Source organism: Brachyhypopomus gauderio, unplaced genomic scaffold, assembly GCF_052324685.1.
Source record: "Brachyhypopomus gauderio isolate BG-103 unplaced genomic scaffold, BGAUD_0.2 sc256, whole genome shotgun sequence".
NCBI lineage: Eukaryota > Metazoa > Chordata > Actinopteri > Gymnotiformes > Hypopomidae > Brachyhypopomus > Brachyhypopomus gauderio.
In genome coordinates this window covers 430-72,518 of record NW_027507077.1, presented here as the reverse complement: position 1 = coordinate 72,518, position 72,089 = coordinate 430, and the positions used below count along the sequence as shown (strand labels likewise).

The window sequence follows — 72,089 nt, the reverse complement described above, 5'->3', positions numbered from 1 at the left end:
CCATAACTGCAGAGGAGTCGAGAATCATCAAACGTGCAGCCCTGCACATGCACAGCAGTAAGTAATTAACATTGGTAAATAACGATTGTTTGAAACGTCTGTTTTTCAGAAGAGGAGCCGCTGGGCCTCGCAGGAGTAACCCACTCAGCTCCCAGCGTACTGCACGGCAGAGCTGGCTCAAGTCCTGGTCCTGCAACAGCCCACTTCCTCCTCAGAGTCCACATGGGTGCCTTTGGTGATGCATGATGGGATAGCACCTTTCAGGCGTGCTCCCTCCTATAGCCTAGCTAACGTGGAGCCCGGCAGGACCAGTTGGGCTGTTTATCTTGAGTGGCAGTTTCAGTACGTAGACTGAAACGCTCAGTAACTTCACGTTCATTATGAAACTGCAAAGTAGTCTCTGTGGTGCTACAAGCAGTTGGTGTGAGGTTGATTGTGAAGCGGTTTGAGAGGACCTGCTCACGTTTGTTCTACACTGTGACGCATTTGTAGAGTTGATGTTTTGCCCATGTCAGGATGTGGCCTTCGTGGGTGGTATTGTGAGGAGCTTTATGAAGTGATTTTCACCAACGATGTTGGTAAGAAACCTTTACGCTGCCTGTCATATGGTCGAATTACAGATGTAAAGAGTTCTAGGACTAAGTGTGAAATGGCGTCTTTCCCTGTGCTCCTGTGAACACAACAATCCTCAGCCAATCCCAGTTCTTTTTTACATTCGCGTCAGAGTACAAGGACGAGTGTCCTTGGTGTCCAGCAGGACGTCCCCGGGGAAGGACAGGAGGTCATGCTCGGCCTGCTGGATGCCGGTGGAGCTGCTCATTGGGTCACCTTCCAGTTCACTTCCTGTCTGGTGATTTGATCGATATGCTCATTACTCCCAACCATCAGTGTGACTGCTAGATATAAAAAAAAGCTCAAACTGTTGCCCAACGGTTTTTCTTAATATCTTTTTGATGTTATGTTCAGAACCTCAGTAGATTTCGTAGCTCTTTCAGCTCTTCAGATGAATGAGATGTAATGCCTGCATTAGTGAGGTCAGCATTGCGCCGTGTAGTGAATGGAGAGGCCAGCGCTGGCTGTGGTCATTAGTATCAGCAGGTATTTCAGGATCTGCTGTGTGTTCTTGGTGCACCTGTGCTCACGAAGCCTCTCACGGCCTCTCCACTCGTTTGGTTATGGCCTGAAGTCTTTGAGCTCAGGGTTACCTCATTAGTGGTTGTCAGAGCGGAGGTGACAGCTCTAACTCCTCTCTCTCTCTCTCTCTCTCTCTCTCTCTCACTCTTTCTTTTTCTCTCTCCCCCCCCCCCCCCCCCCCCCCTCTTTCTCTGGCTCCCTCTCTGCGCATCCAACCCCACTCACAGCTCTTTCTTATGATAATGAGCCCGGTAGCTCAGCTGTCACTCTGGGCCGTTCTCTGGGGCTGAAAGCAGGTGTAGGCTGGGGCCTTTCTCACCCGCACTCAGGTCTTCACTCTCTGCATATGGGCCTTTGAACCCGTGGCTGGCTGGTGGTCTTAATGGTGTGCTACAGGTCATGCTCATAATGAGGTTACCATCTGATGCCCGACCGACACATACGCTCGTTGGGTGGCCATGGTACACATGCTGGCGGTGTCTAAACAGCACCGGTGGTGGTGGTGGTGGTGGTGCGGGTGGTGGTGCGGGCCGCGGGCGGGAGAGACCTGCACTCAGGATCTGAGGAACTGCAGGGCGTCCCAGACAAACACAGCCTCTTGTCCTACGCACGGGCCCTGATGTTTGTGAGAGTTTGCCGCCTTTGACGATGGTTGTCGCCTGTGCTTTCTCAACTGGTTCTCAGGTTTTGCCCTCTTCCCGTCCTGTTCCCTGGGGCGACACCTGTGCCTGCCAGACGTCCCTACGTGGTCGCCTTCCTGACGGCCGTCCAGCGCCACCGCTGCCCTGCCTTCTCACCCCACGGGCTGCTGGGACCCAGCCTGCCCGCTTGGGCTGTGTGGAGGCAGCAGCAGGCCCGCCATGGAGACCGCGTTTGGGGGAGGGACGAGAGAGCTGCCACTCTTAAGCACAGCCTTGGGGGCCTAATGAAGGGCCATCTTTGAGACGTTAAATATTTATTCAGCTTTAATGAGGAAAATTACCGTCCAATAGCTCATCATGAGAGCCTGCTGATAGTGAGGCCCCCCCACCCCCCCCTCTCTCTCTCTCTCTCTCTCTCTCTCTCTCTCTCTCTCTCTCTCTCTCTCTCTCTCTCTCCTGCATATCTGAATATCCTCCACTGTTCTCCACATTATCTGCTTATCTCCATACTTGCAGCCATTGAGTTTTGACCCTTGTGCTTTGCTCTTGACAAACAGTAGCTTCACTTTGGGGGTTACTGGTACTGTGGTTGAGCATGTAGGGGAGTGTGGAGTAGGGATGCTGTGATTGGTCGAGGGACGTCGGTGCCGAAAATACGTCGACGTCTAAAGTGTTAAGCGACCGCATTGTTATTTTTAAATGTTAACTGAAAATGTTTTTATTCTTTCACTCTGCTCATTAATAATTCCCACAACACTTCCATCCAAATGTTTTAACTCTGCACTGCCTGCTTCTCTTTCGACACCAGTCATTGGTTGGCGCCGGTCAGCACTGTCTTTTTTTTTTAAGGTGACTGCAGCAGAGTAAGAGACTTTGGAAAGAGTTTTTTGTGAATGTTTTCAAAGACCGTTCAAGACGTTTAAAGTATGGGAATACTTCAAACCAGCACGGAACAGACAGGTGGTTTGTACACTGTGCGAAGCTTCATTGGCAAATCACAGCAGTACTATCACGATACTGGAGCACCTGGACACAACACACAGGCGATATTCTAGACGATGGACCACCAGTAAAGGCTACAACACCCTTAGTGATGCTCATGTGTTTACAATTAGTAGAGAAAGCCTATTATCCCACTACAATTCATCGACCAATGGGTAATCAATAGTGGCAGCCCTAGAGTAGGGCAACAGCTTCAACTCTGCAGCTACGACAGGACTGTGTGTGGGGCTACGACAGGACTGTGTGTGGGGCTACGACAGGACTGTGTGCGGGGCTACGACAGGACTGTGTGTGGGGCTACGACAGGACTGTGTGTGGGGCTACGACAGGACTGTGTGCGGGGCTACGACAGGACTGTGTGCGGGGCTACGACAGGACTGTGTGCGGGCCTACGACAGGACTGTGTGCGGGCCTACGACAGGACTGTGTGCGGGCCTACGACAGGACTGTGTGCGGGCCTACGACAGGACTGTGTCTGGGGCTACGACAGGACTGTGTGCGGGCCTACGACAGGACTGTGTGCGGGCCTACGACAGGACTGTGTGCGGGCCTACGACAGGACTGTGTGCGGGCCTACGACAGGACTGTGTGCGGGCCTACGACAGGACTGTGTGCGGGCCTACGACAGGACTGTGCTTATGGTTCAAGCAGTGCTGTGCTTCGGGATCAAACAGGGCTTTTTCACTGTTCCAGCAGCATATAACTATGAAACCTAAACTTAGCGTGTGATTGCCAAATCATTAAGTGGATTTTGGTGCCCTGCAGGGCTGGGATTGCCCAATCATGTTTCAGAGATAGTGTGATATTATGAAAACTTAATAAATACAGTGAAGCGACCTGTGCCAAGCCCTCCTGTAAGCATGGCCTGCCTGTCCTGTACCAAGCCTACAAGTGCGTGCTCAGGCACATACTCAGAACGGGAGCGCTGCGTGGGATTGGACGGTCTGGGTTTGTCCTCTCAGCCGCCCTCCCATGTCGGTGTTGTTTTCTCTCACCCAGGATGGCCTCACACAAGAACCCAACCCCCACCTCGGAGCACGGAGGCTAGCCGTTGCTTTTGCAGCCATCCGAGAGGCTTCTCTTTGTCCGATTTTGATGGGTTTTGCTCTCTAATTACTGTCCTGTAATCCTCCAGTTAATGAAGGCTTCACTCTTAAAGACTTAACTCTTAAAAGTCTCCCCAGGCAGTGAACGTTGCTGTGCATTGAGGAGGGGGCCGGCACTATCCCTTCACTAAACCACATTCCCGTCAGTTCAGCTCGTCTTTCTGCCGACGTCACGCTGCAGTTAAACTGCTCTCGTATTTTTTTTGCGTGTCACAAAATACGGTGCGCTGCAGCTGAATTCTTGACCAAGTTCCATTTCCCTTTTTTGATTGCCATCTCTGACAGCATAACAGTCACAAAAACTGCACTGCGTGAGGTGGACTTCAGTTGTGTGTGCAGAACTGTAACACTAGAGACACTGCCACTCCCTCATTAGCAAAATGCAAACATTTCTTCATCAGAGCAGTCCTTGTTCTTGAGTCGGAGAGGAAAGATGAACACCTAAAAGAGGCAGTTCATCCACGCGTGAGATGAGCACTGCATTTGGAATTGTCTGAAACTGCAGTTCAGTGTGAGACGAAGGGGGTCAGCGGAGTTCTCAAAGGAAATAAAAGAAACAAGAACTAGGATTCCTGCACCAACAGATGGTGTGAAACAGGCAGCATTGGAGTGTGTGTGTGTGGGGGTGTGTGTGTGTGTGTGTGTGTGTGTGGGGGTGTGTGTGTGTGTGTGTGTGTGTGTGTGGGGGGGGGGGGGGGTGTCTTGCTCTCACTCTCTCACTCTCTGTGTCCCCTGGATATAGGAATTCCTTTACTACAACACCATTTATCAGATTAAATGGGGTGCTTTGAGGATCAGCAGATTTTTGTATACATTTTTATTTTGATGATTTTGTGTGTGTGTGTGTGTGTGTGTGTGTGTGTGTGTGTGTGTGTGTGTGTGTGTGTGTGTGTGTGTGTGTGTGTGTGTGTGTGAAGGTTGTGTGCGCTTGTTGCACACTACAGCTGTTGACAACTAAAGGGTCAAAGCTGAGCTGTAAAACTACAGCCCCCCCCCCCCTCTCTCTCTCTCTCTCTCATATTAGATGGAGTGTTTTAGAGCTGTGGTATTTATGGTGATAGTGGGGGTTTGGGCTGGAATTTGGTGGCCAGCGTGCGGCTGTTTGGGTAGTAAGGGCATGACCCCGGCTGCAGGGGAGAAGGCTTCTCCTGACATTTTACCTCCTTCTCTTTGTTACCATTGTGGTTCAATGGGCAAAGGGAGCAGTCTGCACCATCCAGCTTTAGCTCAAGTAGATGAAGATGCATCTCCGTTATAGCACAAGCTAAGCAGTATGTACTCTACCCTTCATACACGTTCTGTGTACGTTTGTTGCTACAAATTAAAATGCAAATTGGAATTTATATTAGCATGCAGAGATTTAGACCCCTTGATTAAGCGTGTTCATTCATAGTGGTTCTTGACCCCTTAATTTTTAATTTTGGGCGGTTTTTTGTTGTTTGTTTTGTTTTTTGTATCATTTGTGTTTATCACCTCAGAACCGAGGATAACCACATCAGCTATTGTTACCCTTCCACATATGCAGTTGGAGACAGACTGTGGCCAAAACTACTGATATTTGTTTGTCCAGAGTACTGACATGGGGCTTGTTTGTCCAGAGTACTGACATGGGGCTTGTTTGTCCAGAGTACTGACATGGGGCTTGTTTGTCCAGAGTACTGACATGGGGCTTGTTTGTCCAGAGTACTGACATGGGGCTTGTTTGTCCAGAGTACTGATATGGGGCTTGTTTGTCCAGAGTACTGATATGGGGCTTGTTTGTCCAGAGTACTGATATGGGGCTTGTTAATCCAGAGTACTGACATGGGGCTTGTTAATACAGAGTACTGACATGGGGCTTGTTAATACAGAGTACTGACATGGGGCTTGTTAATACAGAGTACTGATATGGGGCTTGTTAATACAGAGTACTGACATGGGGCTTGTTAATCCAGAGTACTGACATGGGGCTTGTTAATCCAGAGTACTGAGGTGGGACTCTTTTGGCCAGAGTATGGATGTGGGCCCATAGTACTGGTATGGTCCGAGTGTCTGTGTTTGGGTTGGTTTGGCCAGAATGCTGAAGGAAGCTGTGTAACTACTACACCAGGGCTGCGTGTTTAGGCTTGTGCTAAAGGGGCCCGGCACGCCTGCAGCTGGGCACAGCTGGGGGGAGGGGGCCTCGTAATCCTGCTCTCTCCCCGTGTCTCTGGAGCCCTCTCGGTTTCTCTCTGTTGGTTTCATGCAGCTAGAAATGGCTGTTAACTGCCATAAGTACAGCTGAATACAATGTTGTGGCTTTCTCTCAGGAGAGGCTCTGGTAACCTCAGACTAAGTCATATTTAGTAGTTCTGAGATTTGTTTATGAGGCATGTAGTTTTCTCACCCATCCTCCAATTATTATTACTATTATTACAACAGAGGCTAGCTGCCCAGATTCTGAAGCTAAAAGAAATGTAAGCTAATAATTGCATTCTGACAGTTAAGTAAATTGCAGAAGCTCTTTTTTTGGTCTACATGTAATGGAAAATTCCCTCTCCTGTATTAGCAAATATCTCCGGCACCACAGTTCATGTGTTATGTGGCAATTAGCATGGAAAAGTGGATATTTTCTCCTATATTTAGCTCAGTAAACTTTCCATGTAGCTCTTTCTCCCAGTATACACATCCTCTCAGGAACTTGGGTCGGAAGTGGCCTGCGTCCCCACCCCCCACGTCTCCAGTCTGTAATGGGCTGATGTAGGACCGTGTGTGGAGTGTGTGTGGAGGTTTGTTTGGGGGAGGACCCTCCATCTGGAGATCAGTCATCCTTCACAGGTCAACTCTATCTTTACAGCCTTTGGGCAAAGATTAACATTGTTGTCATTATCTTTCTCCAGGAATGGCTCAGGATGCAATCTGATATACTCTTAACACTTTGTTAGGTGCAAGTCATTACGTCAAACACTTTGTTGGGTATAACCTCGGTTCCTTTCTGGAGTTACTGAGTAATCCTCGGTTAAGCCGATTTGGACAGTGTCTGTTCTGTGCTGGTTCAGTATAGTTTTGCAGTTGCTTGCTTGAATTATGTGCTTTTGGGGATTGTAAGATCTGGCACGTCTAGAATGTAGATGCTGTATGTCTCCGCTTTTCTGTGGTGTTTAATCACAGTTGCAAACATTCAGTTGGAAAATGTTCATATATCGCTTGGAAGTCATTGGATCCTGCGGCAGCCCCATCACACCACCCTGCGTGACAGTGGGACCAGGCTGGGTGGTGACATGAGCTTCGTTTGGGAGGGTTTCTTCTCTCCAACGTCACTGTGTACGTTTACAGTCATATTGTTCCTCCTCCTGTAGTGCTGTGGAACACCATTGGAGTATTTACATCCGTTTACTCGGAGATGGACGGTGTGGCTTATTTTTGGATTTCCAGTTTGGTGTTATTCCTGTTATTATATATCTGAGGGTTATGTTGTGTGTTCATGTATAGCCCGTTGTAAAAAAATACACGTTTAAAGAATTGTGGACTTAATTGTGGACTCTCGGGGCTGCATAGGGATGAAATTCTGTGTTCACCCCACTCATCCCTGACACCATACAGTTTGCCAGACATGGTCATGAATTGAGGAGTTTTACACTTTTTCGCACTAGTTGAATGAAGGAATGAATGAATGAATGAATGAATGAATGAATGTTCCATTTATATAGCACCTTTCAAGATACCCAAGGTCCGGAGTTACTAAACAGAACCTTGAAGCCTTCATCAGCATAGAGAGGACAGTGTGTGTGCAGCTAACACTCAAAACCTTCGAGTGTTGATGAAATACTGCCAGAGTCAGCCTAACCTTTGGAAAACTAAAATGTACTAGACAGTATGTCGGTGCACTTCGATCAGTGCAAATTCTTCCACATATGACTTTTGGAAACAGTCATGTTTTCAATATGTGATCAGTCACTTTTCTTATGAATAAGTGACCGAATCTTCACCTTAGCCAGCTTTGTGTCTAGTAACAGATGAAGTGATAGTTCCTAAAATGGACACACCTTTTTACCATGGTGTTAACTGTTCTCATGGAAACATTTTAAAGCTTGACCCCAGTTTCGTTTCCCCTTTGGGAGCATTTTGAACTTTGTCCCCATAATCGCCGATTGCATTTACAATTGCTGCTGCTACTTCTTTCCCCGTTGCTGTGTCACAGTCTTTAGCCACTGGTTTCTGCTGATACAAAAAACTTTTGGAGAAGCCATGCACTTGTAGGACTGTCTTTATTTTGACTGTACTTAAGGTATTTGTTTTTATTTATTTTTTATTTTGTTTTATTTATGTTTGATGACAGTTGTATTGTGATTTAATACATTTAGTTAATCCTTTAAATTAAATTAATCCTTTTTAATTCCAAAGGGCTTACAAAGCTGTTCTGACACCAACTGTATGCTTGTATGGAACATGTATATAATTCACCGCATTTACTCGAAAGTCTGATGACCTCATACAACCTTATCCATGATGCAAATAGTTTTATCGTAGGAGTGAAGATTACTAGTGTACTTGCATTACGTTTTTGTAGCTACTTGTTTAGGTTTGCTTGTGTTTTTCTACCTCCCTGCTGGTTCATAACAGCATCACACCCCGTATATTGCTTGGGGTTATTTACCGTATGGTAAATGAGACATGTTTATCCATCAGTTCTGAAAACATGTTTTGAGGCCTTTCAGGGCTCAATTGTGCTACAGAATAGCGCTGCGTCTAGCTACATCAGCTGCTTCCGCGTGAGTAAATGGTGCGTGTAGAGTGCTAGACAGCCCACGTCCCAGGAGTTCTGCTGGACCGGGCAGCGCGGAGCTCCAGCTGAGAGGGGGTGGCAGTCATGTGGACGTGGAGCAGGAAGTGTTCAGTTCGCCCCGCAGTGTGGAAGTGACATGCCCATCGGAGAAAGGGAGGGCGTGCGCCCATCAGTGCACGCGGTGCTGGACATGTGAGGGCACACGGCCCACGAGGGGCCCGGCCCTCTCTCACAGGTGCTTGCTGAGACTGTCCCACACAGAGAGGCCACACGGTTCGTCCAGAAAGCAAATGTCAGTGGAGGAGACGCCAGCCACGCTCCGTCTCCTCCAGATCTCACCTGCTGCTAACGTCCGGGGCAGCTTAACCTCTGTGTACAGGGCAGTTTGGTGGGGGGTATATGGGCATGTATTTCACACATTAGCTTCCACTCAGGTGGTCTGTAATGCGCTGGTATTGTAGCAGCTGGTAGTCTGCTGTTTCCTTCCGAGCAGAACTGCTCCCTCGTTCCCACTGGACCTGTATGAAACGCTGATGTGGGTGTGGTTGTGGACTAGGCTCCGCCCCCTGCCCTCACGAGCTCCCGGCTCGGGCGGCTTCTCCTCCCCCGTCGTCTTGCTCCTCCATCAGTCCCTTAAACACTCGCTCCAACACCTGTCATGTCTCGTTTACAGCATCGCTGTGTGTGGAGGGCAGCTCGTGTCCTCCTGAAGGCTTTTTGGATCGTGGTGGGTTGGGCAGTGACTGTCTGTTTGAATTTGGCTTGTCTGACTGTAGAGCTGATTGTGTTTTTGTGTTTAGTCATCTTCTGTCTGACATGCCCTCCCCCTCTCACAGGCCACACATTGCACACCTAGAGGCTTGAATTTTAGTCTCTGTGACGTCTTCTAAGATATCACGCACACACACACACACACACACCTGCTGCAGAAAGCAGGCTTGTTATTTCTCAGTATTTTTTGTTGTTGTGTTCCTGTTCTTTCTTTTCATTTTTCCCTCTCCCGCGCTCCTCTCCGTCTCTCATTTCCGCTGTGGTTCGTGCGCTGCAGCTCTATAAATGCATTTGTTTATGCCAGGCTGCAGCATAACAAGCAGGAGATATGGAGGGTCCTGCTGATCATTTCCTGCTCCAGTTCCTACCCTGAATAAATCAGGATCTGTGGCTACTGGGCCCCGTCATCATTAGAGGAGAAGGGCTGGTGAAATTAAAAACTCATTAATTGAGATAATAGCCTCAGAATGACCTCTCAGACAGCTCTGGTTTGGACTCTCTCTCTCTCTCTCTCCCTCTCTTTCTCTCTCTCCCTCTCTCTCTCTCTCTCTCTTGCTCTCGTTAACATTTTCTGTTCACACATTGCTTTCTTTCACACTTTCTCTCACGCTCACATACTTGAGATCTCTCTCTCTCTCTCTCTCTCTCTCTCTCTCTCTCTCTCTCTCTCTCTCTCTCTCTCTCTCTCTCTCTCTCATTCAATGGTAAAATCAAGAGCACAGAGCTCCAGTGAACCCCAAAATTTGAAATGTGGATTTCTGTTCTCCAGTGTGCAATAAGGGAGCAGAAGAGCCAAATAAACAAGTGTGAAGTTCTGCAGACCTCCCCACTGCACACTGCTGTGATGTGGTCAGTGAGGTGAGCTTTTTTCCTCAGGCTAATAATAGTCCAGGTTCTAGTTTCAGGATGCTCTCTCCCTGCGCCTGGGCTGTGGACTTGATAAATTGGTACTCCAGAAGCCTTCCATCTCTGACCAACACACACACACACACACACACACACACACACACACACACACACACACACACACACACACGATGCTGGGTTAGCCTACTACTAGCTGGCGTCTAGTTTTTTTTCTGCTTCTTTCTCCCTCTGAGTCTGCAGCTCTTTTCAGAGTGTGAAGGTGCCTTTGTGTTTGTTCTTCTGCGTGAAAAGTGATCCTTTAAGTGGCAGTGCTGAAACCTGGCCGGAGTGTGTCTGCCATCGATCATGTCAGAGCTTGATGGGCAGCTGTAGGTTTCCCACTGTGAAACGGGTGGGGGAGGGTTTGGGGGCGGGTGTTTGGGTGTGGGGGCGGGTTTGGGGGCGTCACCGTGCCTGGACGCTAGCAGTCATCAGCAGCTCCCTTACTCCACCCGCGCTCCCTTGTATGGTGGTCCCACTGTGCAGGAGACATTTCCCAGTTTACCAACAGGGCGGCTGTGTGTGTGTGTGTGTGTGTGTATCACAGCATTGGGTTACCATGCAACCAGGGTCCAATGTCTGTCAAGGAGGAGGCGGGGCTTCCCGGCATACATAAACATAAAATGGTAGCGGCTCGCGGCTTTCCAATGGGATGCCCTCGTCCGTAAGGTCAGAATTTTCCTTTCCTACCTGTAACGCTATCTTTCAGCTGGGAGTCAGGCAGCGCGTGGATGTTATGGTGGGCTATTTTGGGAGCCATGAGAAAGCTGTCTCGACCCAATCAGGGGCATGGTGGACCGTGTCAGGAGGGGCTCCACGGGCAAAATCACATGGCCCAGCGGAAGAATCTGAAGTCAGATGATCGGGTCCAACCCCTTATGTCTGCGCGTTGACATAGGGTTGTTTTCCACATGGCGTCACACTTCGCCGAGCTTCTCGCGGCCCTCACGCACTGCGCACTCCTTTAATAGTTTGAACTTTTCCTTTTTTATAGCTTGGCCCCAATTCTTCTGCATTCGTTTGAATTTGTTCTCTTACCAAGAAGGATCTTCCTTAGCGCATCTGTGTCTTTAATCAAGTAATTTTTTTGTATCCAGTTAACATAAATTGACTTGGCCATGCTTTTAGTATCAAATTTACAATTTTTTTAAGACGTTTGGTGTGATCTCCAAAACCATGACGTTGTGTCTATCTCTTTCTCCCAGGTTTAATCTGGTCTCCTCTCTTCTTCGGAGCATGGGTGTGCGGGTCTCCTGCAGGGGGCGCCACACACACCGAGAGCAGCCGATGGAGAGGGAGCAGGTTCGCGCGCTCCCCTGCAGGTCGTGAACACGGACCAGAGACGCGCGATTAGCAGCGGGACGGCCCACCCTAACGAGGCGAGGGCGGGGCTACCGCGGAGCACCGACCGAAAGGACAGGGCGAGCTCCCCCGCACGCCCGTTATCCCGCCCCACTGCTGCTGAGTCACCTGGGCGTGGCTGGAGGCTAGCGGGGGCCGTTAACGGTGGCCTGGGGCGGCGTTTACTGCAGGCAGCACGTCATGGGCTATGGGGGCCATGGTGACTTAGCGTAAATGGCTCCCTGTTGCGCGACGCCTGTGCCAGTGTGTGCTGCTCGCTCCTCCTCCTCCTCCTCCTTCCTCCCCCCCTCATCCTCGTGGCGCTCTGGCTGCACGGCTCCCCTCCGCCCCGCCGTGCCCCTGCTCCCGCTCCCCCTCCACAGCCATGGGGCTATGGAAGCTCGTGCGGGGCATCAGGCAGCTGGAGCTCCATCGGCTCATCCTGGTGCTCATCGTCTTCTGCCTGCTCTCCATGGCCTTCCTGGCCTACTACGTCAGCAACAGCCCCAAGATAAAGGAGGCTCCGCCCCTGCCCTTCAGTGACTGCGGGGGGGTTGTGGCGGGCGGGGACGGCCCACAGCGGGCGCCCCTCTTCCTCCCGCCCCTCGCCGGCCGCCAGCGCGTGGTCAAGGAGGTGGACAACTCGCGCACGGAGCCTGTGGTGCTGGTGTTCGTGGAGAGCATCTATTCACAGCTGGGCCAGGAGATCGTGGCCATCCTGGAGTCCAGCCGCTTCCGCTACCGCACGGAGATCGCGCCCAGCAAGGGCGACATGCCCACGCTGATGGAGCGCGACCGCGGACGCTACGCCCTGGTCATCTACGAGAACATCCTCAAGTACGTCAACCTGGACGCCTGGAACCGCGACCTTCTGGACAAGTACTGCTCCGAGTTCGGCGTGGGCATCGTCGGCTTCTTCAAGGCCAACGAGAACTCGTTGCTCAGCGCTCAGCTCAAGGGCTTCCCCCTCTTCCTCCACTCCAACCTCGGCCTCCGCGACTACCGCATCAACCCCGCCGCACCGCTGCTCTACGTCACCAAGCCCAACGAGGTGGAGCAGGGCCCGCTGCCTGGGGACGACTGGACCGTCTTTCAGTCCAACCACAGCACCTACGAGCCCGTGCTGCTAGCCAGCACCAAGTCGTCGGAGGTGCTGGCCCACCTGGGCCCCCACCGGGCTCTGCACGCCACCGTGGTGCAGGACCTGGGCCTTCACGACGGCATCCAGAGAGTTCTGTTCGGCAACAACCTTTCCTTCTGGCTACACAAGCTGATCTTTGTAGACGCCATCGCCTATCTGACGGCCAAGAGACTCTGTCTGTCCCTGGAGAGACACATACTCGTGGACGTTGACGACATCTTCGTGGGCAAAGAAGGAACACGCATGAAGGTGTCCGACGTGAAGGTCAGTTTGTCCGCCTTTTAGCACTTCAGAATTCATTCAGTTTGAGAGTGTTTGTGTCTGTATGCAAATAAACTGCTCTCTCAGTGATAATAACGTCCTCCTCCTCCCGAATTGTTCTTGTGCCTGGAGATCTTTTTGTCTCCGAACAATAATTTAGCCACACGGCACAAACCTCTCATCTGTCGGCCGTGACTTCAAATTTAAATAACGGAAGTTTCCCCTCACGTGGCCTTAAATGTGTTTTCCTAAAGAGGCAGACGCCGTTAGCCCGCGGGGCGCACGCACACGTGTGCAGACAGACGTGTCTGTCTGAAGTGGCGACATGTGACTGGCTGGAGAGGACAGACAGCCCACACTTGTAATGATTGCACTTGTTAAAGCATGTCACTGGGATAATGGGCTCATTTGGACGAGGTACTTATTAACCTGCTGTTTATTGCAGTCCCTGCCCGACGGGCCTGATCACGGATAAGTTATTCCTGTCCTGCTGCACTTGTAGGAATCCCCATGACCGATTGCGTTAATCACAGGAATTTTATTTTCAACCATTCATAAAAACCACAACCCGCATCCTCGTCTTAAGACAGCTGAAAAGCCTTGAGGGGGCTGTTGACTTTTGGCAGCGTAAGACGAGGCCTGTGCTCCAACCGCATTGGCTAGCATCTTAACGCTAGGAGACTTCCTCTCCCCAACAAATCCAAGCGAGCTGATGCCTTTTAATGAGAATGAATGGGATATTTAACTAGGTGTTGGCCCTGCCGGAGGCGCTGTACGTAACGTAAGGGCAGTGGGGCGTAGACGTCCCCCACCGGGAGCCTCCCGTACGCCGGCGTGGTCTGGGGGGCCCCCCGTACGCCGGCGTGGTCTGGGGGGGGCCCCCGTACGCCGGCGTGGTCTGGGGGGGGCCCCCCGTACGCCGGCGTGGTCTGGGGGGGCCCCCGTACGCCGGCGTGGTCTGGGGGGCCCCCCGTACGCCGGCGTGGTCTGGGGGGGCCCCCGTACGCCGGCGTGGTCTGGGGGGGCCCCCGTACGCCGGCGTGGTCTGGGGGGGGCCCCCGTACGCCGGCGTGGTCTGGGGGGGCCCCCGTGCGCCGGCGTGGTCTGGGGGGGCCCCCGTGCGTCCGCGGGGTCTGGACGCCCCTCCCACCCCCCGTGCTCCACTCACTCGGCCGTTTCATTATCCCAGCGTGGGTTACGTTTGCGTGGGCACCAGCGCGGGACGCGTCCGCAGGGGACGTGGAGGCACAAACAAACGTGCTGAAGTGAAGCGTACGTGGATGTGGGAGGAGAACACACTGCAGAACTGCTGCAAAGGTCCTCGGTTATTACACTGGCTAGTGGGTGTTAATTGATGTTGGGTCTGCTGCGATTTATAGAGCTTCAGTCTGCTGAAAATGTCAGATCGATCCAGTTTGTGGACAGGAGGGCTCCGCTCCGAGGGCCCTGGGCGTTCGAGTAACAGGCGGCGTCCGCTCTGATCTGTGTGTGCTCGGATATTTAATATTTAATCTAATATCATCGACTTTTCTCTCTCAAGCCTTACTAACATATTGCTTTTTCTCTTTAGATTAAGAATATGTGTCATGGGTATTTGCTGCCTCAGTATCTGCTGAGGAATGAAACCTCATTCCTACACGTGATGAAGACAAAGCAGGCTGGCCACTTGCGCACACACTCACACCGTTGACTTAACGTCCGGTGGTGTTTTATGGAGGTGCGTGGTGTTTTAGCCTCCGTCAGTGGCTGTTTTCTCAGGTTTTTATAAAAGAAGACTGAGGTGTACTACTGTGGAAGATCAAAAACCAAACAGAAGCTCTGGTTTCGAAATGGGAAGGTGTGTGATGTAAGCGCTAATGTGGTGGGGTGTGACACATGTGTTGTTGGCTGCGATGCATGTGGCCCGTTGTACGTGACGATCTTGCAAATCAAGTCTGTTTGCTTTGTTTGAGCCTTCAATCACAGTGTTGTTAAGACTTCTTTGTCACACGTGCGAATGTGCAGTTCCTGTTGAGTGGCGCAGAAAAGTGAAACTAAGTTGATTCGACTGGTTCCTGTGGAAAAGGAGAGATGTGGCGTGTTTGTCCTGCACACCTGAGGTGTGACTACTGCGCGTCACATAAATCCTGCCACCAGGGGGCGTGCATGATCCTCAGCTTTTACTGGAAGGAGAGGAACTAAAAGGAAACAAACAGAATTAGTTGAGTGATCTCGCCCTCCAGCATGATTAGTATTTATCAGGGAGGTGAAGGAGCTGAAGGAAATTACACCTGTTTTCACCCCCATCTCCTGTTCCGTTTCACTGAAGCACGTTCTTGATGGTGTGATGGAGGGGAGGGAGGTGGAGGCGGAGGTGGAGCAGCTGCTCTCCGTGTGGGGAGGCCGGCGTAACAGCCACGACCGGGTCTGCCCGGCGGCCGTCCAATCGGACGTCTGCTCTCCTCGCCGCATGCTCGAGTGGTGGAGCTGATCTCCACCCGCGCTCTCGCACGCACGCACTTCCTCCACGCACCACTACACCCTCTTCCCACTCACAGGCGAAAAACACTCCCAACACGCCTACGCCCGCAGCGTGTCGGGGAAGAGGCGGGGCGGCCCGGCCGAGCCACTCGCCCTGCAGCAGGAGGCCCGGGCAGTGTTACCCGGGTCAGCTGGGCCCTATAGGGAGATGGGCTGGTTAGTCAGGACAGGGATAATGGTTTCCTCATGTCTTTGCCGCAAACATGATCCCTCTGCAGGCTGTCACACTTGCCCTGGGGACTGGGAGAGTAAAGGCGGGGGTGGAGGCGGGGGTGGAGGGGGGAGGGTAAAGGCGGGGGTGGAGGGGCAGGGTGGAGGCGGGGGTGGAGGGGGAGGGTGGAGGCGGGGGTGGAGGGGGAGGGTAGAGGCGGGGGGTGGAGGGGCAGGGTGGAGGCGGGGGTGGAGGGGGAGGGTGGAGGCGGGGGTGGAGGGGGAGGGTAAAGGCGGGGGTGGAGGGGCAGGGTGGAGGCGGGGGTGGAGGGGGAGGGTAAAGGCGGGGGTGGAGGGGCAGGGTGGAGGCGGGGGTGGAGGGGGAGGGTGGAGGCGGGGGTGGAGGGGGAGGGTAAAGGCGGGGGTGGAGGGGCAGGGTGGAGGCGGGGGTGGAGGGGGAAGGGGTCGCGTGGTCCCACCATGGTCGTCTGTTACATTTCTGCAGTGTAATACATCAGGGGGACAGCCCAGTCTCTTCCTCTACTGCTGTCCTCCTCAGCCTGTGCCGTTCTCGCAGGGCTCAATGGGCTGATCTCGGATCAGATATCCCAGTGTATGTCCTCAACTTGCCTTTTCTGTGTGAATAAAAACTGGTTGGGGAAACGGCACAAGCTTTTGACACTACTGCTCCCAGCACAGCGCTGGCCCTCCACAGCGCCGAGGACAAACCCAACGCTGCTGGGCCTTTTCTGAGCTCCTCAGTGGGCTGAGAGGAGCCCATGGCTCTGCCCAAGACGTAGCTTCTCACGCCGGGAGACATAGCTTCTCACGCCAGGAGACATAGCTTCTCACGCCAGGAGACATAGCTTCTCACGCCAGGAGACATAGCTTCTCAAGTCCCCCAGAGACCCTGTTTCTATGTCCAGGTCTTAAAGCAGGTAATATGCTTCCTCTGTCCTCGGGTTTGGAGCTGAGCCGTGGACAGGCCGGGATCCCTCTGAACTGGACCGAGGACAGCCGCTCTGCGCTAGCGGTGGATGGAAGCAGGGAGGGGGTGATTGGTCATGCTAACAAACAGCAATCACATTAGCATTTTTCTGACCTAATTGGGCCCTGCTAAGTTTTGGACGCTGTAAGAAAGGCCCTCTAGAGTCCCAACTTCATGAGGAAATAAGGCAGCATTTTAGTGTCACCATCTGCCCGTTCTGCCCAGAGTGTAAGGATTTGGGAAAGATGAGTCCTCTTCTGTGCTGACTTGCGCCTGTGTCTATGGAGACAGATGAGGTTGCTATGGTGACAGAGGCTGGGCTCGGACCTCTGGCCCTTGGGTCCACAGGCTCTATTGACTCGTTCGCTCTGTCTCTCTCTTCCTCTCTGGCTCTCTATCTCTCTCTCGCACGCTGTCTTGCTCTCTGTCTCTGCTCTCTGTCTCTCACACTCTCCATCTCTCGCTCTCTCATGCTCTGTCTCTCTCTCTCTCTCTCTCTCTCTCTCTGTCTGTCTGTCTCTCACCCCACTGCTGTTTCTAGCTCCTCTTCCTCACCTTGCTCAGAATTTTGCAGATAAGGAGTTTGCCTTAAGGAGTTTGTTTGCAGTAGATTTTGGATTATTTAAGACATAGTGCTAGTCGTGTCTGAAAGAAACTATATAGTGTTACTATTGCTTTAGCTGTTTAAGGGATAACTGCCAATTTAATAGCCAGGTTGAATTAATGATGCACGATCAAATAAAAGCCCTAAATTCACAGTGATCTGCTATAACAGGTTGCAGAGTTGCACTAAAAGTGCAGATGTGTAACCGTGTGACTTTCAAAAATGCTTTTACAAATGAATTCAATGTCTATTCTGTTTAGTTTATTCAGTTCTAGTCAATTAATTCTGAACCCTGTCCAGCACTCTGTGGTCCTGACCAAACCCAACACTGTAACACAGATTGGAGAATTACACAACGGACACAGTGAGCAAACACACTCGGGACAGAGCAAACAGCTGAGCCACACACACTCAAGGACGCTGGGGGCTCTCTGGTCGGTGTGTGATGGCATCTCTCATCCTGTCACACACACCACCCCCTCTCTGCCCCCTTACGGGGTGATTTGTGAAGCCATGGCAGCTATTGCCCTGCCTTTGTGTGTGATTTGTGGCGGAGCTGTAGGTATCTCTTCCGGCCATCTGATTTGTGCCACCTCGCCGCTGTTATTCACTTATCCTTTCATATCGTGTTGGCTATGGCAGCATCATTTTGTATTTTAAGCCTCACAGCCTGGTCGTTTGCACAGCAATTGCCACTTAGGAAATATTTGTCATTTTTTTCAGTCATGGCTAAGATCGATGCAGGACTGTAGCTTTCTCCACTACGTCTTTAGACCTGCTGCCAGTGGGCTGAGGAGATATGAATGTAAATGCAGTATTATATCCTCCACTCTCTGCTGAGCAGCCCAAAGTGCTGAAGGCCCCCTTCCCCTTCTCTAATAGAAGCTCAGCTCAACATTGTCCTCTGTTGGTGACTTTTCTCAATGCAGTTATTCAAGATGCATTTAAGGTTATTTTTCAAGACTCCAGTTAAAGCAGATGTTGCATGAGATGCAGGAGTGCCGTTATTGGAACTGTGTTGAAGTCACATTGCTGTGTTCTACTAAATTGTTGGCAGTTTATGAACTTACATTTGTTTGTAGGCTCTTCTCAACACACAGAGCAAGCTGCGGACACTAGTACCTAACTTTACCTTCAACCTCGGCTTCTCCGGAAAGTTCTTCCACGCAGGTACGTTTTAAAACAAATTACCCTTGAATTCTCCGTATTGTGGTCTAGGAATACACTCTGGACAACTCCAAACTCTGACCTCTAGCACACGTGTGTGTGTGTGTGTGTGTGTGTGTGTGTGTGTGTGTGTGTGTGTGTGTGTGTGTGTGTGTATGTATATGTGTGTGTGTGTGTATATGTGTGTGTGTGTGTATGTGTGTGTGTGTGTGTGTGTGTGTGTGTGTGTGTGTGTGTGTGTGTGTGTGTGTATATATGTGTGTGTGTGTGTGTATATGTGTGTGTGTAGGCACTGAGGAGGAGGATGAAGGTGATGACATGCTGCTGCAGCATAAGGAGGAGTTGTGGTGGTTTCCTCACATGTGGAGTCACATGCAGCCGCATCTCTTCCATAACGTCAGCGTGCTGTCTGAGCAGATGAGGCTCAACAAGCTTTTTGCGCAGGTCAGTGTGTGTACAGGCGAGTGGAAAAGCACAGCCTACGGGGCAGTGTCTGTGCAGGACCACAGCCTACGGGGCAGTGTCAGTGTAGGACCACAGCCTACGGGGCAGTGTCAGTGTAGGACCACAGCCTACGGGGCAGTGTCAGTGTAGGACCACAGCCTACGGGGCAGTGTCTGTGCAGGACCACAGCCTACGGGGCAGTGTCAGTGTAGGACCACAGCCTACGGGGCAGTGTCAGTGTAGGACCACAGCCTACGGGGCAGTGTCAGTGTAGGACCACAGCCTACGGGGCAGTGTCAGTGTAGGACCACAGCCTACGGGGCAGTGTCAGTGTAGGACCACAGCCTACGGGGCAGTGTCTGTGCAGGACCACAGCCTACGGGGCAGTGTCAGTGTAGGACCACAGCCTACGGGGCAGTGTCAGTGTAGGACCACAGCCTACGGGGCAGTGTCAGTGTAGGACCACAGCCTACGGGGCAGTGTCTGTGCAGGACCACAGCCTACGGGGCAGTGTCTGTGCAGGACCACAGCCTACGGGGCAGTGTCTGTGCAGGACCACAGCCTACGGGGCAGTGTTGGTACAGGGTCGCAGACTACGGGGCAGTGTTGGTACAGGGTCGCAGACTACGGGGCAGTGTTGGTACAGGGTCGCAGACTATGGGGCAGTAGTCATTACAGGATCACAACCTGCAGGGCATTGGCAGTGCAAGAGAGGACAATAATAAGAATTATATATAAATACAGTAACAGACAGCAGTAAAGAATCTTGTTGTCTAAACCTTGAGAACATGGTTGATTATTCAGCCCAGTTGTACACCAGACTCTGACGTATTTTGAAGGTTGGAGTCAGATAGCCTATATGTGCCTGGCCACTAGGGCTGCCACAAATGATTATTTTTATAGTCGACTAATCACCGATTAATTTTTATGATTAGTCGACTAATCGGATCGTGCGTTAATTGAATATAAAACATACAGCTTATCACACTAGAATGCAACTGCTATTATATAATCATTAGATTTCAGCTAAAAATAAAAACAATTAAGATCATAGTTCATTAAACCTTTAATGAAATATGCAACTTGTTGCAACAATTATTAAAATAAGTATTAGGCACTGGCTTAAACAACGCAAAAATAAATACATTAATAAAGAATTTTTTTTTAGGTTTTTCTTTCTTTCATTTGTCTCTGGCATCAAACGTAGCTACATATAAATCAAATTAGGTAGGTACCTGAAACTAAGGAATTATTCACAAAAATAAAGTTTTGGTCTCACTGACGTTACAGAAAACACACGAATGCGTGCTAAGGCTAATGAAACAAATCGCCATCACTAATGTTAACTTTTACAGTTACCACGATAAGTAAGTACAAAGTTAACGCTCTGTTTACGGTAACGTTAGCAGCTAACTAGCGATTTAGATTACAGAGATGACGGTCCCTCTTCATCATTGTCACAATAAGCCACAACATGCTTCAGGTGCTCGTACATCGCGGTTGTGCTGCCGTGGAAGGAAAGTTCTGCCTTGCAGATATTGCACGCGTTTCGGAACCCGGTTACGGAAAATGATCCCACACTTTTGAGTTCCGTAGCCGGGTAGCCATGATACCAGTCTGTATAATGTCCTGGGGTGTCGTCCACTGTCTAACTCGGTTTCCACTACTGCGCATGTGCGTTAGGGACAGAAAGGCAGACGCGACCGCAGCAGTATGGAGAGAAAAAAAAAAAAAAAAACACGACGCATCGACTATTAAATTAGTCGTCGACTATTTTAATAGTCGACATAATCGTGACTAGTCGACTAATCATGGCAGCCCTACTGGCCACCTTTCACTGCCTATACTTGGTTATTACGCTCAGATCGGTTCCTTGTGAGGGTGCCATGTCTGTTAACACTACCTGGATATTGCTGTTAGTTTGACCAACTAAATACATAAATTATACCACAGAGACTACAGTTTTCTTCTACTGAGAGAAACAGTTATAAGCTCATTTAAAAACTACAGTACTACTAAATGCTATGTATGACAGGCAGGATGTTCGTGAATATTTCATTTCCATATTTCACCTCATCACTGCCTTTACTTCAGTTTCCCTCTTATCGGTCTTATGTAGAGAGAGGTGCAGGCAGTCCACATTAACGTAGAGACGCACGAACAGAAAGTCATTTAGATCCATGTCTTCTTGAAGTGCCCAGAAGGCGTTAGCAGCCGCGCAGAGCCCCGTGTCCAGTGTGCTGTCTGCTGGACTTGTCTGCCCTGCTGGCTACAGGGTGCTCGGCGCCCTTGACCTGTGCGGGCCCAGCCCCAAACAGCACGGCGGTTCCCCCCTGTTGAAATAGAGCCCAGCCTGGTCTAATGGCGTCTGCTCAAGTGAGGCATGGCCCACAGACAGACAGGCAGATCCGGAGTGCGCTGTGAATACAAACCAGGCTGCCCCTCTGTGCTCTCTAATCCCTCTGTCACCCCCTGTCCTTACGCCAGACTCTGACATACCCCCCCCCCCCCCTCCGTCTGAGCTGGGCAGCGAGGAAGACAAAGCTCCTTCATCAGAGCTTAATGAGCCTGCAAACGGCCCTCCTTAGCAAGGACATCGTCTAGGACAAATAGTCCCACACACACGTAGAGAGAGAGCTGCAGAGTTACACTTAATCCCCTAGGACTTTCCTACAGCATTGAGTGTTCAACAAACTTTTCTTTACTGAATGTTTTTATCGCCCCCTTGTGGCAAATTTACACATTTTCTCCTGTATAAGAATGAATCCCCCCTCAACTTGAATACACCCTTTAGCATAAGCCTTTGTATTTTCGATGCCTCAAATCCCGTTCTCTGTCTCCCTGGGCCTCCCCCCTGGTGTGGCAACGCTGGTGTTAATCTGGGGGGCGTGGCTCTGATAAGCCCCTCCCACCCACCACGCCCCTCTCTCCACTGCCCACCTCCAGGAGCACGGCATCCCCACAGACATGGGCTACGCTGTGGCTCCCCACCACTCGGGTGTGTATCCTGTGCACAGCCAGCTCTACGAGGCCTGGAGGAGTGTGTGGGACATCAAGGTGACCAGCACGGAGGAGTACCCCCACCTGAGACCGGCCCGCCATCGCCGCGGCTTCATACACAACGACATCCAGGTGCGAGACCACACACTGAAGCTCCACACTTTGTCTGTTGGCCAAAGTCCGTCCTCAAAGTCACTTGATTTTCAACCGAGTTGAACACCTTCTGACACTCTGACGGGAACATTGGGGGGCTGAGCGGTGTGTTTACCGCCGTCACCGTCACACTCTCAGTCCCTCTCACACCACGCTGACCTCCCCGTGTCAAACCTGACGTGCTCAAGTGCTTTAGGATGAGAGCCTTTCTCTCTCGCTTTGAGAGGCTGTTTATGCTCACATCATCTCAGCTGCTCAGGAAATGAAGAATTTCTCCTTGAGACAACTGAGCACTCATCTTTCTCTGTTTCTCTTGTTTTTTTTTTCTCCCCTCTCTCTCCCTCAGGTGTTACCCAGGCAGACATGTGGTCTGTTCACCCACACCATCTTCTATAATGAATACCCTGGAGGCTCTCATGAACTGGACAGGAGTATCCGTGGTGGAGAACTCTTCCTCACCGTCCTGCTTAACCCAGTGCGTAGCCCAGGGCAGCTCCCACGGTCTCTGTTTGCTTGGGGGGGTGTTGTTGTGTTGTTGTTGTTGTTGTTTGGAATTGCACAGGCAGTGGTGTTTTAGTGTGTGTTACGTGTAAACAAGCTAACAAGCATTTGTTCTGTGACTTGTCTTGAGGCTTTAGTGTGTGATATTGTGGTGGAGTTGCTCTGCGGTGTGTATGTAAAAATAGCACTTAGGCCTGTCGTCCCCTTCACCACAGATCAGTATTTTCATGACTCACCTGTCCAACTACGGCAACGACCGCCTGGGACTCTACACCTTCGAGTCGCTGGTGAAGTTTGTGCAGTGCTGGACTAACCTGCACCTGCAGACTCTGCCGCCCCTGAAGCTGGCAGAGAAGTACTTCCAGATCTTTCCGGAGGAGCGAGACCCCCTGTGGCAGGTGAGCCCGTGCACGTGGGCGCCGGGTCATTTTACCGTTTGAGGTTTATATGGATTTCAGAGCGGAAGAGCCTTCTTCAATCATGACCTTGTAGGTCTACTTCCATATCTGTGGTTTTAATGAGGGGCTGGGGGGCTTTACACTCAGAAATCAGTGAGTTGTTGCTCTAGAGCACAAAGCCTCTCGGCTCTAGTGGACCATGTCATGTGTCTGTGATCCAGAGAAAAATGTCACGTCGCTCTAGAGCATCAAACCTTTCAGCTCTAGAGGACCATGCCTCTGTACTTCAGAGAAACATTCCTCTCTGCTCTAGAGCTCCATGCCTCTGCTCTAGAGCACATCGCCCCTCTGCTCTAGAGCACATCGCCCCTCTGCTCTAGAGCACCTCGCCCCTCTGCTCTAGAACACATCGCCTCTCTGCTCTAGAACACATCGCCTCTCTGCCCAGCAGCCCTCTGTGAGCATCTCTGGCTTCTCTCCCTTCCCCTTACAGAACCCCTGCCATGACAAAAGACATAAAGACATCTGGTCTAAAGAGAAAACCTGTGACCGGCTGCCCAAATTTCTGGTTATTGGTCCCCAGAAAACAGGTGAGACACACTAACCTAAAACTGTGGCTCTTTAGTGCAGAGCTTTCAGTCCACTAGAGGACACTTTAGTTCAGGATTGCATTTAGAGACACAACATTCTTAAAGCTTATGAGTGTGTGTGTACGTGTGTGTACGTGTGTGTGTGTGTGTACGTGTGTGTGTGTGTACGTGTGTGTGTACGTGTGTGTGCGTGTGTGTATGCGCCCTTGTCCATCTCAGGAACCACAGCCCTGCACTCATTCCTCACCCTACATCCCGCCATCACCAGCAGTTTTCCCAGCCCTGTCACTTTTGAGGAGATCCAGTTCTTCAACGGGCCCAACTACCACAACGGCATTGACTGGTAAGACCCCGCTTTACCTGTCCGTCTGAGCCATATGGTGCAGCTCAGCTGCAGGTGTGACTGTGGCGTCTGCCCCCCTGACCTGCAGGTACATGGACTTCTTCCCCTTCCCCTCCAACGTGAGCACCGACTTCACGTTTGAGAAGAGCGCCAACTACTTTGACACGGAGGAGGCCCCCAGAAGGGCTGCGGCTTTAGTGCCCCGAGCGAAAGTCATCGCCGTGCTGATCAACCCTGCCGACAGGGCCTACTCCTGGTACCAGGTGCAGCATCCTCTGTGTCCGTCCGTCACTCTCACTCTCTCTCTCACTCTCTCTCTCTCTCTCTCTCTCTCTCTCTCTCTCTCTCTCTCTCTCTCTCTCTCTCTCTCTCTCTCTCACTCTCTCTCTCTCTCTCTCACTCACACTCACACACACACACACACACACACACACACTCATTCAGTGTGCATTTATCCGCCTCACCTTGCCGTGGTCTGCATTGGTGTTGCTGTTCCGCTCCTGAACACACAGCTGCACTGTGACTCGGGTCATTGTCTGTTTTGCTTGTGTGTTTGTAGCACCAGCGAGCCCATCAGGACCCAGCTGCTATAAACTACACCTTCCAGCAGGTGGTGACGGCAGGACAGTCGTCCCCTAAAGACCTGCTGGTCCTGCACAGCCGCTGCCTTAAGCCTGGAGAGTATGCCACTCACCTGGAGAACTGGCTACTGCACTTTCAGTCCAGACAGGTGCTCCACCCCACACACACACACACACACACACACACACACACACACACACACACACACAGCAGTTTGAAATTGAACTGTTCATGACCCTATTTATATAACAGATTCTTTGAGCGTGCGAACCAGTGCATTACAAGCTCATGCATCCGTGGTAAAGACACATTCCACACGGGGGGGGGGGGGTTCTGAGGAGCCCGGCTCTCCAAACACGTCCAGACTGTTCGTCTGAGCTGCGCTGGCGTGTCAGGACAGCTCTCTGTAGAGCAGCACAACCCTGCCTGCGTCTGTCTGTCGCTACTCGACACACAGCAAACAACTCGACAGCCGCTCGAGCGTTTGAGTCGTACGAAATGGAAACTAGAACGTGCGTGAGCGGCTGGCAGAGTGAGGGCCCAGTCACGCCGTGGAGTTCATCAGACGTCTCCGACCTGCAGCCAAACACGTCGAGGCTTGAACCTCTCTGTTCTCTCCACCTTCTCTCTCCGTCTCCACAGCTCCACATCGTGGATGGGGCTGTGCTTCGCTCCAACCCTGCCCTGGTGATGGACGGCATCCAGAGGTTCCTGGGAGTCACGCCCATCTTCAACTACACTCAGGCTCTCATGTGAGGACGCTACGCTTGTTCTCTTGCGTACTGCCCCCCCCCAAGTGGGGTGGAGGGTGTGTTTGTGTTTGTGCATCTCTGTGCGTGGAATGTGTTGCACACAGGGATTGTTTTAGTAGCTCTGTGTGGTTTTGCATAACGTTTCATATTACATGTTTGTATTCTTTATTGGGGCTTATGCAGAATTTATGCACTGTAAACTGAGCAGGTCCAGGCCACATTATTGAAATATTGCTGAGCATGGAATTAATATTGGGCCGTATGTCATCCATTCAGACAAATGGAAGTGCTTGAAATTGCGTTTTGCGGTGTGTAAATCTGTCTCTGCTGGCGATGCGTGTGCAGGTTTGATGAGAGTAAAGGATTCTGGTGCCAGAGGGTGGACGGAGGGCGGCCCAAGTGTCTGGGGAAGAGCAAAGGCAGGAAGTATTCGGAGATGACCCCTGAGGTACAGCCCCCACCCCCACACTCCTCCTCACACCCCCTCAGTCTCACAGCCCAGGGCCACAGAAGCCCCCCCCCCCCCCCCCGAGAGTGGAGGCATCCTGGCCGTCTGCCCCCGTCTCCCCCCGTCACACTCCTCCAGGATGGCTGTGGTGTAGTTGAACCACTACACCCGCAGTTGAATTTGTTTGTAAATACATTGGCAGTACCGTGTGTTTGGGAGTGTCCTGTAGGGGTGGTAATGTGGCGCGTGTGTTTGGGAGTGTCCTGTAGGGGTGGTAATGTGGCGCGTGTGTTTGGGAGTGTCCTGTAGGGGTGGTAATGTGGTGTGTGTGTTGGGGAGTGTCCTGTAGGGGTGGTAATGTGGCGTGTGTGTTGGGGAGTGTCCTGTAGGGGTGGTAATGTGGCGCGTGTGTTTGGGAGTGTCCTGTAGGGGTGGTAATGTGGCGTGTGTGTTGGGGAGTGTCCTGTAGGGGTGGTAATGTGGCGCGTGTGTTTGGGAGTGTCCTGTAGGGGTGGTAATGTGGCGCGTGTGTTTGGGAGTGTCCTGTAGGGGTGGTAATATGGCGCGTGTGTTTGGGAGTGTCCTGTAGGGGTGGTAATGTGGCGCGTGTGTTTGGGAGTGTCCTGTAGGGGTGGTAATGTGGCGCGTGTGTTTGGAAGTGTCCTGTAGGGGTGGTAATGTGGCGCGTGTGTTTGGGAGTGTCCTGTAGGGGTGGTAATGTGTTGTGTGTGTTGGGGAGTGTCCTGTAGGGGTGGTAATGTGGCGCGTGTGTTGGGGAGTGTCCTGTAGGGGTGGTAATGTGGCGTGTGTGTTTGGGAGTGTCCTGTAGGGGTGGTAATGTGGTGTGTGTGTTTGGGAGTGTCCTGTAGGGGTGGTAATGTGGCGCGTGTGTTTGGGAGTGTCCTGTAGGGGTGGTAATGTGGCGCGTGTGTTTGGGAGTGTCCTGTAGGGGTGGTAATGTGGCACGTGTGTTTGGAAGTGTCCTGTAGGGGTGGTAATGTGGCGTGTGTGTTGGGGAGTGTCCTGTAGGGGTGGTAATGTGGCACGTGTGTTTGGAAGTGTCCTGTAGGGGTGGTAATGTGGCGTGTGTGTTGGGGAGTGTCCTGTAGGGGTGGTAATGTGGCGCGTGTGTTTGGGAGTGTCCTGTAGGGGTGGTAATGTGGCACGTGTGTTTGGAAGTGTCCTGTAGGGGTGGTAATGTGGCGTGTGTGTTGGGGAGTGTCCTGTAGGGGTGGTAATGTGGCGTGTGTGTTTGGGAGTGTCCTGTAGGGGTGGTAATGTGGTGTGTGTGTTGGGGAGTGTCCTGTAGGGGTGGTAATGTGGCGCGTGTGTTTGGGAGTGTCCTGTAGGGGTGGTAATGTGGCGTGTGTGTTGGGGAGTGTCCTGTAGGGGTGGTAATGTGGCGTGTGTGTTGGGGAGTGTCCTGTAGGGGTGGTAATGTGGCGTGTGTGTTTGGGAGTGTCCTGTAGGGGTGGTAATGTGGCGCGTGTGTTTTCCCCAGACGCGTGCCTTCCTGACGGACTACTACCGCGAGCACAACCGGGAGCTGCTGCGCCTGCTGAACCGCCTGGGCCTCACGCTGCCCTCCTGGCTCAGGGAGGAGCTCCAGAACAGCAGCTGGAGCTGAGGAGGTCCCGGTCCAGACCCCAGCCGCAGCCCCTGGCCCTCAGCTCCAGGCCCCCGGCACCAGGTCCCGCCTTCCAGAGGCCGCCACTGATAGTCGCACTCACCACACAGGAACCCGAGGAACCAGAGAGACTTTGGCGCTGTCTACGTCCGTCCTCCCCACTGATTCAGCTCTGTAGTATCAGTGCTACAGTGAGCAGGATGGGATGTGTGATCATGGCAAGAGTGCATAAGCGGACTGTCAGAAATGAGCCTTTCCACTGGCCGTGGTCGTGACGCGTGTTCTCATTGGTCCACTTTGAACTTTGTAAGACTGGGGAGAATGTTGGGAACTGTAGTCTCGGGCAGATACCGCTCCCACCTAAAGCTGGACCTTCCTACCCATACGTGGGAACACCATGGACATGGACAGCATGAATGAACTCGGGACCGGAGTGAATTATGGATCCCCACACACACACACACACACACACACACACGTGCTAGCCTTGCTCATCTTTTGAGAGAAATGATTGTAAAGCATTGTACATTTTAAAGCATTTGTATATTTTGGGTGTGATTGTGTAGGACGATGATGTGGGAGCTGGGACGGTGGTAGTACACAGGCCAGAGCTCAGTTTGACTAAGGGTACGCAAACGTGCTCCGGCCTACACCTCCTCCGGCCTACACCTCCTCCTCTCCACCCGCTGGGAAGGAATGCACAGAATTGGGAGACTAGCTTCTACGCAAGAGCCGATCGACTCCAGGTTCATATAACGTCTCATCCCCCCTCGTAGCGTCAACACAAGTGTGTCTCAGTTGAACTGTTGGCCACCACAGTCCTCTCCTACTTATTTCAGACTTGCACCCCCCCCCCCCTTTAACCTGGACTCCAGGCGTACACTATACGAGCAGATGTGTTTGTAGCTCAGTCAGAAGCCATTGCTGCTGTGTTGTGGGGGTGAAGTGCGCAGACACAGAGAGGAGAGGGAGTGTGTTATGAACCTGTGGTATGTCCTGCAAACATGAGTTGCTGTCTACATTTATTTTTTATTTTGTAAAAAAAAACAAATAAATAAGAAAGAAAGAGGGAAAAAAACAAACAAAAAAATGACAAAATTCTTTTGAAAACGCCCAATGCTGTATTGTCTCTAATAAACACTTAGAGAGGTTGGAAATGCAGTGTTGATTTCTTTATTCAGTCTACGTTCTCTGGGTTACATTAACACAGTCTGAACTCATGTCATGTAGAACTACGCTGAGATGAAACCTCGTGATTAACGTAGGGTGACACTGCATTTAGAGCACTGTAGTTTTGAAATATAGGGTGTAATATTCGTTTGCATTGTCGTGACATTCTTGGTTGCTTACGTTAGCATGCAGGTAAAGGGATATTGTGTGTCCACTGTACAAGTCACTGTTACGCTGGAACGTTTAACATGCTGCTGACATTTAGATGTTAGGCTGGTTTGGGCTATTTAGAGGTAAATACATCACTAATTCATGTTGTCTGTTGCAATGTCTATATATTCGTTTAACTTTAAACATCACTGTGATTTTCTCATAAATGCATTTTTGTTCTAATTGGTTGTGGATACTGAAAAATTTATCTTAATGGGTATTTAAATGGTCATGGTGCATGTTAGTTACTGCCTTCTCTCTCCACATGGTGGCCCCACATGCCCACAGTGAGATCAACATCACTGCTTTCATCTCTTTTTCTAGTCTCTTGTGGGGTTCTTCTTCACTTACCCTAGCACAGCTAGGACATGTCCACTCTCCTGTGACGGGAGACACCCCGCTGATCCTTTATTGCTTGTATTGGCTCCTGGGTTACCATATATTTCACAGAACCATTCAGTACATGAGATTATATAACCATAGTGCACTGTACACCGAGACAGATTTATATCTTCTGTGGTGTTAGATAATAACTGTGTGGTGAAAGCTGAATCTGTGCAGAGAGCCATTGTCAAGACTCAGCGTACATTGTGATGCCCTTGGAAAATAATCTTTCTCCATTTCCGTTGTGAACTTTTAAATTCATCCACATCATAAAGTGCTGTTGTCCTTATTGCATGTCAGCCTGTCAAGATCCCCACTATGCCGTTGCTTTTTGTTTCCCAAATAGTGAATACTTTGTTTTTTTCCGCTGGTTCGATGCGTTTGGTCAGGTGTGCATGTGTGTGGGTTTATTGAGTGGAGCCTGTGCCCAGTGTGTGTGTGCTCTGATCTACAGCAGGCTCGGGTCTCTACCAGCTATGGTTAGATCTCCATCTCCATCCACCTGCTGCTCCCGCCCAGACCCTGATCAGGACAGACGAGGCAGCTCATTCCCCAACGCATTTGTCTTTCTTTCTTTCGATCAATTTCCCTCATTTTTTTCATTGTCTGCTCTACAACGGCTCTGAAGTTTCCCCACCGCGTGATGCTGTCGCCTGCTTTAGACTAATGCAGGAAATGGACTCGTTTTTGTTGCATCGATTTCCTTTCCACGATGCGGGAGAGTGCTGGCAGGGAGGAGGTGAGGTGAGCTCCACAGCCCCTCTGGTACCTCCTCCAGCACCGGGCGCCACACGCTCTGCTCACCGCAGCGACATCGTCGTTTAACTCCTCTCCTCCCTGCATTCTGGATTCACACCTTTTCGCAACCCCATTCTAACATTAATCTGCTGTTATGTCCATTCAGTGCCGCTTAAATGCACATTTGTGCCGTGGCTGTGGGGCCTTTAACTGTGTTACGGCTGGCGGTGATTCGTTTTGGGGGCCGCTGTCACTGGCTCCTGGGTTTCGTCACGCGGGAGAGCGTGTGTAAAGTTCATCGCTACCAGCGTCTGGTTTGTCTCAGTAAACGGCATCGCGCTGCCGTCAGATGTTTGTTCCAAGATATTCCTGACTTGGAGCATGCAAGCTAGAACAAGACTGGATAGGGCTCGTAAAAGCTACTGGCTAACTTAATCGTGAATATATATGGCTGTATACTCCATTGGTTGGAATTATAGGTGATAATCTTATGACGCATAAAACATGACCTTTACATTTGTGGGTATTTCTTGATGTGCTCCTTTTCACCTCTTATAAATGTGTTGTAAATCCAAATTGTGCTAATAAAATCATGACAAATGGTCGGCAGGGAGAGTTAAAAGCCAATGAGATTTGAGCCTCGTTAGGAAGTTTCCAAGAGGTCTGATCCCCAGATGACTGACCCAGGTTCACATTCCCACCCTTCTTGAAAGGCTACGGCAAGTCAGGTGGGGTTTCTCAGGCTTCTGGTTGGGCACGCTTCCCCGAGCACGTGGTGAGGAGTTTGTTGTAGTTCTAGCAGGCCTCGTCTGGCCCGGCCTCGTCTGGCCCGGCCTCGTCTGGCCCGGCCTCGTCTGGCCTTCTTGCGTGCCCCTTGATTTCATTGTCCAGTTTCTATGTCGTGTTGTACGGATTGACCTGAACATTCTTGGATTCTTATGAATAAAATGTTCTTTAATAAATGAACATTTTTGCTCTTTCCTGCTACCGTACATTCAGGAATGGGAAGCTTGTACCCAGGACATGTGTTTGTGCTACATCACACCCATGTTAACCGTTTATACCAAGTGCTGACAAAATTCGAAAGAATGTGCCATTAAACTCAAGAGTGTGTAAAAAAAACTAAACAAAGAAACATTGATTTGGTAGTGAAACAGAATTCTTCTTGTTTTAAAGAACCATTTATTTTCAGTGTCTTTGATGTAAAGCTCAACACTTGAGTCTGTTCTGGATACTAGAGGCAGTCTTGCTGTTTCAGGCATGACGAGGCTGTTGCGTAGAAGAGATATAAATCTGCCACTGTGTTTCTTAGGAAGCTTCAGGTCCTCTACTCTGTAACTCTAAAGAGTTTACCATGGTCACTACAGCAACAGTTATCAAACTCTTAGCTGATTAGTTAATAGTGGGGGGTGATGGTGATGGTGAACGGTCTGTTTGCACTGTTCTGGTTTGCCCTCTGGAGAGGCGCCTGCTGAGTTTAAGGAATGTGGCAGACAGCTGTGAGCCAGTGTTTGCTCGGACGTCTAAGCCCGACTCCACACTGCTCTCTCAGTGCAGACGTGGTCTTGCTTTGGTAAGAGTCAAACTCTGTGAGACAAAGTCAGCGTCGCCTGGACAGTTTGGGTCGTCACTGCTTCACTGGGACGTTTCTTTTGCCATTCCTGGGTGTTGCAGCCAGATAGCGCCAGGATCGTCGTATTCTCTGTCGAAAGAGAAAGGACCGTTGGTGTGGGGCAGGTGCAGATGGGAGTGAGAATGGCGCTCCAGCGTGGCGTTCATGCTCTCTGCATGGCTGTGTTGCTCTGCCTCTCCCGCACACCGCTGGCACTACCGCACGCCACCGCCCACCAGCAGCAGCCTCCGCACCTCGTCTTCGTGATGGTGGACGACCAGGGCTACAGCGACGTGGGCTACCACGGCTCACAGGACATCCGCACGCCCGTGCTGGACCAGCTGGCCGCCCAAGGGGTGAAGCTGGAGAACTACTACGTCCAGCCCATCTGCTCCCCGTCACGCAGCCAGCTCATGACGGGCCGGTGAGTACGCGCCTGACCGCACACGCCGGTGATGGCTCCGTCCCCACACAGCTTCACGCGAATGTCACAAGAGGATCGGTCTGGCTACGTTTTGTGATCTCTGTTCACATGCACGGATCCAGTCATGATGGTCCTTCATTCTATTGTTGATTTATATTGGCAGAGTAAACAAAACGGCAGTTCAGAACACCGTCTGTGAGACTGAGGGGAAAACTAAACTCACGGGCAGCTTTATTTGAGACACATAGTCACTGTACATCCACTCATGTGAAATCACACATCCTCAACATCCTTTTCAGAGTACCTCATTTGTTCTCATTGCTGACTATTCTGTCTGTTCTTCCATTATGTGTTTCGGCTGTTTAGTGCTTCTCTTTGTCTTCGGTCTCATCATTGTTAAGTATTCACATTTTTCTGAAACATTCCTACTACTTCTGTTGGAGATTTTTAAGAATCTTGATGGAAGTGTTTTGTGTTGGTAGTCCTTCCTTCTTTAGTGCGGAGAGTACTCTGGTAAGACTCCAGTAAGCCCTGGTTTCTCTCCACTGGTCTCTCTCTCTCTCCCACCCCTGGTCTGTCTCTGTCTGTCTGTCTCTCTCTCCATCTCTCTCTCTCTCTCTCTCTCTCTCCCTGGTCACAGCTACCAGATCCACACAGGTCTCCAGCACTCCATCATCCGCTCACGCCAGCCCCTCTGCCTACCGCCGGACGGGCCCACGCTTCCCGAGCGCCTGCAGCGGGCCGGCTACGACACCCACATGGTGGGCAAGTGGCACCTGGGCTTCTGCCGGCGGCGCTGCCTGCCCACGGCCCGGGGCTTCCGCAGCTTTCTGGGCTCGCTGACGGGCGGCGCGGACCACTTCAGCTTCCGCAGCTGCGACGGGGCGGAGGCCTGCGGCTTCGACCTGCACGACGGCGAGCGGCCCGCCTGGGAAATGAGCGGGAACTACTCCACACGCCTCTACACGGAGAGGTGACGCCCCCCGTCCCGCCCGGCGCCGATCTGTGTGTCGTATGTCGGTAATGTCTGAAGTGGGTAATTAACCTGTAGCGTCTGGTACCTGCGCAGGGTGAAGGAGATCCTACGCTCTCACCACGGCCGTACGCCGCTCTTCCTGTACGTGGCCCTCCAAGCGGCCCACAGTCCCCTGCAGGCTCCGGCCCAGCTGCTCCAACGCTACCGCTCCCTGGACAACCGCCCCCGCCGGCACTACGCTGCCATGCTGGGGGGCGTGGACGAGGCGGTGGGGGAGATCGTGGAGGAGATGCGGGTGCGGGGCTACTACCGCAACTCCGTGCTCGTCTACTCCTCCGACAACGGAGGGCAGCCGCTCTGGGGCGGGTCCAACTGGCCCCTGCGCGGCGGGAAGGGCTCGTACTGGGAGGGCGGAGTGCGCGCCGTGGGCTTCGTCCATAGCCCCCTGCTGGAGAGGAGGGGCGTGGTTAGCCACGCGCTGATCCACGTCTCCGACTGGTACCCCACTCTGCTGTCCCTGGCAGGAGCCCCCGAGCCGGACCCTCGGCGCCTGGACGGTTACGACGTGTGGGGGACCATCAGCAGGGGGCTGCCGTGCCCCCGAACCGAGATCCTCTTCAACATCGACCCCGTCTCGCAAAGGCTCTCCGAGTCCGACCAGCAGTCGCTGACTGTCAGCGGCTTTGGGATTTGGGATACGGGGGTGCGTGCGGCCCTGCGGGTCGGCCACTGGAAGCTCCTGACGGGCAACGTGGGCGACGGTGACTGGTTCCCCCCACAGATGTTCCCTGGGGAGCCACAACGGTGGAAAGACATGGAGAAGAGACAAGACCAGCGGGGCAAGTCCGTCTGGCTCTTCAACATCAGCGCCGACCCTTACGAGAGGATGGACCTGGCCGACGCTCGGCCCGAAGTGGTGAAGCTGCTCCTCTCGAGAATAGCGGAGTACAACCGGACGGCCGTGCCGGCCCAAAACCCTCCCGATGACCCCATGGCGGATCCCCAGCTCCACGGAGGGGTGTGGACACCGTGGCTGACCCAGGAAGAAGGAGAGAGCGAGCACAGCAACGAGGTGGCAGATGCTCACAACAGCAAGGCTCGATTCAAACCGTGCAAGGTCTGCAGACTCAGGGCGTTGTTTAAAAAGGTGCGGAGCCGTCTACAAAGAGCCGCCTTGTTCTTCTAGCCAGACGGGCCCTGAGCAGACAGGGCAGACAGGAAGGGTGGAGGAGGATCTCGGAGCTGCCACACACAGCTAGGCCACCGTCTTCTCCAGTCACCCTTGAAGGGCGGCGTGCGTCTGACTCACGGTGGTGTATGAGTGTCTGTCGATGGCTTCGTGGTTCATCCTCCGCTGAAAGACAAAGCCAAGCTAACATTTGAAAGCCAGAAGGAAGATTATTTTTAAGATGCTTATCACTACATGGCCAGGAATGCGATAATATGACTGATGTGATCTTCATCCTCGACTCCCGTTTGCCCAGTTAAAGCGACGCAGAGGCAGGCCTGGACGAGGCCTACAGCCAGGACCAGGGTGCAAGCCCAAACTGTGGCACACTGAAGCAGACGAGCTTCAATGTGGAGATCAAGCGCGGTGGCCACATGGGGAGGCCCGATACCAGCAGCAACATGTTAGTGACGATGGAAACAAACTCATTCAGATTGACTCAGTCATTAGAGATTCTGGAACAGAACCAAGAGAAACGAGCCTCATTGGGAATTAAGATTTATTGCGGTCTAACAGAAAAAAGCAGCATAAGTAACAAAGACCTTTAATGGTGATTTGGCTGATTCCTGTAGAATCACAAAACTAGTATGAATTGATGAGGAAGACCCAAATGAGCATTAGCTGTGTGTCATTTATTGAGCTTTGCATTAAATAACCCTCCCTCCCTCCCCAAATCTGTCATATGCCTCCACTCAGCACTCCTCCTCAAACTTCCCTAATTCTCACACTGGTCTTCTGATCCCTCCGCCTGTGTGCTGACATAGCCCATCTTAGCCACAACACCGCTCTGCTTCTTGACTCCTCCCCCACGTTCTAGTCCTCCATCTTTTGGTTTTGCGAGCAGATCAGGTGGGTTCAGACGTACAGGAGAATATGAGAGGGAGAGAGGAGCGAGAGGGATGAGATGTGCTCTGTTACATAAACTCGGAGAGGGGGAGGATGAGGAGGAGGAGGAAGAAGATCTCCCCTGAGTAAAGGCACTCTGTGGCTGCATATGAAAAACTCTCGGCCCTCGTATTTGTTCTGACTTTTAAATTGTCAGCAGAATTCACAAAGCCATTCCTCTCGTATGAAATGTATACCCATTTTATAGAGTGCATTTAATAAAACAAATAGCTGTTTTGGTCGATTTTACTACGTCTGTTCCTAAGCCAAGTTTCTATTACTTTCTTTAAGGTTGTTTCTCTTAAAGACATCAATGTGGTTCACATGAGCCTACTGGAAATATTCAGAACATTTGATACAATGGAGTTTTAAATGTCAATGCATTTGGTGCGTAATTAACCAATCCGAGCCACGGGACACCTGGGCCAGGGCAGTGACGAACCTGTCCAGCACAAATAAGACCAGGCCATGACGCTGTGCACCACAACGCTCCTGTGACACTATGCCTCATCCAAGCCACCAGCATCCAGGGAGTCACCTTCTCAGACGTCATCACACATCCATTATTAAGGGCGCCGTGTCAGGGAGCAGTCCCCTCTGACGCACTCCCCCCCCCCACCATGTCTGCTGCCAGTCTATTCACTGGAACCACAATCAGGTAAAAGGTCGCACGAGTTTAATTAAATGGATAATGCATCTTATATGAAAATTCATTTTTAAATGAATTAAAACTTAACAGGAAAAAGGTTTTAAAACAAAGTAGAACTACAACTATGGCATTAAAGCTCGTAAGTTTCTAACCGGGGATGACCGTTGCAGTGGTCCTTGTAGAAAATCTAATCTTTCAGTCTGTTTTAGGTGGTTAAAATTCTGGGTGTGCGTTTTATCTTTAAATTGTCCATATTGTACTGTCCAAAAAAAGTGAAAGAGTTTTACAGTTCCATGAACCAGCCTCATCCCGAGCACCCCCCCCCCCCCCCCCCCCCCCATCATCATCATCATCATCTGCTTTCCTGCTCTGTTCTCCTTGTTACCACCACAACACTCAGGACAAACTCCACGCTAAATGACTGTGGAATTCGTCCATCCACTTACCTACCACATCATATCCGGCATCATCAATGAATGTCATCAATCAATAATTAAACGGGAGACTCGTGAATTAGCGGGGGTCAACTGTTAGCAGAAAAGGAGAAAAAGCAATCTGCTTAATAGCGGAGTCCTAGTAAAACTTTGGTGATGGAGCTCACTCAAACCTACACCAGTCCACACAGACGAGGCTGCCTGAGTCCGTCCCCCCATCCCCCCCCCCCCCCCCCCCCCCCCCCCCCCCCCCCCCCCCCCCCCGCCAGAGTGAGTCATCCTGGAAAGCTTGTTGAATTTGGCACTTAACCTAAATAGCCACTCCTGCTGCATTACTGTAAAATGCATTATGTGCAAAATGGACACTTTAAAAGCGTCTGTGGATCATGGTGTTTACTACACAGTAAACAACAGCACAGTAACGGTGTGTACAGCAAGAACAGCAGCTCAGACTCTTAGGATTTTATTTTTGTATTTGTTTACAAATAAGCAATTAACTACCATCCAGACTGACTGGATACTACATGGCTTGGATGTCTTTACATTATTCATGATCACAGTGAGTACATAGTTTAGGTTCACATACAGAATGAAACTAGCCCTGTTAACCTTCAGAGCAAATACTGCGAACGTCCTGTTAAAATCCCATATGTGGTGCATGGCTAAAGTCACTTAAAATCATATGGAAAAACTATCACCTGCTTTCTTTAACTTCCGTCCAAGCTGGTGGGATACGCAGTACTGTGTGTAAAGGCTGCAGCTGTCTTTGGCAGGTAGCCATCCACCCTCTCTGCGCACCCCCCCCCCCCCCCCCCCCCCCCTGTTGCCTAGCTTATGCAGAGCAGTGAGTGTGGCCCATCCCATCATGCATCTGCCCACGCTCCCAGAACCCCCTTCTCCCTCCCACCCATCAGTCCTGCACTGTTCCTAATCATACAGCACATGCAACACCATAGAAACACTGCAATTAATACACGGCTATTGTGTGAAATGATGCGTCCAGGTCAACCTGCCTTACAGGCCAACGCTGGGCACCAGGGCTCTACTCAAAGCAAACTTTGCACTGTAATTTCAGGAGTGATGGAATGAGAATTAGTCTTAAGTTAAATGTAATGCAGTGTTCCTGCTTGGTGAATAGCAAATAAACAAATACATGTAGTGTGAGGATGGTTATGAGAGAGCGCTTGAAAACAGTGACAAATGGTGACGGCATTCGTGAAAGTATGCCTACATGAGCAGACATGTTCTGCTGTTTAACAAGGTGTGGTTCCTGTCACTGCTCTTCCATCCATCGCCCTTAAACACACACACACATTCTACCTTTCCCCCTTTCTTTTGAGCATGTACACACACACACACACACACACACACACCCCCATAACCCCCAGAGACACAGCCTGCCATTGCAACCCTGACCATTAAAAATTGATGGTGGTTAAGATACAAGCCCTTCCATAAAGAACAGTGCTTTATTTGAGTCATATACTTAAATGGCTCTTTTCCTTTACATTGTTTAAGCAAGGAAACAAAATGAAATTCAATTATCTCAATCTGCTCAAGCTACAGTCCTGTGTGACGAGGCAGCCCAAGACTTTTATAAGTCGGCCTATTGCCGCCCTCACGGGGATAGACCTTTGCGTCCATAATGTGGCAGCACCAGTTAATTAAAAAGAAGAGGACTTGTTAGAACCTAGAGGACAGATGAGAATGCAGTCAGACCTGAGAATTCAGCTTATACTTTTAGTTTAATGTTACTTTAACCTTAATTACTTAAAGGGCATAACTGTCCCAGCATAAGCATAAATAACTTTCATCAATAATACACTCAATGCAGCAGTGAGCTAGGTCAAGGCCTGTTTGGATATCATGAGCATATTTCATAATTTCAAAACACTGTGCTTTCTTTTATAGCTAAACTATCACGGACTTTGAAGAAGTTCCACAGAACTTAAATTTGTCAACACTGTTTATACACCTAGAAAATGAACAAACAGTAATGTTCTTACTACCTTATGCATTATATGAATCTTCAAAACACACTGCGAACATGTCATACACTAAGTATATATTATCTATATATAAATATAAATACAATACATAATACAAAGCAAAGAAAGAAACATATTTCACAGCAGCGTTCACGTTCCTGAAAACGGTTTTGATCTCTAGTATCTAAAAGATCTAAGGAGATCTGTTGACGCCTGGAGGCTTGGACAGCATTGCTACTATACAAATGTCCTCGATGTCATGATCTAGTACTGAGACTAGATCTAGTACTGAACACAGCGCTAACCGAACCCTAGAAAGGCCTGACTGTCATAGTGCTGTCAGTGGGGACACACCACGATCATTATATTCACTGAAACCGGTGAGAAACGTTAGCTATTACAGAACCTGATTCGAGGTAGGACTCTGCTGGTTCCGCTCACCATTAGTCTAATGGCATTGTTCGTGCAGGACTATTCTGTGCTGTGCACGGCGGCGTCACCGCATTGGGAGGGAACCGCGTGTGGACCCGTGCGGTGTTTGGACCCGTGAGCTCGGTCGTCAAGCCGAGCCGACGCAACACCGGATCTTTACATTTCGACTTCCATCCCCTCTCTCGACACGGGGGGAGAAATCTCGCGTTGCTGGCCGTCGTTTTCTCTCCACCTCCACCAACACCACTACTAGCACCTCTCCTCCCCTCCCCTCCCTTTCTCTCTCCCTTTCCCCTCCGAGCGTACAAGATCACCTCCCGGAACCGAACCCAGGCAGTCACGGAGGCGAGAGGCGCTATTCTCACACAACATGGCTACAATTGTAACGTCCACCAGGTTCACGGACGAGTATCAGCTGTACGAGGAGCTCGGGAAGTAAGAGCAACATTGGGGGGGTTATTGTAACATCTCATCATCCCTCCACTCGCTCCTTCATCGTGTTTCTGGACTTTATTTGACGGGAGCTGCTGTCAGAACGGCGGCACCGAGACCCGGGAGGCTCGCGCGCCGTTCGGTCCGTCACATTTCACCGAACCGCGCTCGGTTGTCTCGTGTTCCGTTTCTGTATAACGTTGGTCGTTTTCTGAGGTGTTTCGACACGGTGTTGGGCTCTTGTTCGTGTTTGGTCGTGCTATAGAATATGTGTGCGGTTCGCCACTTTATCCACATCTGCTCCTCCGACCGGTCGCTTCACCGCGTCCGTGTGGAGTTGCTTTACCGTCGCCTCCTTGTGTGTTCTCGCACGGCCACAAACTTTAGCTGTATTTTAAAATACGCAAGAACACGGGGCTGTTTTAATGTATTTACAGGCGATATGTGGATATGTGTGGTAAAGCGGCAGCCGTCGCCCTCGGCGCCGTGAGGCAGCATGCGGCACCGCCGTCTCACGGTAGCCGCGCTGTGTTTCAGCTCCACGCAGCCCAAGTGTTGAGGCGGTTCTGGTGTCAAACGCAGGCCCGTGTTTCCACCTTATGTTACTGCGTGTCGAGCTGGTGTGTCCGTCTCACTCTCCTAGTGCGGCTTGTGCAGCGGTCTGCCCAACACTCTCCCTCCCGTCTGTCGTGGCGTCCATTTCTTGATGGATGTGAATGGGCATTAGTGCACAGCGATGTGTGTTTTCCTCATAAAACGCCCTTAAAACTCCTGCATTAACAATGTAATCAGATTGTATTGTGATTTCTGCACGCCAGACCGTTTGCATTACGTTGATATAGGCGTTTAGTTCCGATTGGCACTCCGCTTGTATGGTTGTGCAAGCGATTAGAAGCCTGTACGCTGTTCAAACTCATGGAAGTGATCAGCTAAAAGGCTCCATAAATTATCTTTATAACTGTGAAAGGAAAGGGGAAATTAAGATTGTTGAAAGTACCATTCTCGTGGGAAGTGACCGGCTGGTTTAAATTTTTCGGTCTGCAGCTCTCACGTGTGTGATTGCTGCATTTTCCATCAATTAAATGACTGCACAGTTAACCTATTGGTTTGATTATAATATTGAAGTGTTCATTTGTTTAATTCAAAAACAGGGGTGCCTTCTCTGTGGTCCGCCGATGTGTGAAGAAATCAACCAGCCAGGAGTATGCTGCTAAAATTATCAACACAAAAAAGTTATCAGCAAGAGGTAAGGAGCAGGGCTGTCCTCGCATCCCCCTGCTGTGGGCATTCAACTTCTCTTTTCTTTCTTTTTTTGTTTTCATTTTTGTAAGCCTTATTCCCCCCCTCCTCCTCCCACCCCACCTACATCAGGAGTTGGAGCTGTAGTGCTGTAGTTTACCTATGATCTACACTTGCATCTACAGTCGTTTGCCAGAAAAGTTAAAAAGTTGTTCCTAGCACTTTTTAATACAAGTGAGATCGCCAGTTGTTTCACGTCCCTAAATATAACGTGTGAGGTCCAGCCGGTACTGACTGTGTCCCTTAACCGGGCAGGACTGCTGTTTTCCTGCAGAGGCTCAGGATGAATAGATGTGACCTTTGCTGCTCTGTATCATTTTTATAACCACGGACTTCACTGACGGAGACGGAGACAGCCAGCCGGAGAGAGTGAGAGAGATCGTAGCTCCCCCATAACAAATGAAGTTGAATGTGTAGCAATGGCTCTTGGGTGTTTGACTTCTCCGGTGAGGTGCAGTCCAGAGGGGAGGTGGCGTTCTGCTCAGACTGCAGCAGTAGCCACAGGCAGGAGCTGGAAGACGGTGTCAGTGTCAGCGTTGGTGTCAGTGCCTCGCTGTTTAGTAAAACGGCTTTGGGCAGCTCTGCCATCTTGGGCACTGTACATCACCTCCATGTTTGAAGATGTTCCATCCGTAAGGGATGACTGATCTACAGCACGGGCACTACATCACGGACTGTCGCAGTCCGCTGCCATGCAAAATGTCAACGGGGACGTGAGGATTAGGTGGACGCGTTTGGTATGGAGGTTGTTCTTTTCCCCTGTGCTTGTCTGGTAACTAGCAGAACTTGAGCGTCGGTGCCAATTAAGTGCCCAGTGAAGAAGGTCTGGACACATGAGCCTTGGCCTCATGTTTCGGCACGGGAGAAACAAAAGGAGCGGGTCTATTTTGGGAAAGTGGACTCTCCGAGTACCTGGGCCCTCGGGGATATCGGGTTGGGGCCATCGTGCGAGGCACGCGACACTGAAGAATGGTCTTTTTTGGACGATTCTTCTTAATGTTCAAGACTTTCACTTTTTGCTCGTGTTCAGATTCTTTAAGATTAATATAAACCCAGTATCCCAGAGTTGCCCCTAGAGAGCTGAAGCATAGCATCTAAAAGTCGAACTGTACTGCTAATAGATAACAGATTGTTTACCTTCCTTAAACATTTCCCCATACAAGTCCATACTCAAAAAGTGTATGCTTCTGTAAAACCCGTATTTCTTACAGGCACTTTCATTAGCTGTTCATCCTTTTCCTATTACACTGATGGATATCTCTTTATTCCAGAACCACACTTTCCCAAGAGCCATGTCCGTTTTCTTGTTTGAGCTGTGAGCTGGTGTGGTTGCAGAAGGCTCTGTCTGCTCAGTGCTGTGAGGGGAGTCTTCGCCGTGCAGAGATGAAGCTTGTGTCGAGGGCCTTCTTTTGTTCTCAGCTGTGTGAAACGTCCTGGCCCACGTTTGTTTTGAGTCCAGCAGGCCCCTCTATAGGACACGTGTAGTGTTGACACTGTTGGTTGTTGGCCGTAGTGTATACTAAGCTAATTGTACTTTCCAATAGTTCGTGATTTGGGATTATTCCCCATCATCATATGCAGATGTTGATGGGATGTAAAGTGGAAATTAATCCACAGCACGTGATGACTGTTGGTGGTTAACGTGCGTTGCTGTTAATATGGCCTGGTGAAAATCGAGGCCGAGTATTGAAGGGGAGTTCTAGATGAACAGGGCTTACCTGGTGAAGCTGTCAAAATGAAGAAATAATATTGAAGGTGTTGGATTCTGTGTATTTTCTGTCAAAGCAACCTGTAAATTCATGTAAATTGACATGGGAAACATGGCAATGACTGAAGTGTAGTGCTGAGACTCCACGGTTTCTGCTGTAGTGTTTTTTAGGGTCCGCACTGGACTGCCTATAGAAGGAAGGAAGTGGATGAGTGTCTTGTGCGAACTGACATGTTGCCACACGTATGTGTCAAACTGAAGTTAAACCTGCAAGTGCTTCATCCTTCAGGAACAAGATGGAGTTTGTAGTTTGAAACTCAACAGGTGCCTTTTCTGGCATTTGCATTCTCAAGCTATGTAGTAAAATGTGCCCGTGGCCTTCTGATGCATTTAGCGCGCGCTGAGAGACCCAGAGACCTGAAGACGGAGTTCCTAGCTGAATTGCAACATGCACTTGTTTTGTGTTTTGTGCTGTGTCCCCATGCATGTCGCTAAACAAAGAATTTATTTCAAAGATCCTTGGCTTACAAAAAAGAAGCAAGGTAATGAGATCAGCGCATTCTGGCAGCCCTGGCTGGGTTTTTCTCAAGCATCCTGGCAACTGTTGCCGTGAAGACTTTTCATCAGGTTGGCTGGCAACAAATGAAGAAGTCGCAGTGCTATTCGATCAGAGGGACCTGTTGAAACGCCAGTGCTCCATCTCTCCAAACGTGCCTGCAGCCTGTCGTCCTAATGCGAGACGAGCAAGGGTCTTGCTCACACCAGCATGCCCCACACACACACACACACACACACACACACACACACACACAGGCGCCTCCATCCACTGCTCCCCTGATCTTCTACCCATTCCGCTGTGTGGAGAGGGGGCAGGAACGTGGCTGAGCTGAGGTCCTCCTCTGAACATGTTCACCATCTAAGGGAAGATCTAATGGAGCTCCCAGTTCTCCATGTGGAGCTGCACCCGTAGACACGGGGCCATGATCCTGCACTTACCAACAGTACTGGCCCAAATGGGTGCCGAGGTGTGTGCAGCCATCAAAAGGGTTCAGAAACAGAAGCAAAATGTGCGTGAATCAAATCAGAGTAATTCAGCAACTCCGTGTAGTCTTGTAGGCCTATTTGGTGTGAATCATTCATATAAAACCATAGCCATCGTTATGAATTAAGCATGTGTTGATTTTAAATGCCTGTCAGTCATGCTGTTTCAACTGGGTCGTGCATGCACTTTTCATATCTCGGGTCAATTCTTGGTATGAATTGTAATATTGTACACATTAAATTATGTAAATGCTTGCATAGTGTCTATACTAAGCGAAGGTCCGCCCACAGTAACCACAGACGCTAATGTAGCTGTGAGACTTGCACCTGCGTCACTAGTGGTTCACTCCAGGGCTCCCGGTGCTCGGAGGGAGACTGCAGCGGCACCGTTGCAGACGGACCTCGCTGGGCTTGTGCGTGTGTGGTCGGGCCGCCACTGGGACTGTGAGCTGTGATGTGGCCCTTGCAGTGCTGCACAGGCTTCTATCTCCTACCGTCAAACACCAACGATGTCGGGGAAAAAACACACGGATCTCCACTTTCTCCTCTCTCCCCTCCTCTCCTCTCTCCTCTCCTCTCTCCTCTCTCCCCTCCTCTCTCCCCTCCTCTCTCCCCTCCTCTCTCCTCTCTCCCCTCCTCTCTCCTCTCTCCCCTCCTCTCTCCCCTCCTCTCTCCCCTCCTCTCTCCTCTCTCCCCTCCTCTCTCCCCTCCTCTCTCCCCTCCTCTCTCCCCTCTCCTCTCTCCTCTCCTCTCTCCTCCAGTTTTTGCTCCCACTCTCCCATCTTCTCCCCCCCCTTCCCCTCTATCCACTCATCTCCTATCTGCTCCTCCTCGTCACGTGGTTTTTACCCACTCGCTCTCACAGCCTCTCTCTCTCTCTCTCTCTCTCTCTCTCTCTCTCTCTCTCTCTCTCTCTGTGTCCTGGTCTCTGTTTCTCTTTGTTTCTGTCTCCTCCTCTGTCTCCGTCTCTTTGTCCATGTGTCTCCCTCTTTTGTCATGTGGTGTGTTAGGGTCTCTTCACTGGGCTAGCATGCTGCTGCACTTTGCTGGAAGCCTGATAAATGAAGCGGCTCCGCCTCCATGCTGAATGTTTAATGCAACAAACTGTGCATTTTTAATTAACCCAAGTCAAATGTGTGCATGTGGGTACAAGCATGTACTGGTGCGTGTTCCTGTGGGAAGAGCTTGTGCTTGATAATGTCATCGATCTACATGCGTGTATGCTCATATCAAGATACCATAAGTAAATATCATCATCTACATGCGTGTATGCTCATATTAAGATATCATATGTAAATATCATCATCTACATGCGTGTATGCTCATATCAAGATATCATATGTAAATATCATCATCTACATGCGTGTATGCTCATATCAAGATATCATATGTAAATATCATCATCTACATGCGTGTATGCTCATATCAAGATATCATATGTAAGTGTCATCCAACAGCTCATCTGAGTCTGGAGTTCATGCAGATCTGTGTGGATGTACTGATGCCATGAGGCCCCGTGTCCTGGTCCGTCTGATCATGAGGCCCCGTGTCCTGGTCCGTCTGATCATGAGGCCCCGTGTCCTGGTCCGTCTGATCATGAGGCCCCGTGTCCTGGTCCGTCTGATCATGAGGCCCCGTGTCCTGGTCCATCTGATCATGAGGCCCGTCTGATCATGAGGCCCGTGTTCTGGTCCATCTGATCATGGTCTCTGGTGCCTTTGCTCTGTCCGAGGCGTGCAGGCCTCCTGGAAGCTGGGAGCACTGCTGGCTTCATCGCTGCACCTCTGAATAGGCCCCTGATTTCCTCCAGTGCCGTGTGAGTCCTTTGCTTTCTGCCCTGATTCATCTACAATGCAGAAAGTGCAGGCAGTGTTGTGTTCACTGAAACGTCATTATTCTACAGTGAACATGCAAGGGCTTTAGCCAAAATGCTCTATACTTTAATGCTTCATGAATGCAAAAAAATGTTATGCTGAAGCTTGTCAGAACTATTCTGTATGTCATTTCTCTGTAGCTGATATTAAAGTTAAAGGCTTGATGGAGGTGGGTCAGCACATGCACATGGGATCTTCATATCATACTGTGACCACAGCTGGATGAGCCTTGGACTTATTAGCCACACCCATCAGCCAGTTAGCCACACCCCTCACCGTTCCCTCTTGGGTTTGCAAGCAATCTGGCTGAGGCAAATGGCAGAGATTAACCCTGGCATGGTTCCGAGTCTTGGAGGTTCCTGTCTTTGAGAAACCCAGTCCACATATTTGATCTGTTCCAGCTCCTTCCCCAAACCTGGGCCAGGTAGTCAGCAGAACCACAGAGAACATCTCAATTTCTGGCTCATGTATATTAAGACTTAAACCCAAAACCAGAAGAGAGATGAGGCCTGGATTACGATGTTATTGAGATCTGGGCTGTGATGTCGGTGGCTTATGAAATGAGTGAAGTCTGAAATGTCTTTCTGATCAGTCCTGTAGGCCTGCCATTTGATTACGTGCTCTCTCTAATGGTATTTATGAAAGCTCCTAAATATAATTAATAACTATTAATAATTATTGAACTGTTGTGAGCTATAAAAATATCATGTGATTTGAGCTGTTTGCGATCACCAAATTCCAGATTTGTCTGGCTGAGTGAAATGGCTGCTAGAACCTCATTGTGGCAAACTCTTCAGATCTTAAACTGCTGAACAAAAGGAGTATTCAGTCTCCTGTTTAAAAGCGTGATTCCACTTTTCCATGCCGCACTGCTGTAAGCAGCCCCCACCTGTTACTCTTTGCTAATAATGAACCGTTGTGATTGGAGAACTGCTGAATCAGACTGAAGGGTTTTGAGAGCCAGTTTTTGGCTTACCTGGCCCGTTTGAGGGGAGAGAGGAGATACGCCTGTCAGGTGGGCTTTACACTCCAAATGTGACTTCTGGGGATTTATATTTGCCCTTATTGTTAGTGTTGGAGGGATTTGAAAGGTGTGCAGTATGTCTCTTGAGATCCATGTCCGTTAGTAAAGAGGGTCATTTAGATTTTCTGCCAAACTGCTATTTTAAGCTGTTAATGAAATACATGTTTAATAACATTCCTTGACTGAAAGGGGCAAAATAAATAATTAAATAAATGTCAATCCTCGGTTGTCATTAGTAGGTTAAGGCTGTGCAAAGTTTTCAGGTTAAAGATGTAAAACAGATGACTACAGGCAAAAAAAAAAAAAAAACTATAAATGTACATTTAACCCTGAGAGGGAAATTTTTGTGCAGCAGCAGTTGGGTTATACATAAGAATGAGCGAAGATACTAGTTTGAAATATTACTCAAGGGTTTACATAAATTTACTGTCTGCTAGGTAATGTCAGTTTAAAGGTGCGTTAGTAAAGACTTGAGAAACACCACCTCTAGTGGTCACGTGCGTGCACACGACACTGGCACGAGATCCCCGCACGTGCTCTTCGGTGTCCAGCAGAATTAAATTAGTTTTCTAGCATTATCAAAGCTGTCATGAATTCACTTTTGTCTGATAAGGTGGGGTGCTTAACAATACTTAATTATTTAACAAGTATTTTATAATACGTCAATTAATACTTCATTATTTAACAAGTTGTTAGCAAGTGACCGTGTGGTAGTTATTATCTCAGGGTGGAGTTCTTGTATGTAGAAGTCTTGATGATTATGATGATGAGGAGGAGGAGGAGAGGACTACAGTACTGCTCGAGATGATTTATTCTGCTTGGCAAATTGTGGTGTATTTGACCGTATTCCCCCCAAAGAGAGACTTTATTTTCTAATCGAGTCGCCTTAGTATTCTACACCCATGTCTGGCACGACAGTGTTGGCATTTTACCCTGCCGTGTGGTGTTGACCACTCAAATTTAACTGCTTTATACTGAAATTATAAACCTATAAACACTTAGAATTCAGCTCGTAACGATTTGTTGCTATGAGGATAATCGAGTGCTTTCGTTGTCCGATATTTCTTTGTAATGAGCTCCCAGGAGCTTCCGTCACTACCTGTATTGGCTCACCTCGTTAACATGAGTCTGATGCAGCTTGACCAACATACCTTTCTCTGAAGGAGGGTCAGCCAAAACGTTGCTTTACGTTGCTTTCTAGCTACTTGATAAAGACTTCTCTACTCGACCTGTTGTTGGTAAACATTTTGGCAGCACACTATTTTCTTTCTTTAAAAAAATATTTTTTGTCCAAACACCACTGACCTATGTGATGCAGGACATATTCTGTCATAAAGTTACTGATGAGGCCCGTGTAAACGCGAAGCCAGATTCCACCCCAGAATGTAGTTTTCAATTTTCAGATTTTGTGTGACCTGTATATTTCACAGTTTATTTTAATTCGTAAAGAGAGACAAATGACTAATGCAACTTTAACAGATTTAAAATGTTTTCTGTAGCTGCTTAGCATCATGTTAGCTTTAGCTTATTAGAATCAGATTGTTCAATGCACATTTTAATGTATTTCAGTTAATACAGTGTTGCTTAATTGAAAATTACATGCTATGTTTGTCCCAAATTTGACTAAAGAAAACTTTTAAGAAGCTGTATAATTTGAGCAGTTAGACAGCATTTAGTTTATTGGGTTAACCAAATCTACAGTTGACGGGTCAGGTCAGTTTTGCCAGCTGAAAGGTCTTGCATCCTTCCCTGTGGAGAGGGTGCAGTATCAGGTGTGTGAGACGAGCCCGAGGACCCCCAACCACCACCACCTCTCCGCACTCTACATTACGCTCGCTCCGTTCTGTCGTTCTGGGCATCCCCGGGCCTGGCTGAGGCTCCCAGTTACTGGGCTCACTGCTACACGGCAGGGCCGAGCCCTAGTGCGGTCTACTCCCCATCTCGGATAGTTGACAAACGTCCTCGCAATAGAACCAATAGTGGAACCATCTCTCGTACTCCATGCAGTTGCTGCACTCATTGCACTGTTTCTGATGACTTTCCTCTTATTCCTTTGGTCTGGAAAGCTTGTGCAGAAAGTGCAGCGTGTTGCTGCTCCTACCGGGTGGGGGTAGTGGTGCTGTCATGAGCTGTTATCAGCTGGGCAACAGCAGTCTATTAGCCAGGGTTCTGGGTAAGGGCTTCTGCTGTTAACAGCGCAGTGACACAGTGGGCTGCTCGGGCTTGGCCTCCATTGTTGCTGCATTAGTTGAGAATGAAAGTGAAATCTGCAGATCTTTGTAATGTGGGAAGGGAGGGAGGGATCACAGAGGCGCCACTTCCTGGAATGTAACTGCGGCTTTAGCGTACACGTCAAAGCCATGCTGTCAACAGACACATCTGTAGGAGGCTGATGCAGCTTCAAAGTATATTAAACACACTGAGAAGTTTGGTGCATTCTTGGCTGCAGTCTCTCCTTACCTCTTCTAATAGCTTAATGCATTGTTAAAACGTAACATGTAACATTTTTGGCACATAATAGCCATGCATTGTTCTGTGAAGTATGAGCCATGAGTTATTAATAATAATAATAACTTCTGTATGGTTTTTTTTTTTATTATTAATTCAGAAATTCTCTACTGAAACCGTTTCTCTTCTCCCTGTGTTTGCGGTATCCTGGGGTGATGTCTGTGATTGGTCCAAAGATCTTACAGTCAGCACCTCACCTAAGCTGTGTGGTGACTCTAATCGTTAAGCAAAGATTAGCTAGTCAGAAAAAACACATTTAACACGGGGCATGTGTTGCTGCTCAACCCATGGCTGCTGCAGTTCACTTTGTTGTCACTGCTGGTTTGAATGCAGATGCTTGTGTGTGAGCTGTCTGGCTGCTCAGGCCAGAGTGCCAGTGGCCATGCAGACTGACAGAACACAGCTACCACCGCCCACCCTTCCTGAAAAACACCCCAGCTCCGGCCCGAGAGCTCTTTTCTCTCTCTCTCTCTCTCTCTCTCTCTCTCTCTCCTTCCCTCTCTCCCTCCCACTCCGCTGCTGTGGGGATTTGTAGTACCTGCTTTGTTTGAACTGCTGTGAATTCCTAGGTATCTAAGCATGTAACAGGATAATCCCAGACCGATCACAGGGAGACGTAGTAACACTGTTGGTCGAGTGGCCATCTGGCCCAGATCAGACTTGTGCCCATGGCCGTGTTCACACACACACACACACACACACACACACACACACACACACACACACACACACACACACACACACACAGTCGCCCCTGCACTTTGCCCTTCTCTCTGAACTTTAACCAAACGATTCATCCGTGCAGCCGGAGGACAGTGCTGCCCAGCTCACAGGTGGCGTCTGGCGCTGGCCAAGTCATTTCATCTGTATGTGGTTTTACTGTGCATAAATGAGTCTGTCTTCTGCACTTGCGTTAAGCAGATAACGTGGCTAAGCCTGGGTAAGGTGGTGCACCCTGGTGGCCCCCCAGGGCCATCCCTCTGCACCGCGCGCCTCAACATCTTGTACTGCTGGTCTTCCTGATGGCAGCTGTGCGGCGCTCTCATTCGCTCTGGTAGGCTGACCTGTATAACACGGAGCTGAGCACCACGTGGCCCGTCTGTCCATGTTGTGGGGTGCTTTGGTCCGTATCTGCAGTGATTGCACACAGCGGCCTGTGTTAGCGTGGCACACGTCTCCTGCTGAGAACATCACTGCACAAGCTTTGGAAGCTTGTTTGTGTGTTCGCAGAACACACTATCTCACACGTCTTAGAGATGGCGAGGTCGTCTTCAGGTGGATGTTTGTGCAGCCTGTCTGTAGTTGTAATAGGCTGTGTGTGCCACTGCTTCTGGGTCGGATCTCCCAGACTGGGTCTGCCATGGTGCCATATATATGTATACACATGTTATGAAGGTGAATTATTACATCTGGGAATTGTACATGATTACAGCCCAGCACATCATCATTACAACTGTCAGCAACTTTGCCTTGGTTGCTGTTGAACCAGGATTGGTCAGTTCAAAACTAATTTAAATACAATTCTTGAAGACATTAGGGCAATATGTACATGTAAAACGTCAAAAGTAAAAAAAAAAAAAACAAACAACTGTAGACTCAATAGTGATGGAGATAATTCACCACGTCTCCCAGTTCAATCAACAAACGTCAATAACTATTTAAGCCCTTCGTCCAATCAATGAATCCATCAGCAACAGCACACAGGCAGCAGCATGTTGAGGGAAAATGTGCAGTAATTGGCTGCTGTTGAAATATGTTCGCAACTCACAAATACAGACAAGAAAAGAAATCTTTTACTCCATTTTTTAAAATATTAAATAAAGTGTGCAAATATGAAAAATATGACATTACTAAAAATAATACATCCTTACATAAAAACCAGTATCCATCATCACACTGTTGCGTCATATATCTAAATTTAAAATTTGAGAAGTTCAGTACAGTGCACTGTAATTTGCAGGCACTGCAGGTGTGGAATGTGGAACGCGTCCATTTGAACGTGCTCAAAGGTGCACTGCTGATCTGGCCAGAAACACGCAGCCTCTGGCTCTGTCCTGCCCTGCTCTGACCACACCTCCTTCCAGCAGAGGCGGAGTCTCGGGGACGAGGCTGGAGCGGGTCCCCTGCCGTGGCCGTCGGCCCGGGGAGCGTCACCGGGGGGGCGTTAGGCTTGTGTGCTGCAGCCCAGAGCCCCCCTGTCTCGCCACTGGAGCGTGCCTGCAATGAACCGCCTCACTGAAGCATTGGACATGATTCAGTCTGACATCACGCTGCCCGGTAACAGCAGCAGAACCCTCTCTGATTGGTGCGTTCTTGCAGCGTCACGCAGGAAAAGGTGACGGCACCACCCGAGCCGGCTGGGGTGAAGCTGGCGGTTGGTGCTTTCACATTGCTGCCTTGTAATGGTCAGAGCCGGTTTATCTCACCCTCTGTCTCCACCACTTCTCTGTGTACGATCTCCGCGTGGTTACGGCCTGCTTGGTGAATCCTCTGCCTTTTCCCTTTTAGTCACTGTGTTCTTGAGATGCCTCCTTGAGTGCAGGAGTGCAGTTGGGTTCTGACCCGTTCCACTGCTGTCTTGCTCTCACTGTGCCACTGTTAGAACGATCAACGCACATCTGACTTGTTTGGACAGTGGTTGACCCGCTCGGGCAGACGTGGGCATTTCTGATTAACAGTCCCATGTACAAATGTAAGCAGTGTAACAGATGCAGTGTGTGTGTGTGTGTCTGTAACCAGTGTGATGGTTTGTAACAGATGGAGTGTGTATGTGTCTGTAGCCAGTGTTCACATTCAGACATTGGCATGTGCATACATCAGTCAGGACTATGTGTGTGTGTGTGTGTGTGTGTGCATGCTAGTGTGAGCCGACTGATTTTGCCGGTGTACAGATGTCTGTAAACATTTGTTTAGCCTTATGTTCCCCTGAGTGCAGATTAAAGCGTTATTGCTTCAAGCATTATTGGCTTGAGCATAGAATAGCAAGACCACCCCGTTCCACACTTCCATCAGCCACTGGAAATGAACGAGAGACTAACGGAGAGAGGGAGGGGGGAGAGAGGGAGAGTGAGGGACGGAGAGATGTGGGCTGGTGAGCTCGGCTGATGGATGATGGACAAAGTGGAGGGGGTGGGTGGAGGAGAGCTCGGTGACGTAGGAGACGAGTCAGGTGAGCGTTGCCATGGTTAAGCAAGGCGATACGATGTCATCCCCATGTGAGCGTGCATGGGGAGGAGAGAGAGAGGATGTGAGGAGACGCGTGCAGATAGGCTTGTGTGTGGAGTCAGGACCTCCATCACTGCACCGTAGCCCAGCTCCCTGTCTGGGTGACACTCTAAACGGGGGCTCAGCCCGACTGGGCTAGCGGGTGGAGCCGGGGGCTCTGTGGTGTCCTGGATCAGGCGGGCGGATGAGGCGTGTCCGGCTGTGGCGCTCCGTGCCGGCCGGGGCTTCACGCTGGCAGGGCCCGGTCCCTGCGGGGCGATGTTAGGCGGGGTGCCTCGCCCGGTGAGAGCATCCGTCAGCTCGGATCAAACCCGCAGCCCCTCTAACCACAGCTGAGCTCTCTCCCCGCACGTGCGGGATCAGCGGGACACGTCCCGTCACACCCCCGCTGCACGCCTACGTCATGTTGACCTACGCACCTCTGCTACGTGGGATTGAGGTCATCAGTGATGAACACGGCGCGCTAGGTGTCGGGCTCCTGGAGGGTGTGTGTGTGTGTGTGTGTGTGCCGTGAGCTTGTGCTGGCTGGCATGGACTGATGAGCTGTTTGGTCCTAGCAGCTTTGGTGCAAGCTGTTGCGTTGCCTGCAGCAGGGTGGAGAGTGGGGGGTGGGGCTTGGGAAGCTCACTGGGTGGGGGGTGGGGCTTGGGGCGGGTTCCTCGCTTTTTTCTCTTCTGTCTCATCCGTCTCACTCATTCTCCCTCTTTCTCACACATGCGTACACGAGCACACACTCGCTTATGCCTTCCAGGATCGGCTTGAGCGCGTGTGTGTGTGTGTGTGTGTGTTCGTGGGTTTCAGTTTACTCCACCGCTCTAATGAGACGTGACGGGTGTGAGTTGTTTGGTGGTGTACTGTATCCTGCTCTTCCCTCTCAGTTACAGAATGCTGTCCGGAGAGACCCGTCGTTCTGTCTTCCCGGGAGGACGCTGGCTCGCACTGCCCACACACACACACACACACACACACACACACACATACACTTTCTCCCGGACGCTCCTCCGGCACCCCTCCGGCCTGGTTCTGGCTGGGCTGCAGCGCTGACCGGTGCGTGAGAGGTGGATGAGCTGTGTTTGCACCCCAGCGCAGGGCCGTCATGCAGCACACGTGCACCAGCGCGAGCTCGTGGCATCAGCCCACATGCGCACGAGGGCCACGCCGCTTGCCGCCTTTTGCTAGAGACTCATTTGCAGTAGCTGTAAGCTCCATTAATCAGCCCTGATTCCCACACGGAGAGCTATAATCCACAGCGTCTCGCTGTCGTCTCTGACCGACACCGCCTGCCGTGGTGACGTTTGCATGGACTGTTGCGTCACAACAGGATTACCCAGCAGGCACTGCGGTGCCGGTAGAGGAGGGAGAGGAAGGTTGAGGCCAGTGAGGCGCACCAGCCTTCCAGCCGGGAACAGGCCGACATGGGAACCCGTGGAACTCGAGTACAGGGACATGAGATGTTTCCATTGGGAGTGATATTGTAGCAGTGAGCCATATGCACGTTAAACTCTTTATATTGCAGAGCTATTTGCAGCAGAGACTCGTGAGGCTTCCCAACCCCAGTGACCCTGACTGCGCTGGCTTAGCTTTGTCATCAGTGAGCGCACCAAGATGACCCGGCGTGGGCGACCCGGCGTGGGCGACCCCTTCTCACCTGCCCGCTGTAGTAACCAGCGGATGAATGTAGTCACGCCTGTGCAGCGTCGTCCTCGCGACCCAAGGACGCCTTACGGGCAGCAGGCGTGTTTTTATAATAAACTTTGCCCCGCCCCTTCCTCTGAATACGCTCCACCCCACCTACTTTAGGTAGACAACATGTGTTCTTATTCTCTGAGCTCTTGATCTTGTTTCAAGATCAGCGCTGTTGCTGGGGCCAGTCGGGAAAAACGCAGGAAAGCTGATCCCAGATCAGTGGTTGGAGGGCGCAGCCTGTGTGGTGCAGCAGCTGACGGAGGTGCTAAAGCTCACCCCCATCACCCTTAACCCATCTCTCGCGTGCGTGTGTGCGCCTGCGTGTGTGCGCCTGCGTGTGTGCGCCTGCGTGTGTGCGCCTGCGTGTGTGCGCGTGCGTGTGTGCGCGTGCGTGCGCGCGCGTGCGTGCGTGTGTGTGTGTGTGTGTGTGTGCGTGTGTGTGTGCATGCACGTGTGTGTGTCTTTCCGGGCTGTGTGCAGTGTGAGGTTGTGGCTGAGTCAGTGCTAAGCTGCAGGATTGGTGTATTTATAGCCGTCTGGGCCAGTCTGACCTCTGAGTGAAGCTGTGAGGGCAAGACCCGCACGGGGCGGCGAAGCGCCGGTAATCCCCCGCCCCCCTGGCCCGGCTGTGGAGAGACACACCTGCTCAGGCCTTCACCTCGTCCTCACGCCTGGTCCTCACAAGTTAGGGTTAGCCCTTCTCCAGCTTTTAGCTTTATGTTTTCAAATGAAAGTTTAGAGACAGAAAAGAAAAGCAGCATCACTACAATGTTTATTTCTTTATTTTTTCTAGTAGCATTTCGAAGGTTTCTTCAACACGGTGCCAACGTTCTGTCCAGTAGGGGGCAGTGTGACCGCTGACGCCCACTGTGCCCTTTCATGTTTAGCTGCTGCTTTTTGAAAGCTGCACAGAGCTTTGCTTTGTACTGGTTAGGTTTGTGAAGCACTGGCCGCCCCATTACAGGCTGCAGTGGCCCGATGGTGTCGTGACTGGGAGGATGACCGTATCTTACCTCAGTATGTTATCATACAGGCTGCAGTGGCCCGATGGTGTCGTGACTGGGAGGATGACCGTATCTTACCTCAGTATGTTATCATACAGGCTGCAGTGGCCCGATGGTGTTGTGACTGGGAGGATGACCGTATCTTACCTCAGTATGTTATCATACAGGCTGCAGTGGCCCGATGGTGTCGTGACTGGAAGGATGACCGTATCTTACCTCAGTATGTTATCATACAGGCTGCAGTGGCCCGATGGTGTCGTGACTGGGAGGATGACCGTATCTTACCTCAGTATGTTATCATACAGGCTGCAGTGGCCCGATGGTGTCGTGACTGGGAGGATGACCGTATCTTACCTCAGTATGTTATCATACAGGCTGCAGTGGCCCGATGGTGTCGTGACTGGGAGGATGACCGTATCTTACCTCAGTATGTTATCATACAGGCTGCAGTGGCCCGATGGTGTCGTGACTGGGAGGATGACCGTATCTTACCTCAGTATGTTATCATACAGGCTGCAGCTGTTTCTCTTGTGAGGGTCTCCTGAAGATGCGTGTATGATGTTCCAGTGCTGAGTGTGGGATTGAGGGAACGAGGGAGAAGCATTGTCCCTTCGTCTGCGGACTGTATTATTCTTTCCCAGCGCGGGGCTCATAGACCTGCTAGCTCTAGCCTGTGAGAAAGACGTGTCCAATGCTGAGGTCTGACTGTATCTAGTTGAGTAGGTCTTAGCATGGTGCTAGCGCCAAGGTCATGCCATTGTTTCCCCAGAGACTGTAACCCTGAAAAATGTGTAAATTGCTCTGGATAAGACTGCTTCCTAAATACCACAAATATAAATGGAATATAAATGTTGACTAACAGAACTGTCTGGTCTGAGGTCAGACTGCAGGCTCTTAGCCTCCGTCTGTAGGGGACGACATTAGCCGGACCTTGAAAGCCATAGCAGCAGAATCACTAGCACCTTGATTCTTTCACTGATTTTCTCCAAGTGGGTCAGATAACCGCAGTGATATGACGAGATACGATTTACTGCTTTTCTCCCTGACACATGGTGACCACGAGCGGTGTGGTCGCGTGCCAGTAACACACCACACCACCAGACACAGACACACAGTCCCCCAATGGCTCCTGGGACATGTCCACAGGGTTCTTCACTTATGTCTCAGTGTCGGACTGCTCCATCACCACTGGACACGCAGAATGATTCTCTGTTAATGTACGACAGTAAAAGAAAAGAAGGAGAAAGAGATTGTTAGTTTTTCTGCCATTGTTTCAGAATTGCAATCTGCAAAATTTTTCTTGCATGTGTGATCAGCAAGGTGATTCTTCAGGCCTAAGTTAAACCTCTTTGTATAGTTTGTTAGGCCACCTGTTCTCGTAATATAATGGGCATTTTCATTTGTTCAGGCTTAAATTAATCAGACCATATCTTAAACAAGTTAAGCTGAATCTTAGATGTATTAAACTGAATTTTAAAATAATCAGACTGAATCTTAGATAAGTGACGGGAATTGGGTATCCATTTTATAAAGGAGTTTGAATGTGATTTTTAGAGTCCATAGAACACAAGATGTGCTCTTGATGGGGGAAAAAAAGCTGTAGTCTGGGCCATTGCTGTAGTCTTAAGACTGTGTACTAGTCTAGGCCATTGCTGTAGTCGTAAGACTGTGTGTTTTAAGACAGTGGTTTACTACTGGCAAAGAAGCACTGTCCCCGTCATCAGTGGTCGAATCTTTGAGGTGCTTCACACCAGCTTTAGGAGGTACAGAATGAGGATACAAGGACTTGGGCACTGAACCAAAATATTCTCTTTTCTCTTTTGGGACTGTCTCTCTCTATGACTGTCTATTTCACTGTTTCTGTCTCCCTCTCTCCCTGTTTGCCTGTTTGTCCTCCTCTGGTTTTGTCTTGCTGTCTGTTTGTCTGTCACTGAGAACCCATTTTGGTGAGGTCTGTGACATCGTGCTCTGAGATCTAGCGCTTACCGTGCGTGGGTTTTATAGATGTTCCCCCAGAACTCATTTATTTCTCGCTGAGACAGCCCAAGCAAAGGGATCCAACAGGCTGCTGTTTGGCATCATTTGTCATGGTTTGGATAATGGTATGCATCTTACCGCTGGACATACCATCCTGCATCTGACATAACTTTAGTTTAGAACAAGGGCTTAACTGAGGCTCGGGACTATGCGGACATGTCTCCACCACTTTCTGAAAGGGCTGATTTGGTACTCTCAAAGTATTTGATACAAGAGCTTGCTGCAGATATCTGTCCAAATAATTCAAACGGCAAAATGACCAGAATCAGAAAACGTTCATGCTTGGCTATATTTTGTGTCACGGATAATGAACGAGGCACAACTGGCATTTCTTAAAATGAAAATGTATTATGTAAATATATATTAATATATTAAAACAGAGAACTTTGATTTGGATTACAAATATTTTAAACCGAGTGCAGATCACTCTTGAGAACTCGATGACTTGTTTTCCTGAAGGGAAATTGAATGCAGCCCCCCCAGTCCACATTCATGCCTGCAGCACTTTACAAAACAAAGTTAATCCCATGGGTTAGTGTCTGTGAGCGAGTGTGTGCACATTCACACATGTATCTTCACATGCTCGTGTGGCAGTTTGGTGTGCGTTTGTGGTGTCATCAGCTGCATACTTCACTATTCAGAATCCAGTATTAATGCAGTTAGACATTAGAGTCGTGTTTGTGAGGTTTAGCAGAGTTGTACTTCAGTGCTAAAGTGGGATTCTGTAAGCACAATCAAAGCATTGTGAGATCGAATAGCCACTTGTGGTCTGTATCATTGAAGTGCAGTTAGTTCTCAGTTAGTTGAACAGATGAGCTATATTTTGGACTGGGAGTTTCAGACAGAGTGGGCCATGGCCGTATAAAGGCTGGGAGTTTCAGACTGATTTCACCATGATCGTATAAGACTGGGAGTTTCAGACTGACTTCACCATGGCTGTGTGTGTTGACAGCATCAGGCCTTTCAGCTGCCATCATTTTTATTAATTACTCGTTCGCTCTCTGTTCTCTAGTGAATATGCTGACTTGACATTTTTAAAAAACATTTAATCTTGTTTGCTGTTCCAGCATGTTCTTTGAAGGTGTCAAGTGATTAATTCTGTAACTTTGCACCAGCAGGACCTGGTGGAGATCATGTTGTGTGGAGGTGTGGAGCACTGCAGTTGAGACACAGGTCTTTAATTAAGGTGGTTAATACTGTAGAGATGGGGCTTATAGATTATTAATCGACACTGAGATTCAATGGTATTGTCATGGATAACCGGGAACATCTCTGTATTTGGGGAATGCCGGCGCTTTGCTGACTCTCTGCTTTGTTCCTTCTCGTTGCGTGATGAATTTGGCGATTGGCTGTAATTCCGCCGGTCACCAGAGAGGGCGCTGTGCCGTGAGGGGGTTCTTTACTGCGGCAGAGCTGCAGAGCTCCGCGCTCCCTGCCAGCACTCCAGCCTCCACACTGGAGCAGCTGCCACACCAAGTCTGACGGGCTCGGGACTTTTTCGCAGTGCAGTGGATTATCCTGCATAGGGCTTCTCACTGTATGCAGTTGTCAGTCGCTCTCTGCCTGCTGTTGAAGCTGGTGTCAGGTTCATTGTCCTTGGCTGATCTGATGGCTGTGAAGGGGGGGGGGGGGGTGTTCAGATAGTGCAGTCAACTGTGTGTGCTGAGCTGTTGGAGCTCAGCTGTTGGCACAGTAGGACTCACTGCACTGAGCATATGATTAGAACAGCAAGCAGCACTGGAGATGTTGGACTAACCAAAGTGTGTGTGTGTGTGTGTGTGTGGGGATGCATACGCAAGTGTTTTTGCACAGTGCATGGAGTGTTTAAATATGTGAGGGCCTTTTAGTACTGAGCCCATGTAATCACATGCTTATTCAGACCTGCACACAGCATGGACCACAGGATGCTCTGAAGTCCAATGGGTGTCCTGAAGAGGGGCAGTAGTGTGCCAGGAATTGGGGACACGCGCGCACACACACACACACGTACACTTTCTCTTCAGGGCAGGTGTACTCCACTCAGACACACCTGTCTTCCCTCCATCTACAAGCAGCTGCTTCCACTGGAACATGTGGACATGGACTCACCTGCCCACTCAGTCACACACACATCACACACACACTCACACACACCGCACACAGTCATCCTCTCTGTGCTGTGTAGTGTGTGTGTGTGTGTGTGTGTGTGTGTGTGTGTGTGTGTGGGCTCTTCTCTTGTGCTGTAGCTGCAGGTTATGTGTAGGCAACTCCCTCAACTTCTTTGTTGTGCTTGGCGCTGCATGCGTGTCTTTTGTTTGCTCCCTGGCATCCTGCACAACTTCAGTCTAGTATGAGGACACCATACATCTAGCATATGTGTCAGAACAACAAGAGACAAACATATGGCCAGCATCAGTCTAGTGTAGGGGGAGCATCGTGCCGGTGTGGTGTAGTGTAAGGGGAGTATGGGGCCGGCGTGGTGTAGTGTAAGGGGAGTATGGGGCCGGCGTGGTGTAGTGTAAGGGGAGTATGGGGCCGGCGTGGTGTAGTGTAAGGGGAGTATGGGGCCGGCGTGGTGTAGTGTAAGGGGAGTATGGGGCCGGCGTGGTGTAGTGTAAGGGGAGTATGGGGCCGGCGTGGTGTAGTGTAAGGGGAGTATGGGGCCGGCGTGGTGTAGTGTAAGGGGAGTATGGGGCCGCTGCGGTGTTGTGTAAGGGGAGTATGGGGCCGCTGCGGTGTTGTGTAAGGGGAGTATGGGGCCCCTGCGGTGTAGTGTAAGGGGAGTATGGGGCCCCTGCGGTGTAGTGTAAGGGGAGTATGGGGCCCCTGCGGTGTAGTGTAAGGGGAGTATGGGGCCCCTGCGGTGTAGTGTAAGGGGAGTATGGGGACAGTGTCGGATGTTTGGAGATGGAGCTCTCATGTGTCCTCTGTGTCCGCAGATCACCAGAAGCTGGAGCGAGAAGCTCGGATCTGCCGCCTGCTCAAGCACCCCAACATAGGTGAGGATCTGTGTCTCCACGGTGCCACACACACACACCCCAACATAGGTGAGGATGTGTGTCTCCACGGTGCCACACACACACCCCCCCCCCAACATAGGTGAGGATGTGTGTCTCCACGGTGCCACACACACACCCCCCCCCCCAACATAGGTGAGGATGTGTGTCTCCACGGTGCCACACACACACCCCAACATAGGTGAGGATGTGTGTCTCCACGGTGCCACACACACACACCCCCAACATAGGTGAGGATGTGTGTCTCCACGGTGCCACACACACACACCCCAACATAGGTGAGGATGTGTGTCTCCACGGTGCCACACACACACACCCCAACATAGGTGAGGATGTGTGTCTCCACGGTGCCCCACACACACACACACAACACCCCAACATAGGTGAGGATGTGTGTCTCCACGGTGCCACACACACACACCCCCAACATAGGTGAGGATGTGTGTCTCCACGGTGCCACACACACACACACCCCAACATAGGTGAGGATGTGTGTCTCCACGGTGCCACACACACACACCCCAACATAGGTGAGGATGTGTGTCTCCACGGTGCCCCACACACACACACACACACACCCCAACATAGGTGAGGATGTGTGTCTCCACGGTGCCACACACACACACCCCCAACATAGGTGAGGATGTGTGTCTCCACGGTGCCACACACACACACACCCCAACATAGGTGAGGATGTGTGTCTCCACGGTGCCACACACACACACACACCCCAACATAGGTGAGGATGTATGTCTCCACGGTGCCACACACACACACACACCCCAACATAGGTGAGGATGTGTGTCTCCACGGTGCCACACACACACACACACCCCAACATAGGTGAGGATGTGTGTCTCCACGGTGCCACACACACACCCCCCCCCCAACATAGGTGAGGATGTGTGTCTCCACGGTGCCACACACACCCCCCCCCCCCCCCCCCCAACATAGGTGAGGATGTGTGTCTCCACGGTGCCACACACACACCCCAACATAGGTGAGGATGTGTGTCTCCACGGTGCCACACACACACACCCCCAACATAGGTGAGGATGTGTGTCTCCACGGTGCCACACACACACACACCCCAACATAGGTGAGGATGTGTGTCTCCACGGTGCCACACACACACACACACCCCAACATAGGTGAGGATGTATGTCTCCACGGTGCCACACACACACACACACACCCCCAACATAGGTGAGGATGTGTGTCTCCACGGTGCCACACACACACACACACCCCAACATAGGTGAGGATGTGTGTCTCCACGGTGCCACACACACACACCCCCCCCCAACATAGGTGAGGATGTGCGTCTCCACGGTGCCACACACACCCCCCCCCCCAACATAGGTGAGGATGTGTGTCTCCACGGTGCCACACACACACCCCAACATAGGTGAGGATGTGTGTCTCCACGGTGCCACACACACACACCCCCAACATAGGTGAGGATGTGTGTCTCCACGGTGCCACACACACACACCCCAACATAGGTGAGGATGTGTGTCTCCACGGTGCCACACACACACACCCCAACATAGGTGAGGATGTGTGTCTCCACGGTGCCCCACACACACACACACACACCCCAACATAGGTGAGGATGTGTGTCTCCACGGTGCCACACACACACACCCCCAACATAGGTGAGGATGTGTGTCTCCACGGTGCCACACACACACACCCCAACATAGGTGAGGATGTGTGTCTCCACGGTGCCACACACACACACACACCCCAACATAGGTGAGGATGTATGTCTCCACGGTGCCACACACACACACACACACCCCCAACATAGGTGAGGATGTGTGTCTCCACGGTGCCACACACACACACACACACCCCAACATAGGTGAGGATGTATGTCTCCACGGTGCCACACACACACACCCCCAACATAGGTGAGGATGTGTGTCTCCACGGTGCCACACACACACACCCCAACATAGGTGAGGATGTGTGTCTCCACGGTGCCCCACACACACACACACACACCCCAACATAGGTGAGGATGTGTGTCTCCACGGTGCCCACACACACACACCCCCCAACATAGGTGAGGATGTGTGTCTCCACGGTGCCACACACACACACCCCAACATAGGTGAGGATGTGTGTCTCCACGGTGCCACACACACACACACACCCCAACATAGGTGAGGATGTATGTCTCCACGGTGCCACACACACACACACACACCCCAACATAGGTGAGGATGTGTGTCTCCACGGTGCCACACACACACACACACACCCCAACATAGGTGAGGATGTATGTCTCCACGGTGCCACACACACACACACACACCCCAACATAGATGAGGATGTGTGTCTCCACGGTGCCACACACACACACCCCCCCAACATAGGTGAGGATGTGTGTCTCCACGGTGCTACACACACACACACACACACACACACACACCCACCCAACATAGGTGAGGATGTGTGTCTCCACGGTGCCACACACACACACCCCCAACATAGGTGAGGATGTGTGTCTCCACGGTGCCACACACACACACACACCCCAACATAGGTGAGGATGTGTGTCTCCACGGTGCCACACACACACACACCCCAACATAGGTGAGGATGTGTGTCTCCACGGTGCCACACACACACACACACACCCCAACATAGGTGAGGATGTATGTCTCCACGGTGCCACACACACACACACCCCAACATATGTGAGGATGTGTGTCTCCACGGTGCCACACACACACACACCCCCAACATAGGTGAGGATGTATGTCTCCACGGTGCCACACACACACACACACCCCAACATAGGTGAGGATGTATGTCTCCACGGTGCCACACACACACACACCCCAACATAGGTGAGGATGTATGTCTCCACGGTGCCACACACACACACACACCCCAACATAGGTGAGGATGTGTGTCCTCCACGGTGCCACACACACACCCCAACATAGGTGAGGATGTGTGTCTCCACGGTGCTACACACACACACACACACACCCCCCCAACATAGGTGAGGATGTGTGTCTCCACGGTGCTACACACACACACACACACACACACACACCCAACATAGGTGAGGATGTGTGTCTCCACGGTGCCACACACACACCCCCCCCCAACATAGGTGAGGATGTGTGTCTCCACGGTGCCACACACACACCCCCCCCCAACATAGGTGAGGATGTGTGTCTCCACGGTGCCCACACCACACACCCCAACATAGGTGAGGATGTGTGTCTCCACGGTGCCCACACACACACACCCCCAACATAGGTGAGGATGTGTGTCTCCACGGTGCCACACACACACACCCCAACATAGGTGAGGATGTGTGTCTCCACGGTGCCACACACAACACACACCCCAACATAGGTGAGGATGTGTGTCTCCACGGTGCCCCCCACACACACACACACACCCCAACATAGGTGAGGATGTGTGTCTCCACGGTGCCACACACACACACACCCCCAACATAGGTGAGGATGTGTGTCTCCACGGTGCCACACACACACACACCCCAACATAGGTGAGGATGTGTGTCTCCACGGTGCCACACACACACACCCCCAACATAGGTGAGGATGTGTGTCTCCACGGTGCCCACACACACACACACACACCCCAACATAGGTGAGGATGTGTGTCTCCACGGTGCCACACACACACACACCCCAACATAGGTGAGGATGTGTGTCTCCACGGTGCCCACACACACACACACACACCCCAACATAGGTGAGGATGTGTGTCTCCACGGTGCCCACACACACACACCCCCAACATAGGTGAGGATGTGTGTCTCCACGGTGCCACACACACACACCCCCAACATAGGTGAGGATGTGTGTCTCCACGGTGCCACACACACACACACACCCCAACATAGGTGAGGATGTATGTCTCCACGGTGCCACACACACACACACACCCCCAACATAGGTGAGGATGTGTGTCTCCACGGTGCCCACACACACACACACACACCCCAACATAGGTGAGGATGTGTGTCTCCACGGTGCCACACACACACACACACACCCAACATAGATGAGGATGTGTGTCTCCACGGTGCCACACACACACACCCCCCAACATAGGTGAGGATGTGTGTCTCCACGGTGCTACACCACACACACACACACACACACACCCACCCAACATAGGTGAGGATGTGTGTCTCCACGGTGCCACACACACACACCCCCAACATAGGTGAGGATGTGTGTCTCCACGGTGCACACACACACACACACCCCAACATAGGTGAGGATGTGTGTCTCCACGGTGCCACACACACACACACCCCAACATAGGTGAGGATGTGTGTCTCCACGGTGCCACACACACACACACACACCCCAACATAGGTGAGGATGTATGTCTCCACGGTGCCACACACACACACACACCCCAACATATGTGAGGATGTGTGTCTCCACGGTGCCACACACACACACACCCCAACATAGGTGAGGATGTATGTCTCCACGGTGCCACACACACACACACACCCCAACATAGGTGAGGATGTATGTCTCCACGGTGCCACACACAACACACACCCCAACATAGGTGAGGATGTATGTCTCCACGGTGCCACACACAACACACACACACCCCCAACATAGGTGAGGATGTGTGTCTCCACGGTTGCCACACACACCCCCAACATAGGTGAGGATGTGTGTCTCCACGGTGCTACACACACACACACACACCCCCCCAACATAGGTGAGGATGTGTGTCTCCACGGTGCTCACACACACACAACACACACACACACACCCAACATAGGTGAGGATGTGTGTCTCCACGGTGCCACACACACACCCCCCCCCAACATAGGTGAGGATGTGTGTCTCCACGGTGCCACACACACACACCCCCCCCAACATAGGTGAGGATGTGTGTCTCCACGGTGCCACACACACACCCCCCCAACATAGGTGAGGATGTGTGTCTCCACGGTGCCACACACACACACCCCCAACATAGGTGAGGATGTGTGTCTCCACGGTGCCACACACACACACCCCCAACATAGGTGAGGATGTGTGTCTCCACGGTGCCACACACACACACCCCAACATAGGTGAGGATGTGTGTCTCCACGGTGCCCCACACACACGACCACACACCCCAACATAGGTGAGGATGTGTGTCTCCACGGTGCCCACACACACACACACACCCCCAACATAGGTGAGGATGTGTGTCTCCACGGTGCCACACACACACACCCCAACATAGGTGAGGATGTGTGTCTCCACGGTGCCACACACACACACCCCAACATAGGTGAGGATGTGTGTCTCCACGGTGCCCCCACACAACACACACACACACACCCCAACATAGGTGAGGATGTGTGTCTCCACGGTGCCACACACACACACACCCCCAACATAGGTGAGGATGTGTGTCTCCACGGTGCCACACACACACACACCCCCAACATAGGTGAGGATGTGTGTCTCCACGGTGCCACACACACACACACACCCCCAACATAGGTGAGGATGTATGTCTCCACGGTGCCACACACACACACACACCCCAACATAGGTGAGGATGTGTGTCTCCACGGTGCCACACACACACACACACCCCAACATAGGTGAGGATGTGTGTCTCCACGGTGCCACACACACACACACCCCCCCCCCAACATAGGTGAGGATGTGTGTCTCCACGGTGCCACACACACACCCCCCCCCCAACATAGGTGAGGATGTGTGTCTCCACGGTGCCACACACACACCCCAACATAGGTGAGGATGTGTGTCTCCACGGTGCCACACACACACACCCCCCAACATAGGTGAGGATGTGTGTCTCCACGGTGCCACACACACACACACCCCAACATAGGTGAGGATGTGTGTCTCCACGGTGCCACACACACACACACCCCAACATAGGTGAGGATGTATGTCTCCACGGTGCCACACACACACACACACCCCAACATAGGTGAGGATGTATGTCTCCACGGTGCCACACACACACACACACCCCAACATAGGTGAGGATGTATGTCTCCACGGTGCCACACACACACCCCAACATAGGTGAGGATGTGTGTCTCCACGGTGCCCCACACACACACACACACACACCCCAACATAGGTGAGGATGTGTGTCTCCACGGTGCCACACACACACACCCCCAACATAGGTGAGGATGTGTGTCTCCACGGTGCCACACACACACACACCCCAACATAGGTGAGGATGTGTGTCTCCACGGTGCCACACACACACACACACCCCAACATAGGTGAGGATGTATGTCTCCACGGTGCCACACACACGACACACCCCCAACATAGGTGAGGATGTGTGTCTCCACGGTGCCACACACACACACACACCCCAACATAGGTGAGGATGTGTGTCTCCACGGTGCCACACACACACACACACCCCCCCAACATAGGTGAGGATGTGTGTCTCCACGGTGCCACACACACCCCCCCCCCCAACATAGGTGAGGATGTGTGTCTCCACGGTGCCACACACACACCCCCAACATAGGTGAGGATGTGTGTCTCCACGGTGCCACACACACACACCCCCCAACATAGGTGAGGATGTGTGTCTCCACGGTGCCACACACACACACCCCAACATAGGTGAGGATGTGTGTCTCCACGGTGCCACACACACACACCCCCAACATAGGTGAGGATGTGTGTCTCCACGGTGCCCCACACACACACACACACACCCCAACATAGGTGAGGATGTGTGTCTCCACGGTGCCACACACACACACCCCCAACATAGGTGAGGATGTGTGTCTCCACGGTGCCACACACACACACCCCAACATAGGTGAGGATGTGTGTCTCCACGGTGCCACACACACACACACACCCCAACATAGGTGAGGATGTATGTCTCCACGGTGCCACACACACACACACACCCCAACATAGGTGAGGATGTGTGTCTCCACAGTGCCACACACACACACACACACCCAACATAGGTGAGGATGTATGTCTCCACGGTGCCACACACACACACACCACCCCCAACATAGGTGAGGATGTATGTCTCCACGGTGCCACACACACACACCCCAACATAGATGAGGATGTGTGTCTCCACGGTGCCACACACACACACCCCCCAACATAGGTGAGGATGTGTGTCTCCACGGTGCTACACACACACACACACACACACACACCCACCCAACATAGGTGAGGATGTGTGTCTCCACGGTGCCACACACACACACCCCCAACATAGGTGAGGATGTGTGTCTCCACGGTGCCACACACACACACACCCCAACATAGGTGAGGATGTGTGTCTCCACGGTGCCACACACACACACACACCCCAACATAGGTGAGGATGTGTGTCTCCACGGTGCCACACACACACACACACACCCCAACATAGGTGAGGATGTATGTCTCCACGGTGCCCACACACACACACACCCCCAACATAGGTGAGGATGTGTGTCTCCACGGTGCCACACACACACACACACCCCAACATAGGTGAGGATGTATGTCTCCACGGTGCCACACACACACACACACCCCAACATAGGTGAGGATGTTTGTCTCCACGGTGCCCACACACACACACACCCCAACATAGGTGAGGATGTATGTCTCCACGGTGCCACACACACACACACACCCCAACATAGGTGAGGATGTGTGTCTCCACGGTGCCACACACACACACCCCAACATAGGTGAGGATGTGTGTCTCCACGGTGCTACACACACACACACACCCCCCCAACATAGGTGAGGATGTGTGTCTCCACGGTGCTACACACACACACACACGACACACACACACACACACCCAACATAGGTGAGGATGTGTGTCTCCACGGTGCCACACACACACCCCCAACATAGGTGAGGATGCTTGTCTCCACGGTGCTACACCACACCCCAACATAGGTGAGGATGTGTGTCTCCACGGTGCCACACACACACACCCCCAACATAGGTGAGGATGTGTGTCTCCACGGTGCCACACACACACACACCCCAACATAGGTGAGGATGTGTGTCTCCACGGTGCCACACACACACACACCCCCAACATAGGTGAGGATGTGTGTCTCCACGGTGCCCCACACACACACACACACACCCCAACATAGGTGAGGATGTGTGTCTCCACGGTGCCACACACACACACCCCCAACATAGGTGAGGATGTGTGTCTCCACGGTGCCCACACACACACACCACCCCAACATAGGTGAGGATGTGTGTCTCCACGGTGCCACACACACACACACACCCCAACATAGGTGAGGATGTATGTCTCCACGGTGCCACACACACACACACACACCCCAACATAGGTGAGGATGTGTGTCTCCACGGTGCCCACACACACACACACACACCCCAACATAGGTGAGGATGTATGTCTCCACGGTGCCACACACACACAACACCCCAACATAGGTGAGGATGTGTGTCTCCACGGTGCCACACACACACACCCCCCAACATAGGTGAGGATGTGTGTCTCCACGGTGCCCCACACACACACACACACACCCCCAACATAGGTGAGGATGTGTGTCTCCACGGTGCCACACACACACACACCCCAACATAGGTGAGGATGTGTGTCTCCACGGTGCCACACACACACACCCCAACATAGGTGAGGATGTGTGTCTCCACGGTGCCACACACACACACACACACCCCAACATAGGTGAGGATGTATGTCTCCACGGTGCCACACACACACACACACCCCAACATAGGTGAGGATGTGTGTCTCCACGGTGCCACACACACACACACACCCCAACATAGGTGAGGATGTATGTCTCCACGGTGCCACACACACACACACACCCCCAACATAGGTGAGGATGTGTGTCTCCACGGTGCCACACACACACACACCCCCAACATAGGTGAGGATGTGTGTCTCCACGGTGCCTACACACACACACACGACACAGACACACACACACACCACCAACATAGGTGAGGATGTGTGTCTCCACGGTGCCACACACACACACACACACACCCCCAACATAGGTGAGGATGTGTGTCTCCACGGTGCCACCACACACACCACCACCCCCAACATAGGTGAGGATGTGTGTCTCCACGGTGCCACACACACACCCACCCCAACATAGGTGAGGATGTGTGTCTCCACGGTGGAGGATGTGTGTCTCCACGGTGCCACACACACACACACCCCAACATAGGTGAGGATGTATGTCTCCACGGTGCCACACACACACACACACCCCCAACATAGGTGAGGATGTATGTCTCCACGGTGCCACACACACACACACCCCAACATAGGTGAGGATGTATGTCTCCACGGTGCCACACACACACACACACCCCAACATAGGTGAGGATGTGTGTCTCCACGGTGCCACACACACCCCAACATAGGTGAGGATGTGTGTCTCCACGGTGCTACACACACACACACACACCCCCCCAACATAGGTGAGGATGTGTGTCTCCACGGTGCTACACACACACACACACACACACACACCCAACATAGGTGAGGATGTGTGTCTCCACGGTGCCACACACACACCCCCCCCAACATAGGTGAGGATGTGTGTCTCCACGGTGCCACACACACACCCCCCCCAACATAGGTGAGGATGTGTGTCTCCACGGTGCCCACACACACACCCCCAACATAGGTGAGGATGTGTGTCTCCACGGTGCCACACACACACACACCCCCCAACATAGGTGAGGATGTGTGTCTCCACGGTGCCACACACACACACCCCCAACATAGGTGAGGATGTGTGTCTCCACGGTGCCACACACACACACCCCAACATAGGTGAGGATGTGTGTCTCCACGGTGCCCCCACACACACACACACACCCCAACATAGGTGAGGATGTGTGTCTCCACGGTGCCACACACACACACACCCCCAACATAGGTGAGGATGTGTGTCTCCACGGTGCCACACACACACACACCCCAACATAGGTGAGGATGTGTGTCTCCACGGTGCCACACACACACACACCCCAACATAGGTGAGGATGTGTGTCTCCACGGTGCCCCACACACACACACACACACCCCAACATAGGTGAGGATGTGTGTCTCCACGGTGCCACACACACACACCCCAACATAGGTGAGGATGTGTGTCTCCACGGTGCCCCACACACACACACACACACCCCAACATAGGTGAGGATGTGTGTCTCCACGGTGCCACACACACCACACCCCAACATAGGTGAGGATGTGTGTCTCCACGGTGCCACACACACACACCCCAACATAGGTGAGGATGTGTGTCTCCACGGTGCCACACACACACACACACCCCAACATAGGTGAGGATGTATGTCTCCACGGTGCCACACACACACACACACACCCCAACATAGGTGAGGATGTGTGTCTCCACGGTGCCACACACACACACACACCCCAACATAGGTGAGGATGTATGTCTCCACGGTGCCACACACACACACACACACCCCAACATAGATGAGGATGTGTGTCTCCACGGTGCCACACACACACACCCCCCAACATAGGTGAGGATGTGTGTCTCCACGGTGCTACACACACACACACACACACACACACACCCCCAACATAGGTGAGGATGTGTGTCTCCACGGTGCCACACACACACACCCCCAACATAGGTGAGGATGTGTGTCTCCACGGTGCCACACACACACACACCCCCAACATAGGTGAGGATGTGTGTCTCCACGGTGCCACACACACACACACCCCAACATAGGTGAGGATGTGTGTCTCCACGGTGCCACACACACACACACCACCCCAACATAGGTGAGGATGTATGTCTCCACGGTGCCACACACACACGACACCCCAACATATGTGAGGATGTGTGTCTCCACGGTGCCACACACACACACACCCCAACATAGGTGAGGATGTATGTCTCCACGGTGCCACACACACACACACCCCAACATAGGTGAGGATGTATGTCTCCACGGTGCCACACACACACACCACCCCAACATAGGTGAGGATGTATGTCTCCACGGTGCCACACACACACACACACACCCCAACATAGGTGAGGATGTGTGTCTCCACGGTGCCACACACACACACCCCCAACATAGGTGAGGATGTGTGTCTCCACGGTGCTACACACACACACACACACCCCCCCAACATAGGTGAGGATGTGTGTCTCCACGGTGCTACACACACACACACACACACACACACACCCCAACATAGGTGAGGATGTGTGTCTCCACGGTGCCACACACACCACACCCCCCCCCAACATAGGTGAGGATGTGTGTCTCCACGGTGCCACACACACACCCCCCCAACATAGTGAGGATGTGTGTCTCCACGGTGCCACAACACACACCCCAACATAGGTGAGGATGTGTGTCTCCACGGTGCCACACACACACACCCCCAACATAGGTGAGGATGTGTGTCTCCACGGTGCCACACACACACACCCCAACATAGGTGAGGATGTGTGTCTCCACGGTGCCACACACACACACCCCAACATAGGTGAGGATGTGTGTCTCCACGGTGCCCCACACACACACACACACACCCCAACATAGGTGAGGATGTGTGTCTCCACGGTGCCACACACACACACACCCCCAACATAGGTGAGGATGTGTGTCTCCACGGTGCCACACACACACACCCCAACATAGGTGAGGATGTGTGTCTCCACGGTGCCACACACACACACCCCAACATAGGTGAGGATGTGTGTCTCCACGGTGCCCCACACACACACACACACACCCAACATAGGTGAGGATGTGTGTCTCCACGGTGCCACACACACACACCCCCAACATAGGTGAGGATGTGTGTCTCCACGGTGCCACACACACCACACACCCCAACATAGGTGAGGATGTGTGTCTCCACGGTGCCACACACACGACACACACCCCCAACATAGGTGAGGATGTATGTCTCCACGGTGCCACACACACACACACACCCCAACATAGGTGAGGATGTGTGTCTCCACGGTGCCACACACACACACACACCCCAACATAGGTGAGGATGTGTGTCTCCACGGTGCCACACACACACACCCCCCCCCAACATAGGTGAGGATGTGTGTCTCCACGGTGCCACACACACACCCCCCCCCAACATAGGTGAGGATGTGTGTCTCCACGGTGCCACACACACACCCCAACATAGGTGAGGATGTGTGTCTCCACGGTGCCACACACACACACCCCCAACATAGGTGAGGTGTGTGTCTCCACGGTGCCACACACACACACCCCAACATAGGTGAGGATGTGTGTCTCCACGGTGCCACACACACACACACCCCAACATAGGTGAGGATGTATGTCTCCACGGTGCCACACACACACACACACCCCAACATAGGTGAGGATGTATGTCTCCACGGTGCCACACACACACACACACACCCCAACATAGGTGAGGATGTATGTCTCCACGGTGCCACACACACCCCAACATAGGTGAGGATGTGTGTCTCCACGGTGCCCCACACACACACACACACCCCACTAGGTGAGGATGTGTGTCTCCACGGTGCCACACACACACACCCCCAACATAGGTGAGGATGTGTGTCTCCACGGTGCCACACACACACACACCCCAACATAGGTGAGGATGTGTGTCTCCACGGTGCCACACACACACACACCCCAACATAGGTGAGGATGTATGTCTCCACGGTGCCACACACACACACACCCCAACATAGGTGAGGATGTGTGTCTCCACGGTGCCA

At 51.4% G+C, this 72,089-nt stretch overlaps 3 protein-coding genes across 8 annotated transcripts in view; all 3 read left to right on the top strand.

Annotated features, from left to right (window-relative positions):
- The window catches only part of ndst2a (N-deacetylase/N-sulfotransferase (heparan glucosaminyl) 2a), a 106,275-nt gene extending 77,804 nt beyond the window's left edge, over nt 1–28,471 (top strand). For 5 of the 6 annotated variants that reach the window (XM_076995825.1, XM_076995824.1, XM_076995822.1 and 2 more), the window contains 13 exons: nt 11,510–13,050; nt 18,392–18,479; nt 18,766–18,920; nt 21,867–22,052; nt 22,420–22,548; nt 22,790–22,972; nt 23,466–23,562; nt 23,782–23,905; nt 23,994–24,168; nt 24,465–24,635; nt 25,130–25,239; nt 25,585–25,687; nt 27,189–28,471. In XM_076995825.1, coding sequence (XP_076851940.1) covers nt 12,031–13,050; nt 18,392–18,479; nt 18,766–18,920; nt 21,867–22,052; nt 22,420–22,548; nt 22,790–22,972; nt 23,466–23,562; nt 23,782–23,905; nt 23,994–24,168; nt 24,465–24,635; nt 25,130–25,239; nt 25,585–25,687; nt 27,189–27,314 — 2,667 coding nt within the window. In that variant the 5' untranslated portion in view covers nt 11,510–12,030 and the 3' untranslated portion in view covers nt 27,315–28,471. Of the gene's footprint in view, nt 1–11,201; nt 11,383–11,509; nt 13,051–18,391; nt 18,480–18,765; nt 18,921–21,866; nt 22,053–22,419; nt 22,549–22,789; nt 22,973–23,465; nt 23,563–23,781; nt 23,906–23,993; nt 24,169–24,464; nt 24,636–25,129; nt 25,240–25,584; nt 25,688–27,188 lie in introns of those variants that run through there. The other variant, XM_076995826.1, reaches the window with a different exon arrangement.
- A 135-nt stretch (nt 28,472–28,606) lies between these two features.
- LOC143504308 (arylsulfatase I) lies at nt 28,607–35,111 on the top strand. The gene is made up of 3 exons (XM_076995828.1): nt 28,607–31,852; nt 32,493–32,825; nt 32,922–35,111. The coding sequence occupies exons 1-3, from the start codon at nt 31,560–31,562 to the stop codon at nt 34,012–34,014; spliced, it is 1,719 nt and encodes a 572-aa protein (XP_076851943.1). The 5' UTR covers nt 28,607–31,559; the 3' UTR covers nt 34,015–35,111.
- A 3,316-nt stretch (nt 35,112–38,427) lies between these two features.
- Nucleotides 38,428–59,308, top strand: LOC143504309 (calcium/calmodulin-dependent protein kinase type II subunit gamma-like; the record flags this gene model as incomplete). The annotated part of the gene is made up of 3 exons (XM_076995829.1): nt 38,428–38,879; nt 40,028–40,122; nt 59,201–59,308. Coding segments are annotated over exons 1-3 (268 nt in total), but the record flags the coding sequence as incomplete, so codon positions are not given.
- Nucleotides 59,309–72,089: the final 12,781 nt, after the last annotated feature.

What these genes read in the sequence shown, in the direction of transcription:
- LOC143504308 (XM_076995828.1), top strand. Translation starts at nt 31,560, where the DNA reads ATGGGAGTGAGAATGGCGCTCCAGCGTGGCGTTCATGCTCTCTGCATG. An exon ending in AGCCAGCTCATGACGGGCCG is followed by an intron (nt 31,853 to 32,492) that starts GTGAGTACGCGC and finishes CCCTGGTCACAG; the next exon opens with CTACCAGATCCACACAGGTC. An exon ending in ACACGCCTCTACACGGAGAG is followed by an intron (nt 32,826 to 32,921) that starts GTGACGCCCCCC and finishes GTACCTGCGCAG; the next exon opens with GGTGAAGGAGATCCTACGCT.